This window comes from Lygodium microphyllum, unplaced genomic scaffold (assembly GCF_053477565.2).
Source record: "Lygodium microphyllum isolate KBCC unplaced genomic scaffold, Lygodium_microphyllum_v1.1.10 scaffold_83, whole genome shotgun sequence".
In the NCBI taxonomy this organism is placed as follows: domain Eukaryota; kingdom Viridiplantae; phylum Streptophyta; class Polypodiopsida; order Schizaeales; family Lygodiaceae; genus Lygodium; species Lygodium microphyllum.
The window spans coordinates 157,511-229,599 of NW_028229566.1; the positions used below are offsets into that span (position 1 = coordinate 157,511).

Below are 72,089 nucleotides of genomic sequence, written 5' to 3' on the forward strand. Positions count from 1 at the left end.
TACTCTCCAATCTTGTCAGACCATGCTCTAGGTGCTTGCTTCAGCCCATACAGTGCCTTCTTTAACATGCACACATATGTGGGATGCTCTAAATCGTCATAACCTACTAGCTGCTCCGTATACACTTCTTCTTGAAATTCACCATGCAAGAAGGCATTCTTAACATCCATTTGTTGCAAACTCCAACCTTTGGCTACTGCCAAGGCAATCACACATCTAACAGTTTCCATCCTAGCAACTGGACTAAATGTCTCTTCATAATCTATGCCATATGTTTGAGCATAGCCTTTTGCAACCAGTCTAGCCTTATACCTACTAGCTGAACCATCTGCATTATGCTTGACTTTGTAATCCCACTTACAACCAATAGCTTTCTTACCCTTAGGCAAGGGTACCAAATCCCAAGTCTTGTTGGCTTCTAATGCAACCATCTCCTCATCCATTGCTACATCCCAATGAGCATGACCAGCAGCATCCTCAAAACAAGTGGGATCAACATCCTCAACTAGTTTCACCATATAAGCATAATGGTGAGCTGTATAACCTTCAAAACCAAATCTTTTAACAGGGTATCTAACCCTATTAGATCTGCGTACCACCAGATCACTCAATGGAGCCTTTACATTACTATGAGCTCTCTGTACACCTAGTGTCCTGACAGAAGGAATACCAAGCTCATCATCCAAGCTCTCCGAACCACTAGAATCTCCATCCAATCCCAAATGACTGGTAGATACATCATTACCATCCAGCACTTTCTTCTTTCCTTTGTCCTTCCCTGCAACACTTATAGACCCACTTGAAGGTGTGGGGCTACTCCTTAGTCTCCCAGACCAAGGGCTCACTGTAGGTGTAGTACTAGATGATGTTTATCTTTCTACGCATAGCTGTCCTGATCATTATCATCATCCAAAACATCACCAACAGGAGTATACCAACTTCCCATCTCATCAAAGATAACATTCCTGCTCACTCTGAACTCACCTATGACAAGGTTATAACAGCGATACCCTTTCTGCTCTAAAGAGTATCCAATAAAAACACATTTTTCTGCCTTTGGATCAAGCTTCTTTCGTAGCTCATCTGGCACATGAACGTATGCAACACAGCCAAATACCTTCAAGTGTGATACATCAGGCTTCTTGCCAGTAAAGCATTCTTCAAGATTCATCCCATGAACTACAGCTGCCTGTGACACTTAACTCATTAGAGAGGTACTCTCCCCCTCCATCTGATCTCAAGCACTTTACTTTTAAGTTTTTTTTTGTTTCAACAACTGCCTTAAAAGATTTGAAGTGCTCAAACACATCACTTTTTTCCTTCATGAAGTATACCCATAACTTCCTTGAACAGTCATCAATAAATGTGACAAAGTATTTGCTACCACTAAGAGATACATTCTGTGTAGGCCCCCAAACATCTGTATGTACTATATCAAGTATGTTTCTACTCACTTCTCTATCATGCGAGAAGGGTTGTCTCGCCTGCTTACCAAACTGGCATGCTTCACAAACTTTATGCAATTCTGCAACTCTAAAAGAAGGCAACCCTATAACCAATCCTCTGGACTGCATTAATTTCAGCCTTTGCATATTTGCATGTCCAATACATTTATGCCATATTTCAATATCTACAACTACTTCTTTTCCTTTAGTATACATAGCAGCATCCATTGCAGGAATTCCAGCATTCAAAGTGAACATTCGGCCAACTCTACTTCCTTTTGCAACCAACCTACACTTATCGTTAAAGTCTTCTACAAAATAACCTTTTGCATTGAATCGGACCTGCAATCCCTACTCCACCATTTGGCCAACAGATACTAGATTCTTTGTAATTAATGGCACATGTAATACATCTGTCAGACTCTTTGTCTGGCCATCATACAAGGACAAGGGAACCTTTCCAATGTGTGAAATTGGGTGGCATGAATCATCACCCGTCTACACATAACCTGGATTTTGTAAGTCTTGCATCTCTCCAAACCATTCAACATGACTCATCATATGATTAGATGCACCTAAATCGACATACCATACATCATCATGTGTCCCCTTTCCTGTAACTGCATTCATCATATGCTGCATAATAAACAGACGCTCATTTTTGTCTTCATTCTGTCGTGAAGACGATGCATAATTTTCTTGCTGCAATTTACGACTGGAAATATCATCCTTCTTTGCATAGCAATGGGCTACAACATGGCCTATTTTGCCACAATAATGGCAAATAATAGCAGAATTGCCAGAACCTCTATTCTGCCATCCACCTCTTCCTCTAGAGCTCCCCCTGCCTCTAAAGTTTCCTCTGCCTCCAGAAACCTACATTTCACCAAACTGTTGATTGAACCTGTTTTGCTAGTTATCGCCAGCACGTCCCATACCACGGCCTCTCGAAGAGGATCTACCATGTCCCCTTCCTGAACTCGAGTAAAATGCTTGGACTTGTTCACCATTTCTTTCAAACGAATCACCCTGCATATTGATCTCTTCAATAATCATGAGAGAGATCAGCTCATCAAAATCTGAAAATGGCTTCCGTACATATACTGAAGTAACAAATGATTTCCATGCCTTCTCATTGTTAAGGTCACTCAAAGTGGATGAAACCAAATCATCATCATCCGACATTGCATCAATCGCTGCTAAAGCATCTGCAATGCTCCTCACCTTCAACACATACTCATTGACAGACATTTTCCCTTTCTTCAAGGCATTCAACTCTTGCTTGAGTTGAATCTTTCGTGCCTTTGTATTTACTGAAAACATGCTCTCAAAAATTGTCCAAGCTGCATGTGAAGTTTCTACATTCCTGATATGTCCCAACATAGTATTATCAATTACTGCAGATAGCCAATACATCAACTTTTTGTCTTTCGCATTCCACTCTTTCCATGCTTTTAACTCATCTGTCGCCCAGCTCTGGCTCCTTTTCTTCACATGAGACAAACTCATAAAAGCCCTTTCCAATGAGGAATTTCGTCACACGGAACTTCCATGAAGGGTAGTTGTTCTTGTCGAGCTTCTCAATAATGGGATTTCCACTGTTCTCTGCCATTATCACAAACAAGATACAACACAGCAAGCTAGTCTTTTGCAATCTTTCACAACACGTGCATAGCACTACATCAAGCAACCTTTTTCACTGATTGCCCAATAGCACATGTAATCTACAACATGTTTGCAGATAAACCTTATCTTTGCTTCCTGCAAACACCTCAAAAATTGCAGATTTGAAATATATAACCTGTGCACCCACTTTAGGTCAAAACAGCTGAAATCACAGTGTATCCTAAAACTGTTGTCCGCAACCTTGCAGCTCTAAAACGGGGCTTGAAACGGCCTCAGACACCCAAAATCACTACGGACAGACCCTAAAGGGTTTATTTGCAAAATATACGGTGATCTGCTCGTACACCAAATCTCACAACAATCTGAGATTTTTGCTCAACCCTGCTTCCAGTGCCTCCACAGGCACTATCCAAGAGAGAGAGTGGAAGAATGGGAGAGCTTCTTACCCGTGGCTTGCTTTCTCGAACCTTGCTTCTTCTCCTTCACTTCAGCCTTCAAAATCAGCCTCCCTCAGTGGTGTGGCTCTGATACCATGTTAAGAATCATGTGGTGGGGGGACTTGCTTGAGCTGCGATGCCAAACACACACTGTATACACAAGAGGAAGCTCACTCAAGAACACAAGAAGAGAGATGGAGGCCAAAACGTTTTCTTGCTGGTTTTTTTCTTCTTCTTCCACACACTATACAATGTACACAAAGTATAGATAAGATACAACATAAAGGAAAGTGGCCTACTAAGTCAAACAGTGCATAACTGACTACACTAATCGACTGGCACTATGTCTTTGCTAGCTGTATGTAGGTGTAACAAACTAAATATAATAAGTGATAAGTCAGTGGCCATGTGAGTATCATAATGACCACCAACGTGCTAAGTGTAGACATGCGGGCCCATCTAGCCAGGCGGTCCATCATCAATGTCCGCACGTGTTGAGCTTGCCATCTCAACATGATATCTGCTTATTAAGCACGCTAGGCTGAGGATCTACCTTTCGAGTAGTCATGTTTGGTTTCTTGATTTCAATCATGAGGGGCTCAGTTACTCCGATGTTTTTGACTCGAGGCTTGGATTTTCCTTTAGATTTTCTCCTTCGCTTCTTTACTTTTGATATAATCTGGTCTTCAGCTAATAGAGATGGTTTAGCATGGGGCTTAAGTACCCAAATCCATCAATTACCTGTGTAATACCCTTGAGCACGTAGCAACACTTTGGATATCCACTGTGTCATGGTGTTGGCTCTCCACCATCGATACCTTTGTTTGTAAGGCTTGGGCTTTGTTTGTAAGGCTTGGGCTTCTTTTGTGGTTTTCTACGATATTGTAAGTCCAAAGCCTGTCCTTGGCATCATCTCCTGACCTTCTTGTTTCAAGCATGGCGTCACTCACTGGTTCTCTCTATTCAACATGCGCTTGTATCAACTCTTTCAACAAGTCCTTGCTCTCGTTACTAGGATTGCTTGGTATGTCAGAACATTCCTTATCTTCCCTCGAGGTTTAATGAGGTCACCCTTGCTAAAGGTTGTGATTATCCTCACACCTGATTGTGTCAAGTGTATCCCATGTGCTACATAATCAGCCTCACACTTGGTTGCCCTTTTGAAGGGTCTTCCTAGGAGGGTTACATTTCCACAACTTGCACTATTTGGAGGAACATGGAATAGGATAGGCAAGCTTTTAGTTTCAATAGTTACAAGGATTTTGCACTTCCCTATAAGTGCTTGTTGGTGTCCCTCATAAGAATTAAGAGTTGCATTAGTCAATGTGAGCTGTGGTTGGCCTAGTAGGGTCTATGCTTCATAGGTCAAGATATTAAAATTAGCTCCTTCATCAATGAGAGCATCGACACAATGCTCTCTTTTTGTGGTGAGTTTGACCCTAAGATAAGCAGGCGGTACTATGTCTCATCTTCACGGACTTGGCTTATAAATTTAAGTCTTCTGACATGCCTTCGAGTCCCCAACTACACAACCAGATGTGGATTCTCCACTAATGTCTTGGGTCATCTATGCAACGCCGTTCAAGGTGCATCTATCATCAGGACTGTCATGTCTAGTCATCCTCGCAGTTGTAGCTTGATGTTGTTGCATCCTGCTTTGACTAGTAGCAGTCCAAATGCAACCTATACATGTTTTTGTGGTGTGGCCTTTTTGCCCTTGTTGGCTAGATTGGCCCATCAAGGTTCTAGGGTCTCTATTTGTCTTTGTTCGCATATGGGCTATTGGTTGCTATTTTGCAAGTGAAAGTCTATGCTTGTGCATAGCCATTACTACATTAGGATCTAATTTGGAGGACCTGTCGTGGCACGCGTTTTCTCTCCAGCCTACTTGGGGGAAGTGCGGAGGGGGTTTTGAATTGCTTGCTCTAGATTTCAGTGCAATGATAGATCTATGATGTGGTTTCAGCTCTATATGGTATGTGGGTCAGTTTTAGGGTCTACAGGTTAAAATTTTGAAAAAATTAAAATTTGGCTCAATAGGTCCGAATTGCAGGGGCCGAATGTCAAATTCAGCCCACCGCTCGAATAGTCGAGAGCCAAATTTTCATGTATCCGAGTAAGTTGGGCTGAATGGTTGATTCAGTCGGGTCGAGTCCTAAGTGTCTGAATGGTGGTGATCAAATGGCTAAATAAAAGAGGGCCAAGGGCCAATTCTAGGACTCGGCCCAAAATCACCATCACTCGGAAGGGCCAAACGCGGTGCAATTTTGACCGACGCAACAATAAATCACTTGAATCACACGATTTAGATCACAACCTATCGCACACACCTCTAGATCAAAGCTATGGGTAGAGGGGAAGAGTTGTATATACCTGGAATAGCAAATAAACTCCAAAATGCAAATTAGTAAACAAATCAAACCCTCTTGCCCTCTTATGATAGCAGAAACCCTGATGCTTGTTTTCCTTCTTTTTTCCTTGTTTTTTTCTACCCTAGTGTATCCGAATTACGAAGTAAATACCTACACTACTACAAATTGCTTTTCCAAATCCAAAAAATCAAAAACTTACTTGCTAAGGAGATCGGATACCTCTTCAAACCCCTCGCTTCCTACCCATCTACCGCAAGTATCGGTTCAAGGAAAACCCTACTTTGATGCTTGATTTGGAGTGCGCAAGCATTCAAGGCTTGAATCCTTTAGTCCCAGCAATGGAACCAAAATGTAGAGGTGAGCTCAAACTCAACCACCAAGATCCATGGACCACTTATTGTTCAAGTGTTTCAGGCCGAGCACTAATGGCTACCTCTCACATAGCTGACGTGCTATCTCTACAAGTGTAGTGAGTCGCCTCCTCTCCCGAGCACTCCGGTAGCTCCGCGATCTAAGTGTAAGCTTCAAGCGAGCTCCATCCTCAATCTCCATGCTCCAAGCTCCATTGCCACAAGCAAGACAAGAGAAGAGAATATAAGAGAAGAAGAGAGGAGAAGATGGAGAGCTTCTCCACCACGGTCCCTCACCCTCACACACTCACTCCCTCACACTCTCACACTCCCTCTCTCAAGCACAAGCTCAAGCAAGCAAGAACAAGAACAAGAAGAAGAATAGGAGAGCTAATTTTGGCCACACACATTCACTTGTCTGGGAAAATAGGGTTGTTTTGAGAGAGAGTGTGTGAGTGACTGAGCTCCATTACGTGAACCCACTTCAATCGCATTGCTCACAAGTTTATTGCCCACATCAGATGTACCCACACCTTCTCCTTCATGTGTAGGTAGGATCTAGAGGTGCTTGACACATGTGAAGGCCACAATCATTTGGCATGGCGAATTTTTTGTTGACTCAAAAAAAACACCTCGCGTTTGGCCCATTCGAGTGACGAAAATTCTGGGCCGAGTCCAAGAATCAGCCCTCGGCCCACTAGACTCAGACATGTCAAAATTCAGCCCTCGGCTCACTCCCATTCGACCCTCGGCCCACTGGGCTCAGACACATCAAAAATCAGTCCTTGGCCCACTAGAATCAAACACTCAAAAACTCAGCCCTCGGTCCACTCCCATTCGGCCATTCGGCCAAATTGACTCAAACGCCCATCACTCGGCCCATCTGAATCAAACACTCGACGAACCAACTTGTACTCGGCCCGTCCGAATTAGTCACTTGGTCCAACTTGTACTCGGTCCCCGTCCGAATCAGTTACTTGGCCCTTGCAATTTGGACTCGTCGAATCGAGTCTAATTTTCCCAAAAAAATTTGAAAATTGGACCAAACTACCTAGACACCGGCCGTACAAACATCCGAAGACCATACAGACACTTGAGGTGCCTTTGTGGCACAAGGAACAAAGGGAGTAGCAAGACTCAACAGGCATAGAGGCAACACTAGTCGACCTTCTAGCAATCGAGTCTGGCACCAACATCAAGTGGAGTCTTAGAGCACTGACGAATCATGACTGAGTGGAGGGAATAGTAGAGAACCCTATAAACCAATGGGGATGGCCAAAAACCAAGCATACAAGCCTATCAAGCTAAACCCACGATGAGAGTGCTAGAGTCGTCTAGGCACTTGTTTTCTCACTCACTCTGATTTCTAGCCCTTAAAGCACAATTGAGAAGAGCTAAAAGCATGATTTTGCACAATGCTTAGAAAAGAACACACACACGCACAAAGTGAGGGTAAGTTGAGGACTGGTTGTAATTAACAAGGAACACACCCAGAAGTAAGAACTTGAAGGAACCCACCATTAAGAGAAGACCCATAGACATGAAAGGGTGTTTGAATCCCCAAAAGTAGGACCTAGCAAAAAACATAGCCAAAAATCCGATCCCAACAAGGATAGAAAATATCGTGGAAGTGGATCTACCCGGCCTTATTGACTTGATTGACAACTTGTTAGAACAGGAAGTCCTAGACATGAAAGAGGGCAGCTCATGCCATAGAAGCAACGAGGAGCTTAACCTAGGAGACTTTCCTGAGGCTGTCCACAAATACGATGCTCAAACTTGGCTAGAGTATCGTCGTAGACCTATAGAGTACAGCATAGTATATCTCGAGGAGCAGAGGAAGCTAGAACGTAGGGCTCTGCAAGGCCTAGCCACATACAACTAGGACCAGCAAACTAGGAGTTTGTGCCAAATCTTAGAAATGCAAGAGATTCAGAGAGTGCTATCCCTAGTAGCCAAAAACCTATCGAAGAGCGAGAAAGCATTGGAAGGAGACCTCACATTGAGTGAGCTACTGACAAAGCAATTGCTAGATAACACGGCAGCAAAGCAAAGGGCTACAGCATTAGTAACATCACTGCTAGCAGGGTTAGGGGTTAACCAAGGCTCCAAGAGCCAATCAAAAATTCATGTGGTGGAAAAACAGCTAGACAAACACCAAGCTAACGACGACCCGTATAGCTTTGTGGAACAGTTCGAGCAAGTCTACAAGGTCAATGGCCTCACCGATCCTACTCAACGCTCCCAAGCTTTCGGACTGTGCTTACGTGACAAGGGCCGGACGTGGTACACAAGTCTAGATGCTTCATAGCATGCCAATTTCAATGGCTTGAAAAATCTCTTTATTAAGAGATTTTTCGAACCTAGATACTTTGATAACCTGCTAGTGCTACTCATGAATGTCAAGCAAAGAGAGAAGGAGGACATCCGAGATTATGTGACCCATGTGAGGAGCCTCTTCGAAAGAATCCCAATGGACGAGAGACCAACCAAAAGAGTGGTATCCACGGTATTCATTAGCGCAATACAAAGTGAAGAACTCTACAAAGCCTTGGCCAGCAACTCGAGGTTACAGCGAGACGCGTTGGCAGCAAGGGTCTTTGAAGAAGCTATTAGAGTGGACAACCAGCTCAAGGAAAGAGGCCCCAAAGGCTCAGATCAAGAAGAATCTAGCACCAAGAGTTTCGAGAGGGTCTCAACACCAAGTGAGAGAGCTGACCCAAGCACACAGGACAAAGGGAAGGGCACTGATTCGGGACAAAAGCTAGCAGAGATTAGGATGCACATAGCCAAACTGCAGGAGATGATATGACAATCAACGCACCCACATGTCCAATGTGTGCATTCTGGTGGAAACCGCTTTCCAGCTAAGTGTTAGAACCCTAGGTCACGACCTTGTGCTAATTGAGGTAGGTTCAACCATGGCACCATGCATTGTCGATTACCTCAGAGGCTCCCATACCCGCAACCTTATGGTCAACCCTACCTTGCAAACAGGCCACCAAAATTCTTTGAAAGGGGAGCCCCATTGTTTCTCCCGACACCTAATGACAGTAAACCAACCATCCCTAGGATGGAAATAAATCCCTAGACTGCTTGGACCCTATATGACCCATCCACCTAGTGATACTCCAGTCCACTATGTGGACGATTTGTGAGCAACGACGGAGCCTTATATGAGCCCATATGTATCATACAATGAGGAAGGCAATGCTATCCTCATGGACTATTGACAAATATTGGTGATGGCGTTAGGTAGAGGGAGAGGCAGAGGCCTAGGAGGGCAAACCCAAGAGCCAATTGTATGTTGATGGGACCTGAAATGGGTCGGCACTGGCTATGGCACTAGCCAGACCTTATGCTCATGATAGACAAACACACCCTCACGACCTCGCAAACCAGGAGCGTCAATCTAATGCTAAAGGACTAACTGTCCTAAAGCCTAATCTATGCGTTTATAGTTTCATCGTTTTGTAGTCCAACGTTTCCCTTTCTATAAACTCCACAGAGGGAGAATCCATACACATTGGCAATAAATACCATGATAATCACACATGGAGGCAACCTCTCGGTGGAAACACCGCAGCCCCACTGCAGCTCTCCTACATCGTAGGGATTGGCCCCTTGATGCGCTGCTCAACATATAAAACAAACGAACAAACTCCACTCTTCATTTAGAATCCAGGAGATATACCATGTGTCCTTACTTAATAATCCCTTAGGAAACTACCCCTCTATCCTACGGCAAGGGATAACCTTACGCTCTCAATCGTGGGTTGAATTCCTAAGAAAACAAGTGCTATGCAGTCTAGGAGCTTCTCCGTTTGATACCGTGAACTATGCATAGTGCATAATGTGAACAGTTTAGTGCACAAACATAAGAAAATCAGCATTGTGCATCGTGCGAAACCAATCTTTTCATAATTTTCATGCTGCATTTATGTGCTGAAAAGAGAAAAGACACCGAGCCTTACTCTCATGCTGCCTTTCCCTTTATTTAAAAGCAACATCCTATAGGCATGATGCAACACATAAACCAGATTTTAGTTTATATTTTGATGCTCAACCTCCCCTCTCACCCTACCGTTTAATGTTTTGCATTCATTGATAGGTGAAAGGGTCATTTTATGTGTGTTTCCTTACAAAGAAAGCGATAAACATGAACGGAAACATAGAAACGAGGGTAAACCGAGGCCAACCTCGTGCTTTACCTTCATTATACACTGCACAAACACACATGTAATTTTTTGGAATTTTCCTTTTACCGTTTCCTAATTTTCTCCCATTTAAAACCCATTTTTCACCATTTTTTTGTATTTTTCCTCTATTTTCTTCAATAAAAAATGACTAAAAATTAAGACTGATTGTGGACTATGGCCCTTAGGTTCCTTGACAGCAAAATTTCAGGTTTTGTAGCCATTATGTCTCATATTTTCCATTTATTTTGCAAAAACCCCATTTTTACCCCTTAAACTTGTGTTTTTCGGGTTTTATAACATTCGTTTCAGCCATATCGCTTATGATTTTCATAGAAAACAACATCATAATGAATATTCAGCCCATGGGAACAATATTTTATCAATCAAATAGCATAAAAACTCATTTTTTCTTCATAAAAATTGAATTACCGCTTAGGTTTCATGTTTCGGAATCTCGGTTTTGGTGCAAGACTGCGGGTCAGCCCACCTTCAATGCCCAGCATCTTCACAATCAGCAATATTCATGTCTACATCGACCCGGAAGCAATCGAGTCCCAACCGGAAAATCTTTCCTTCACCATTCTTCATTTCGTCTTGCACACAAGAACAGCCCCTTAGGGGAGAGAGAGAGGGAGGAGAGAGAAATACTAGAATCGGATTTCTTCATTCCCACAGTCATTGCTTGCAGGAAGTGTGGCAAAGAGAAATCAAGCCCCAATGTCGATCAGATGGGTTGTATTCAACCTCATGATCATGATGAGAGAGGAGGAAGCGCATTTTTCGCTGTCTAATGGCGCCACGTTTTCTTCACATTTTTGCTCCTTTCATTCTCTCTCCACGATTGCATGCAAAGTTTCATGTGGCTTAAAATGTCCAAACTCCAAAAGGCATGCCCAATTTTGACCTCTCAAGTGTCCACCTCTTCAAATCTTGACCATTTGTTGGCTCCTTCCTCGTCCGACATCCGATTTGAGCTCCGAAAAATCCTGGGCGTCCGACTTGACATCCCTCATTGATTGGAAACTCTTGACAACCTGCATGGCAGTTTGAAAAATTATCAAAAATCCACAAGTGTTGCTCAGGCGCCTTTTAAATTTCGTCTTTCACTTGGTGCTTAAAATCGTCCTAGCTGGAGCCGCCGCCTTCGATGTTAAATATTTTTCCCCTAAATTCCGAATTTTTTGGTAAATTTTAGGCACATCCCAGGCTCAAAACTCCGCTCTCATATGTTGAACTTGCGGTCACCCATGGCATATTTCTTTGCACTGCCCCGTGAGAGAGGGAGCAAGAAAATAGAGATAAGACGGACCTGAGATACACTAAGTGTGGAATCACTCATCTCTTTGTTGATTGCCCTAGGTGGACTCCATCCTCTAGTTTGGCAAACGATCCATCGGTTCCATTGGAGTTGTTTGGTGTCGAGACACTCGACCAGGAGGCCACACCTATCCCATTGCATGTCATGACCTACGCGCAGATGAAGCAAGCCAACATATCATTGCTAGGGCTTAGCAACCTTGACACAACCTCAGTTGGAAAGAAGAGTCGGAGATGAAGGAAGAAAAGACCAAACGCTAAGGTTACCCCCAAAACCAAAAGTACCACAACACTACCTATTGGAGGGAAAGACATTGATGTAGGAGAAGAAACGTTAGCTCCTCGGATGGCTGAAAAGGAAAGTACTAAGGTCGCAGAGTACCCCAACCCGAAGCACCAACTCGAAGCCATCAATAAGGTGAAAGAATATGTGAAGGAGGCCCAGGAGTATCTAAAGGACGTTGAGCCCATACTAGAAGACGAGATCAATGATCTCTCAAGCATAAGCCCCCAATCTCTCTCCCACGACCAAAATCAAGGGAGGCGAGGGCACCACAAGCTAGGCCGCCTAGACAAAGTCTAAATACTCCAGGCCAGCAAACCAGTCAAGGCCTTTGGCCAAGAACTGCAGACTTAGGAGAGAGGCAAGTGACTAGCAACCTCCTCAATACACTGGTGACCACCCTTGTAACTCTATGCTTAGGCAAACTGCTTAGGTAGCATCCAATGCTATGGCTAGAGTTGAAGCAATGGGTTGAAGAATCAAATGAGCCAATTACCACAAACTTGCCTAATCCCGACGCATAAACTCCAATACCAACTGACGCTGCACTCCATGCCTAAATCCTTGCATGTCAATGCTTTTTGGAAAGGCACGGAAATGCATGCAATCTTGCCAATCCTAGCTCTGGGTGATGTCACAAGAAAGGGAATTATAGACACAAGGATAGGAGTGAGTGTGCTAAGCCATGTAGTACTCCAAACTTGGGGTAACCCACCGATCAAGACTGCTAGGTTCAATGTCACTCTGGCCAACAGAATGAAGGTGAAACCATGTGGAGTGGTAAAAATTTGCCCAATGAAGATTGCAAGAATCCAATTCTCAATTGACTTTATAGTCATGAAGGGAGGGAACTATGACATCCTACTAGGCCCAACCCTGGATGTGCAATGTGAGAGTCGTAGAATATTGGGGCAACACTCTTATCTTTTTAGGCAATCAAACAGAGGCTGTAAGGGTAGAGATGGACATTTGGAAGACTACTCTAGTTGACCTAGATGCCATCTCCACTGTGCTGAAGGGCAATGAACACACTAGGGGATCCTATGGGGCCCTTACCAAGTATATCATGTGCGTTGAGGACGAGGGAGACTCGATGCATGTTCTTGCTACTATCGATCTACCGTTCTCAGACACTAAGGAGTATGAACAAGCCATCAAGGCAACTGGTAAGCTCAAGGATACACCTTCAGTGCCAGTTTGCATGATGACTGAGAGCCTACGTGGAAGACCCAACCATGTTGCATTCCAAGTCCCAAACAATAGATAAGAACTCTTAGAGACTCTAGGGTACTTAACCGACAAGTTGGCTAGCAATCTAGCAATGAATCTTAAGCCACTTCAAGACCTCTTAGACAAGCTTGAATGGCGATGGTCCAAGATACACGATTTAAACTTTAAGTACAAATGGGCCTTAATTTTTGACCAACAAGAAGAGAATTGCCAGAACCATTATAATAATGAGCACCCGAACAAAGGCAGCTATGACAACGAATATGAGGATTGATGTTCCTTCAATGACGAGAGCGAAAGGGAAATCGATACTCTAGAGTACGACACTGGGGGGGCATGTAATCGAAAAAATACGAGTAGACCTCAGACCACTCAAGCAGGATGCACATAAAGTAGAGAAAGGAGTCGGATACAAGGACTGTGACCGAACTTGGTTGGAGCATATGGGCGCACTACGAGCAAGCAAGCCTAGCCCAACAGAGTGACACACCACTACTGTGCGAGCGCACTCACCTTCTGAGCTATGATACCAAGAGAGAACCCCTCATCTAGCGAGGACCGAGAGTTAGATTCTGAATCAAAATTCAACTCAGATAGTGACCCTGAAATACCTCGACCTCCCAAGACTAGACCCACTAAGGGGGACCTACCCATCCACCTACGGAGGTTAAGGGAGGAATGACGGACGCTGAGCAAAGTAATGCGGACGAAAGAATATCGAAAACCACAAGACCTGCCAAAATGATTCACAAAGTTCAAAAAGGGAGATAGGGGGGTGATCTTGCTAGGAGCCAAACGACAGGGGCAAGCAAGAGAACCAATCGAAGGACCCGCCAAGGTCAAGGAGGTCAATTTAGCCAGGGAGGGGGAGACCCCACAACCTCTCTTTATAGGCGATGACTTGGCTGAGTGATGGGACCTAAAACGGGCCGGCACTGACTCATGCACTAGCTGGACCTCTATCATGTGCTCAACAACCCCACGGCCTCACAGCCAAGAGTGTGGATGACACATACATCATCTTCCTGAACATCTTGCGTTTGTATCACGTCTCATAGTCCAACACTAACCCAATTAACACTCCTCAGAGGGAGTCCCTAGCACATTGCCAAATAGCACGAAGTACAAACATATGAGGTCCTCCCACGGCTGACTGCCGCTACCTCACTGTGACTCTCCTACACCTTGGGGATTGGCCCCTCGATGCGTCGCTAAACATATATAATATTTCATCACACATAAACTTCTCTCTTTCATGATTTAGCATATTTCCAGGATATATACCATGCTTCCTCACTTTACTTTCCCTTGGACCCAACGCCTAGCCTACAGCTTGGACAACCTTACTCACTCAACGTTGGTCATATTCCTCTAAAAAGCAATTGCTATGCATCCAGGAGGTATTGTCTGATACCTTTAAATTTCATGCTTCATGCAAATTGTGAATGTCCACGTGCTCAAACAATTAAGAAAATCAGCATTGGTGCACATGTGGAAAACATTTCTTTCAATGATTTTGATTATCGCTTGTATGCGGCGTTGCATGAACCTAGCACCGAGAAACCCTCGTGCTACTAGATCCTTAATTTAAATTAACGACCAACCTAAATGGTATGCATAAAAACCAGCAAGCTTTTCATCATTCCATTCAGCATTTAAACGCCTTTCATACACTCTACCCCCCTCACCCGTTTAGGTTGTGCATCGTTGATCGGTTTAGGGTTCATTTTTCACATTTTTATTGTATAAAAAGCCATAAAAACTCACTAGAACATAAAGGTAGGGCTGAACTAAGGCTAAACCTCATATTTCAGACCCCCCATACATCCACAAACATGAATCTTATTTTTTCTTAATTTTCGGCACTCAAAATTCATTTTTTTCCTATTTTTCCCCATTTTTCCTATTTTTCTTGTATTTTTTGCAATATTAAATTATTGAAAATTCAAAATGAGTTATGGGCTATGGCCCTTAGGTTCATTTTCAGCAAAAACACAAATTTAGTTAGTGTGTCTTACTATATTTTCCATTGATATCTCAAAAACACCCAATTTTTTCATATTTTGTATATTTTACGGGTTTTATACTATTAATTTCATCCACAACACTTATGATTTTCTGATTTTTTTATCATAAACAGTTGAAAGACATTGAAGACAACATTATAATGCATAATCATCTCATGGGAATAAGTATTCATGAAGCAAATTGCATAAAAACACCAATTTTCTTTGTAAAAATGAGATTACCGTTCTTTGCGGGTTGCGGATTTTTATTTGCCATATCTCGGGACTGATTTCCAGCCACCATTACTACTTATGACAGTCCACATTCAGCAATCTTCCTTCCTCTTGCACTATGGAGCAATCCGGTCTTCATTGGACAAGCATCCCTCATTCATTCCTCTTCTTCCTCTTCACCACATGAATCTGCCTTTAGGGGAGAGAGAGGGAGGAGAGAGAAAGATTGAAATCAGAGATCTTCATAGAGACCGCCATTGGAGGAGCGAAGAACGGCGATAGAGTCAGCATCCAGGAGGGATTGAAGCCCCATAATCGATTGGGGGGGTTATTCACAGCCAGCCATCACCCTCTCCATGCCATGAAGCGCAATTTTTGGGCGCCATCTTCCTCCACGTTTTTTCATCCCTCATTCTCTCTTCACGTTTTTTGCTTCATAAGGTGTATAAAATTTTGGGGGGGGGAGGGTGGGGAGAGGGATCCAAACTCAAAAGACATGCTCAATTTTGGCCTCCCAAGTGTCCACCTTTTCATATCTTGACCATTTCCTTGGCCATTTCCCCGTCCGGACTCCGAATTGAGCTCTAAAAAATCCTGGGCATCTGGCTTAGCATCCCGCATTGGCCGGTAACTCTTGTCAACCCGCAGGACAGTCTAGAAAATTCTGAAAATCAACAAGCGTCGCTCGAGCGCCTTTAAAGCACTTTGGCGCTTAAAATCGTTCTAGATCGAGCCACCGCCTCTGACGTTGAATATTTTTCCCTTGATATTCGTAATTTTTAGCTATTTTTAAGCACTTCTCGGCATCAAAATTCCGCTCTCACTGAGCAAGATGAAGTAAGCCTCATTACTCTGTTGCAAGAGTACATAGATGTCTTTGCTTGGTCCCTAGAAGAGCTTAAAGGGGTAGATTCGAGTGTGGTGACTCACAACATACCCATGATACCTAACACAACACCGGTCAAGCACTGACTATATCCCATGAATCCAAAGCATGCCCATGCTATCAAGGAATAAATCGACAAGCTAATGAGAGAAAGATTCATCTATGAAATTGAACACACGGACTGGGTTTCCCCCATAGTCATCGTATTAAAGAAGAATGGAAAGATTAGAGTGTGTGTCAATTACAAGAAGGTAAACGTAGCTATAAAGAGAGATAATTACCGACTGTCATACATTGAGCACATACTCGAGAGAGTGGCTGGCAAATAGGCCTATAGTTTCCTGGATGGCTTCTCTGGATACAATTAGGTGCAAGTACGTCCTAATGATAGGTATAAAACTGCATTCACCCCACTGAATGGGGAGTCTTTGCCTACATAGTCATGCATTTGGGATTGACTAACGCGCTAGCCACTTTTCAAAGACTAATGTGTACAATATTCAAAGACATGCTGAGGAAGAAGTTAGAGGTCTTCGTGAACGACTTGTGTGTTCACTCTACTTGGCGAGAACACTTAGGCTCCGAGCAGTCTTTGAACAATGTCGACTATACCTCCTCTCATTGAAGCCCTTGAAGTGCCAGTTCTGGGTGAAGCATGGGTGTATCCTAGGACACATGGTATCAAAGAATGGCATTGCCATAGATTTCTTGAAGATCAAGGTCATTGTCGATCTTCCACCCCCAACTGATTACAAGGGTGTTTAGTGCTTCTTAAGAAATACATGGTATTATCAACAGTTCATGTTGAACTATGCATTAATTGCTAGACCTATATACAATATGTTGATCATATTCGAATGGACCGAGGAATGCCAATGAGCATATGAGGAGCTAAAAAAGGCTCTGACCACAGCACCGATTCTACGAGCCCCAAATTAGACACACGTTCCATGTGCACATCAATGCTTCGAAATTCGTTGTAGGAGCTGTGTTGTGCCAACCTAGTGAACATAACCTGGATTATCCAATGAGCTTTGCTAGCAGACAACTCACTAAGACTAAAATAAATTACTCGACAAGGGAGAGAGAGGACCTGGATATGGTGTTTGCCGTAAATAAATTTTGACATTATCTTTTGGCTATGCCTTTCACTCTCTTTGTTGACCATCAAGCCTTGTTGTATCTTGTTAACAAACCATGCGCTACAGAGGACGTATCGCTAGATGGCTACTTTTGTTTTTAAGTTTGACTTCTCCATGATGGTGCGTAAAGGGAAGCAGCATTACATGGCTGACCATATGTCTCGCATCCCCACGGGAGAAGCGATCAGACAAGGCATTGTGGATGAACTACCAAATGCACATTTATTCTACTTATCCAGCGAAGAAGATTTTTTTAAGGCTGACATGATGTCGTATTGGGTAGACAACATAGTTCAAGTGCTTCAGCACAAACTACCGAAACGATCGATAGAAAAAGCCCAACTTAGGCAGCTCATCTTGAAAATCCAACCATATCAATTGATAGTAGGCAACCTTTATAGCCTGCGGCAGGATGGGTTATTGCGCAAATGTGTGTGTGAGCATGAGATGCATGATGTATGACAGAGGCACACGACGGAATGGCATGACACTTCAGTGGAGATGCAACAGCCCGCAAGGTGCTACAGTCCTAGCTATGGTGGCCTACCCTCTTCCGATATGTGACATGATTTATGAAGCATTGTGATAAGTGCCAACTGACTAAAGTTCTGATTAGTAAGAATCACATGGAACTAACCCCAATTATCGCATGGCAACCCTTCGAGAAATGGGGGATTGATTTCATCAGACCCATTAGTCTTGCGACATAGTATTCACAAGCCAAATACATCATTGTAGCCATCAACTATCTCACAAAACGGGCAGACGCACGAGCTACAAGAAAGAATGACCATTGCCAAGTTCCTAAAGTTCCTATGGGAGCAGGTGCTCTCACAGTTGGGCTGCCCCATCGAACTAGTACACAACCAAGGCACTCACTTCATCAACGAAGTGATAGCTCACCTCCTATCCTCTTTCCTAATCATCCATCGGAAGTCTTTCGCTTATTGCCCTCAGGCAAATGGTCAAGCTAATTCCACAAATAAAATCTTAATAAAAGTCATGACCAAAGTCATCTGTGCCTCATGCAGTGATTGGGATAACAACTTGATGGCGGCCTTGTGGGCCTATCGCACGGCTTACAAGCCAGCTATAAAGACAGACCCCCTTTAAGTTGATTTATGGTACGGAAGCAATCCTACCCTTGGAATTCTTCGTATCTAGCCTTAGGATAGCCTGGCAAGAAAGATGGGATGGGAAGGTAGCATGGACAGAGACACCTAATTGAGCTCAAACGCTTATCAGAAACCTAGCTTCCAGCCACCTATCCGCTAATATGTGAGAAGGCAAGATGCAAAAGCTGGTTTGACAAGCATGTCAAGTAGCGCAACTTCGAACAAGGTGACTTAGTACTGTTGTACTCAATCAAGGGACATAAGTAAAAACTAGTAACGTGGAACTTGAAATCCTAGAGGGCGAGGGCATAGGCTTCTTCAATGGCAGCTGCATAAAGAAGAACTTCCCTCCCACGCACCCATTGCATGAGTTCCCCAATGCTAGCACCCCATGTCTACGTACAAGTAGCCACTATCATTGAGGTGGATGGTGAGGATGAGGAATTAGTACCACTAGCTTATCTACACATGATGGTCACTACTAAACACACATGCACCATCAGTGCATTGATCGATGAGGGAGCTAATTTTAATGTCTTGACTCATGGCCATTGGACCCAAATTGGCAAACCGCAATTGCATCCCACTAATGCTAATCTCACCCCTTATGGAGGCCAATCCTACACGCTTTTAGAAAAGTGCAAGGTTGCAATTTCTATTGAGTCTGAAAGCGTGTCGATAATCTTCTATGTGTTGCCCAACACTAAGAAAGCAGGCATAGAATCGCTATTAGGACAAAATTTCAAGAAGCAAGTTCATTGCAATGTCGACTATCAGTCGCAACATATCCACCTAGCCATGGGCAACATTCACGTTGTTACAGCTTTTAGCAAGGGCGGTGCGACTCTTTCCAATTCCACAAAGCCACCGGTAGAGAAACCCCACCATCAAGTCTAAGGAGGGGGTTGTGACTCGTCACAACCTACCAAGTCTCGATGCCAACAACCCACTAGAACCAATGTTGAAGCCTATGAACCCTAGTTCAAATGGGTACCTAAACAGAAAGCGCCACCTAGGAATAGAAGCCCATGGCCTCACAAGGTTAATGATCTGCACCTGAAACCTAGGAAGCCAAGATGAAACTATAAACATCAATGTATGATCAAGCTACAATGGGTCCCCCAAGCCTTGTTTTAAGCGCAAGGCTACTATGTGAATAACACTTGGATTTGGCTTCCTAAAGCCAAAACAACCAAGGGTCCTACTCAAACACCACCCTCAAGCTTGACCACATGAAACATCATGCCAAAGACACTCAAACCACAAGAGAATCAGGTCGCTAAGTCCATAGAACCTCCAAAGCCTAGCTCATTAGGGCCTGAACTAGTCTATTGCCCAAAACCGCAACCTGCTATTAACAAACCGTCCAAAAAGAGTCCCAATGGTGCCCCTCAAACCTCAGAAGTGCCTAATAGTGTATCAACCACAACTACGAACGAACCCATCACCAATGTACGACCTCAGAAGCAAACCAAGCAGCAAACATTAGTTGCTGAACTCTCTAATGCGGTCAAACCTCAACCACCTACTAGGCTTTGACCCTCTTATGAGTGACGATCAACTCTAACCTTGGCCCGGACTTAGCTAAAAATATTGGGGATGACTTGGTTGCTTGCCTCCGATGCTTGGACACTACTTTCATGGCATTGGCTAAAAGCTACGATTGACTAGACTTAGGTCTCCTGGAAGGACCTATAGCAACGGAAGTACAAACAATCCCTTGCTCTTGGGAGGATTCGGAAGTTGTATTGGTTAAGGCTTCTGAAGCAGCTGAGGAGTTCATTGCAACTGAGATATCCAAGGAACAAACAATCAAACAGCGTCTCATTACGTCACAAAACAAAACCGCAATCATGGCCACAAACCAAGAAATCGCGTGATTGCAACAGCTTGCCAACCACACATCCTCCTTCTTGCAAAAATGGTACACTCTTTGATTACAATGGGAACTAGAAGGATGCCAAATCATGACCAACGTTGAGCAGCGACGAGCAATCAAGTCATCGGAATATGACCCAACTTATGTAGCTCCAACTTCTTATAGGGTGTTGACTACCATTTGTAAAATCACCGACCCCTGGAAGAACACATTAAGGGACGTCCTTATTTAGATTGAATCCTCACCAAGGAAGAGTTGCACATCACTAGCCGAGTGGACTTCGATGACTTCTTGCTCGATGTACTCACTTATATTACGCATGTGGGCATACGCCATTTGAACATGGATACCTATGCTACCTTAGAATATAACCCCAATTTCTATGCTTGGCTTATGCACCAGTAAAACACTAAGATCGTGTGATGTAAGCTGCTCATCCTCTAAACATTTAATCCTAGGAAGGATTCTTCTCAATTCAAAGAGAGGGGGGTAAGGTAAATCAAACCAAACACATAGGGAGAACAATAAAGGAAAAGCACACATGGGAGACCTCAATGGTAGGATGAAGCAACTTGTGAATGAGGAATTTAAAATGTGAAATCAATAGAATGCTTGGAGGAAAAAGTCTTCTGTACCAAAAACATTTTAATCTGCCAAGCACAAAGTATTTTCTTCCAACAAGTGACCGTTTGGAAAAGTACTAATGACAAGCCATGGCTTATGACACGAGCTGAAGATGTCGCAGCAAGACCGAGCCCATGGTCTACCCTTCACGAATGAGAAAAGAGCAAAGTACTCCCTTGAGAATCGAGCGTACAACTAGCTTAGGTTTAGGAGCATCCACAACATCGAAGGGGTGGTGACCAGTGAGGAAGCCATCACAAGGATCATGGACCAGTGCAACCTCTCCATGTAAATCAAAAAGTTTGAACAAGAGCCTGGCCACACTAAGTGTGTGGAATTCCAGAGGACATATGACCCCGATAAGGAAAGTGGGACAGTGTACTTGGCAAGCAAAGAAGGAATCAAGCAGGTGCAGGTCCCACTCAATAAGGCCTTAGTAGAAAAAGCATTGGGATTGGAACCAAAAGGGGAGAAAAGGCATAAAAGATATGTCTATGCCATGCTGGGGATGAGGAAGGAAAGTGTCTTGACAAATGATGGTATAAGCATCCAGGACATTTCCAACATAGAGGTCAGAGGCTGCAGGTCAAGGTGATCCACTCCCTCTTCTCCAGCCTAAGATACAATGCACTCATGCATAGGATTAGCATGCCCGTGCTAGAGAGTGTGGCAGCTCATTCCCTCCATGAAGTGGATTGGAACGGCTACCTCAGGAAAACTATAGATCAATGAGCCATGACACTAGTCCTTGGAAGCAGATCGGCGGGTGGAGAATCCCCAGCATCGAAGGGAACCGACAAGAAGAAGCCCTCATCCAAGGCCTCATTCATAGGGTATGAAGGAGTCTTGATCGCCCTTATCCGAGAGGTGATAAAAGAGGCACAAGACGGAGAAGAGGAATCAGATGAAACACCTGAGAGGTCACCTCCTCGTCACGACAAAGAACAATCAAGTGAGAGGACGGTTAGTGAAGAAGAGGGAGAGCAAGAAGTTCAATCTAGGAAGAGGAAGGCGAAGACGCATGAAAAAGAGATGACAAAGAAGAAGCAAGAGGAAGAGAATGAGAAAAAGGGGAGAGCTACTTTTGGCCACACACAAGAATGAGCTTCTCATTCACTTTTCAACTTTATATACAAAACCCTAATTCCCTTTTGGGCGATCATCCCCTTATCCCATTTTTTACATGGCTGGCTGTGGCCTAGGCCCTTTCTCCCATTGTCCTCCTATCTTCCTAGCTTCCTTCCTACCGCCCATCTACCTTTACAAATTGCACGGGTGACAGCCCCCTGCTCTTAAAATAAATCGTGGTGCGCCTTACACTCTTTTACAAAAGTATTGACTTGTGCTTTTTCTTGTGCACCTTTCTCCTTGATTTAGGACTTTTCTACACTTCTTGTGTTTCCAAATTCTTCTTGGTGCGCCTTCGTCTTCCGTTTCACTTTTGCCTTGGCCTTTCCTTCTCCTTTAGATTTTCCAGATTCTCCATCTTGTTTGTCTAAGGGTTAACAAGGGTACCAATTCCTCAATGGAGAAGGCCGTACCATCGATGCTCTCCACACACCCCAATTCATCCCTTAAAAAGAGTAATGATGCTCTCCTCAATGATTTTCCCAAAGCTCAAGCACGCCATGATAGACTAGCCAATCATGTACATCCATCCTATATGAACCATCAATGGTGGATGCCAACACTGAATAGGCAAAGGTAACACTCACACACATGTTTCAAACATAAGAGCAACCAAGTACTATGGTGACATAAACCATGTGCCCCAAATCCAAGTCAGTGGGTTCCTAAAGCTTTACTCAAAGCACAAGGCTACTACATGGGCAACAAATTCATCTAGTTGTCGAAGCTCAAACACAAAACTACCCTAATATCCCCATAAATAAAATCTTGGGACACTAAACCACCATAACCAAGGAAATAAGCAGCAAGAACACCTCTACCCAATCATGGCTCTCAACAATCCCACAAAATGAAAGAACCGCATGCACCACTAGTCAATCCTATACAAAGCCAAACCTCTAAACGTTGATAACTAACTTGCAAAGGATTAGAGTCCAATGAGTTGCCGGAACTAGTTGTGCCCACCTATGATGAAAAGACCACTAGAATTCTGTCCCAATCTCATCCACAAAACCAAAACCACCCATTGGATGGTAGACTCCCACTTGTGTCTAAAAGTACCCTCAATTCAATGCCTACAACAAGCATTCACACTGCTTGATCAAATCAATCCCATAAAAATCCAAATATCCCTCTCGACATCAGACCTTCTTATGAGATATAGTCTCTCTTGAAAAACTAGCTGCCAGCATGGCTGCAGATACTAGCAATGGCATAGTCATATGTATTCGATGGCTCGATAATACCTATGTTCTATTCGCCCACAGCTATGAATGACTTTAACTAGTCCTCCTTGATAAAAACACTATAGACGGCATGAGGTCCCTACCATGCTCATGGCAAGAATATGAACCCATCTTCACCAAAGTTGCTTCAATCGATGGGGAGCCTATTACAACTTAGATTTCACGAGAAAGCCCTGAAAGAATGATTAATCACCTCCTTTAAACAAAGTTAATTTGAGCCCTTGCCTAATGAACTAGCCAACCTCAATTGTCTTGCACAGACCAACTTCTCATTCTTGTAGCATTGGTTTACTCTATGAGCACAATGGGAAAGAGTAGGATGTTAGATCGTGACCAACTAGCACGAAGTCTTGAAGAGCTGTTAAAAGAACTACAAGAGTAAAGAGATTAGCTAGATTATTCTCTATTGCTAGAGAAAAACACTTAAATCGTAGTAGCCAAAATTATCCTTGAGCATGAGTAGACCACTATCAAAGCAAGTACTCTATATCATAAATACTTAGGCTAATATAAAAACCATTCTAGTAAAGCATTAGAATGGATTTAGAAGTCATCACTAACTCCAACTTATGACTATCTAATATATGTATACTATTCATAGCCACATTAATGTCGAATAGGCATATATTTACGGCATGAGGTAGTACATATATATTATTGATCATCTCATAGATTTAGTGCATATTTGCTACATAAATTAATACTAATATGTGCCTATTTATACGTATTTTTTGTTTTTCACCTCAACTGAGGATAAACTGCTTTTTAACTCCCAACTAGTGCTATAATAATTTAAAGAAAACAATGTTATTGATTTATTCATTTAATGGGTTTTTATTTATGAATTTTTTGCATATTATTGAATTATGTATAGGGCTACATGTGACACTAGTAACATTGTGCTTAGTAAATAGATGGGAGGAAACTAATGTGCCTTATGTTTCTAGTGATGAGCTGATTATAAGATGGAGTTATGCATATGAAATTATATATTAGTTAAACAAATTCAATGGATAGACATTATTATTTTGAGCACTTCAATTGTATATATTTATTGTGTGCTCATGCATGGGTTTATTTCTTATTATTGTAAACCCCTTTTGCTAAGACCTAAGGGTAATATAAATGTTTTTGTGATATTAAATTAATTAAATATGTGCTAGAAAGTTATTAGTGAAAACATAGCATTTATGCAATGAAATCTAAAGGTGAAATTTTATGTTTTTCATTGTTTTTCAGCACAAAAGTGAAGAAATACAAATCCATTAAATAAATGCATGAGGGAAATGCTCACACATGTATGGAGGGAGATTGTACACACTCTCTTGTCGTACACCATGGTCTCATGTTTTCTCTTATGTCGTTTGTGTTCTCTTAATTTTCAATTTATAAATGGTGATATATGATAAAGAGTTACAACATTGGTATGTAGTTGCTATGAAAAAAATATACAGTACGGAAAACAAGTCCTTATTATGTAATAAATAGATAAATGAAAATTTACAAAATAAATAAATAAATAACATCTTTCTATAGCCATTACCATAACATAAGGATCCTTAATGACATACAAAAGAGTTACTACTAGCTAAGAATGAAGAGAGATCTGTCGTGCTATATCAACTAGTGTCTATCTTATCTAAAGGATTAAGATAGAGAGAATCAAGACGACTAGAAAACTCCAACCTCTAAACATTACACAAATAAAGTGGAAGTCCATAAATATGGATTTGATGGTCAAATTGCATACTATTACAAGCACCTATGACTCAATCATAGTAGCCGTACTAGATAGATTAACGACGGTCACTCATTTAATTCTGTTACAAATATTCTAATATTACTTAACTATTCATAAAAGAGAGATTCAAACTTCATGGATTACCTATGAGCATAGTCAATGATAGAGATTCCAAGATCATCTCTAAACATTACACTTGCTTATTTTGGTCCATTTAAACTCATACTTTAGTACCACCTAATATCCTTCATACCAATGGTCAAATTGAAAGAACAAATTAAGTTATCAAGAATATCCTAAGGGTTTGCTATGGAAGAGTACCTAGAACATTGATTGAATACTAACCGTTAGTGAAACTTTCCTACAATATTTCCTAACAAGAGATAATCAAGACAAGCACATTGCAAGCCCTCTAGATCAAGAGTTGAACACCATTTAACTTTTCAAACTAACTCTTAAGGTGTAAACTTTCAAGGCTGTACTGAAAGAGACAGGTCAATAAGTCCAAATTATTTGCCACAACATTAAAGCTTTCCAAGACCCACATAAATCTTATTTCAATTCCCAAATAATGGTGAGAACATTCAAGGACGGAGACAATTTTCCTGAGGGAAAAACCCTTAAAATTTTTACTATCCTTAAAAGTACCAGAATCTTACTACAAGATACTAGGACCCTATGAGAGCATCACAACAATGGGTAAAGAAACCTACAAACTCATATTGCAACATCATCTCAAGGTCCACATTGTATTTCATGTGAGTCCACTCAAACCGTATGTGCCTAATCTAGACCATATTCTAGAGGATGAGCATATTATAATGCCAACTCAAGAAATTCTCAAACCACAACTAGAAAGGATTCTTTGCATAAGGAAGAAACGCTTAAGATCTCATATCTTATGAAAATATTTTGTACAATGGAAAGATTTATCCCAAAGCGAACACCACTTGGATAGACGAAGTCACCCATGTAAAAACAATAACCCTAATTTCTCTCAAGCTGAGGACATCTATTTCCATTTCTCGAAGGGGGTAAAGGTGTAATGTATCCATTACATTATAATCCCTTCTACTTATTTTAAGACATGTATTCCAAGATGCTTCCAACTGAAGTTGAAAGCCATCAAGATCAAGTTTCCACCAAGAAAGCAATTTACTGGATTCCCCATAAAACTTCTGCATGGCTGAAGATGCCAGTGACAGAAAATTAAATCGCAACTCCTCAAACAGTAAAAAATTTTGACAATTTCAAGTGTTAGGGGTAGAGCCGTATTCAACGTGAAAAACTACTCTCTCAAGAATTGTATGGCTCCTCAATACGATGCAAAGAGCTCTCTAAGTGCAACACTCCATCCCCTCTCACCTACTTATAATACCCCCCTCATACCCCCTCTCATCATCTTCACGATCATCACCATCAGCGACTAGTGACTCCATGAGAGGTTGAAGGAAGGTCTAACTTTCATACTCCCAACTCCTATCATGCCTCCATCCTTACCATCACGTTGCTTATTGCATTCATCTTCTTCTACTCCTTTGTCACATAAGCTTTCAGTCTTATAATTCAACTTATCAGTTCAAATCCACTATCTTATAATCCTACCCACTTATACAAGCCAGATTGTGTATAAACTCAGATTGTGAAGAACCTGCAGCCAAGGCGATAGTGGAACCTCAGGGAGCCTTTAATGCTTTCACTAACGTTGGCAATTCATAGAATCAGACGATGAAGAGCAAAAGCCTCTGAGTTTTTACTAAACCTTTCAATCCTTCAGACATATTTCACTAATAGATTATACCAATGGATGCCAGACAGGAATATTAATACCTCTGCCACCCCACTTACTAGACTCTGGCAAGGTGTAGAAATGCTAGTTCCTCATAGGGGCTATGCTGGCTCAGCTATGTTCATTGGACTACAGTTGGTCAGGTGTACACATCATATGGGACAAAAGTGGGTGCTGCTAACTATACTGCAGCTCCTGAAACTTACTCAGATGTAGGCCAAGAAGGTGGCTGAAAAAATGCCAAGTTGGCTATAACTGCACTTGGTAACTATCATGCTTGGCCTCATTTGGTCATTATCATGCAATCAAGCTGAGCTGTTCTGTGACTAAGATTCCTACTAAATTGTACACCATTTCTCAGCACATGCAATAACTTTTTTCTACCAGCAGAATCTGAATAGAGGGACTTCATTGACAATTACATCAGCAAACAAGCCAGAGTCACAGATGAATACCTTTGTAATAGATTAATGAAAAGCCAACCCTCTGTGACAAGACAAAAAATCACATTTCTTTGGAAGCATGTGTATCAGTTCAAATGCCGGCAGATATACAAACTTGAACAAAATGGTCCTCTCTGTTTGAGATTCAGAAAAGTAACAGGTGATGGAGGTGTGGACTGATGAGCTATCAAGAGACCCTCAAATATCATCTTTTGAATATAGGCAAAACTACAGTGAGCACATGCAGGAAGTTGCAACCCATTTTGCTAGAAACTCTATCTATCCCACACTGAGGCCTGACTGGAAACATTAGAAATGTTTCTGGACCAAATGCAGCATCCCCTATGAATTTCATTAAATAAATTGCCGGTAAGATGACATTGTGGACTAATTTGTTGTAAAGTAGTAGTTTGCAGCCACTGCCACAATTGCAACAAAAATGAACTTGAAAGGCTTTGAGAGCTTAAAACGCGAGATCTCTTTGCGCCTTCCAAATAACTTTGATAGCAACTGCTCAATCTTTCCTGAAGCTGAGACTTCTGAAGAGCACATAATGTAAGAGTGTTAGTATGTAAAAGAGATTTTACACATGTACTTTGTAGCTTGAGAAATACAGTAGCACAGTACCTTTGCTGCTTGCCAACCTTTCTTCCTCACCAATTCTGCGCCGTAAGATGTTCAACAATGAACCAAAATATAGTGCCAGAACCGTGCAAGTCAAAGTGATCACATTGTAAGGCATACTGAAGTCTGGAGTAGCCAAAGGTACCAGCAACACCTCAGTGTACACTTGCATCGATCTGGACTTCTGAAAACAACACTCATAACTTGAGTCAAAGAGATTGTGTAAGTTACACAGATGTCTTGCTGACATAAGAAATCACAAACAAAGGCAGTGTGTGCGCACATGCATACAGAGAAGTGAAGCATCTCTTAAATCTCAATGGCACAAAAAGGCACACTATTACATCCTTGATAAAAATGATTAGAAAAGAACTAGCATATCCATGGATTTTATAGTGGAATTGAGCCTAAATTGATCCCATGATTACTAACTAATTTCTTCAGCTCTCCTAGAACCCCAGAACACAAATTAAGAGAATTGATTCAGAAATATGATATTCTAGAACTTAATGGTATGATAAATGGCTCAAAAAGTTCCATAAATAGGGCATCTGGGGCATGGCCACTCCATCCTTGATCTCATCATCCATGTGCCCTTACTCTTCACTACTCTACCCTAATTCCATCGCCATTCTTATGTTGCCATTGTTCACATCATGGGTTTATGCAGTATGTTCAGGGGTATTCGAATGGGTAGCTAGGTGGGCATTTAGGCCAGTCTGGGTGGCACATCTGCCATCTCTGGACTTGACTGTTATCGCAGTGGCCAACCTGTATTTTAGCGTCATTTCCAGCTGGCCAACCTGCTGAATTTTATGGTCCATTCATGGCCTAAATAGTGTGTTGGATAAGGGGAAGAGAGGAGCAGGCCGAGACATTAGTTGTAAAGGGAGCACCGATTGGTAGACAGCAATAATATACAAAGGGGCTGAACGGGGGTGACAAAGTTGAAGATGGAGAATATGTCCTTGTTGTGGATGAGGGCAAGGATGTTGACGAAGTAAAGGAGGAGCTATCTCAAGGTTTGCACATGATCCCAGCTATGATATGGTCCAAGGCTGCTCTGCTAATGCGTCGAGGGGTGAGTCTCCTATTTCACAATGATGGCTCTGATCTGACTATGGTGTGGACCTCTCAATTGACATTGACCACCCAGTCAACATCACCATGCTTGGCAAAGTGCAACGGCCCTGTCTAGTGTGTCTCCACAACATGAGGTAGGTCCAGTTTGGCGGGATGAATCTATATCTACTGAGCTAGTAGTGCATGTGGGGTCTGGTCTATGGAAGAAATCCGTCACTACACTCTACCTACGTCCCTCTGGATAGACTCGTCTCTTGTCATGTAGCAATGTTGTGCAGTGCCTCTAAAGCTCCAAGAGAAAAAGCCCTAGACATCTCTGGTCCTCATATTCCATGACATGGTGGAGGTGTCCAAAGCCCTCATGGAAGAGGCAATCCCCGTATGTCACAATACATTGTAATCTACATATGTAGTGTTCCTCTCTGTCTCAGGCCCTCTGTCACAAAGTTGGCACAACCTATCTTCTGAAGGAATATCTGTCCATCTATCTGTCTCTATCCTCAGCTGATGGGAGGTAGAGCATATCTATCCAATAGCAGCCCTCATACCATGGGAGAGGTGCATATCCATATATTGTGGTCAGACAATAAATCCATCCTCTGAGATATTAGGAAGTGGCTCCAGTAAAACTCAATCTTTGGTCCTAGAGGGAGAGGAAGCTCAATTCAGATCCTCTCTAACTCAACCCTTAGGACATTGGCCCTAATGATTGAATTCAGCTCAGATCAGCTGAGGGGGAGTGTAGGACAGACAGTCCAAGATATAGTCAAAAGGAAGGAGCTGATTGATGTCTAGCCCATCTAAGCCCATCCAAGTTGCCATCTGTGAGTATCAACATTCCTCACCCGCCTCTACTAGCTATCTGGAGAAAGTGGAGAATGTCAATGCTAATCTGGGATATCTGTGGCATGGGAGTTCCAATATCCTGTGTAAGGAAGTCACTACTCTAAAGAATGTTGTGCTAAGAAATGCACTTAACCACTTAAACAGCCCCAAAACATGCTTATTTTAGGCTTATTTTAGCCAGAACCCTAAAATGGGGAGCGGATCGAGAGAGTTAAGTGGAAGAGGATCTAGAACCCTAATTTCTATAAATAGGCAGCCAGCCCTCCACTCTTCTCTAATCTCGTTTTGCAGATTTCAAGTGTTTCAGCTCGTTGCCCACAAACCATTCACGGAGGACATCTCAACCGAAGCTATCCATTGCTGTCTCCATCAGTTGGCGCCTGATTTCCAGCCCTCTTCACATAGTTTGGAGCTGATTCCAGCTAGGCGACTGTTGTTCTTGTGCAGACCTGCTGCCGTACAGCCTGCCACATCATCACAGTCCTATTGCCTACGTTTTTAGTCTTTCTCTCTCCTGTAGATTGTCCTGCCTACGTTTTTAGTCTTTCTCTCACTTGCTGCCTGCGTTTTCAATCTTTCTCTCTCCTCACTGCTGTCTGCATCAGATCCAACTTCTCATTGCTACGTTTGCTGGTATTCGACATTCGGAGACTGCCTTGCTACGATTCGGGATCCGTTCGGAGTACGACACATTTTCCAGCTCATTACCCCTGCCCTGATCCTTGAGATACAGGAGTTCGAGGTTCAGTATTCATTCATTGCATAGTGTGTTTGTTGTTTGAGCATCGTATTATTGAGTAGTTATATCACTTCATTTATTCACTGTGTTCATTGTCTCTTGGTTACACTGACCCTAACTGTGTTCTTTTAAGAGTGTCAAACAACGATAGTTTGGTGCGAGGTTCCTGAAATTGTATGCGGGTACACTTGCTCGCAAGGGCCCCTTGGGCTACATAGCCTCACGCTAGCTGCCCCCCTCAATGAAAATCTGGGGCCAAAAAAAGTGACTCCTAAGTATACATATTCTCTTACATGCTCCACTATATCTCCTCAAAATGTAAACTGATACATAAATCGTGTCACCCACGCTGCAAAAGTATTGAATACCATGGCTTTGGTTTCCCCAATATTCATTGTGAGATCTCTATCTCTGCAAAAGGTATATACTGCATCCAAGTGATGCTACAAGCCTTTCGATGAGTCTGAAATGAGTACAATTTCATCGACATATAGTAGTATCGGTATTAACACTCCAACTAGGCTAGCTTCGGATCCACCTCCGCTATCAATGTAGTCAAGCCCTCCGGTGAGTCTGAAATGAGAACAATTTCATCAGCATATAGTAGTATTGGTATTAACCTTCCAACAAGGCTAGCTTCGGATCTAGCTCCCCTATCAATGTAGTCAAACACCTTGTCTATCTTGGTTATTTTGTATTATAGATAATAGAACACATTTTTAGAGCTAAAATAGCAATGTCATTTGAGTTAATAGGATGAATATATGAGCATAACAAGGCAAAACCTCATGCACAACATGCGCAATGTGCTACTAGAAGACAGATGGGAGTATATATGTAATACATCATAGAACAAAGCAAATCGTAGGGTGCATGGACAAAGAGTCTCTTTCATTCTTTTGTGTGAGTGAGTGTGTATGAGAGAGAGAGAGAGAGAGAGAGGAGAGATGAACGTGACGGGGAGTGCGCTGTCGTCGCCTGGTCGCCTCGCGCGGCCTTCGGCTGCCTGACCCGCGCTCGTCCTGCGTGTCGGGGACCCTGCCGTCGCCATCTGACTTGGGAGCCGTTGCCTGTCAGCCGCCTTTCGACTTGCTACAGCGTTCGTGCCTGCGCCTCTGCCTTCTGTTACCACTTGCGTCTACGCCTGGCACTCTCCAAATCGTCCTGCGCCCCGCCTTCTTGCGATTGTGCTACGTGGCAGATTGGAGGTAACGACAGCACGGCCTTGTCCCCCGCTGACACCCTAGTCGTCCTGCAGTCGTGTGGGATCTGTGTTTCCACAGGCCTGCGGCAGTCACAGTTCAGGAGCGGCAGTGCCTGAGGAGGATCATTGTCCTCCTTCCTTCCTGTGGCATGTGACTGAACGACTGCGAGAGCCAGAAGCCAGTTCACAGCTACTGCACCTGTGCACAAAATTTTCATATCGGGCCTGAAGAACGGAGTCCAGCTCCTGTAAACCCTAAATCTGGCGGTTGTCAGAGAGGCAGCATCCTGAACAGCGTGCCCACTGATCTATATAAAGAAGGCGAGAGAGAGAGTGAGAGAGAGAGAGAGAGAGAGAGAGAGAACGAGAGAGAGAGAGAGAGAGAGTTCGTCCTTTGTGTGAAGACAGCAGTATGGCTGGCCTGGATTTGGATTTTCTTGATCGGACGGTGGCAGCCCTTGGCCCTGATTCCGATGCAGAGGAGCCGGAAGATATGGTGCCATGCACGGAGGAGTTGCCGCCGAGTTCTGAACAGCCGCCTGCCGGCAAACGCTCCAAGCCTACGCCTGATGAGCCCATGAGTCCTCCGGAACGCTCCTATGCGCAAGTGGCCTCTGATCCGGTGGATTCGCAGGAAATCGACTGGGAGCATTTGCTGGACTTCGCCAATACTCTGCTTGGCGATTATGTCCAGCATAATACCGAATCTTTTTCTGTTGCGGGAACGGATGATGTGCTGGAAGCCACGGTGGACCCCAAATCAGTCTTGCGATCCTTCTCGGTGTTCTATGACCGTGCGGTTATTCTTTTCTTCACTGGCAGGATCCCAATGCTTTCGCATATTCGCCAGTGGCTGCACCATCTATTGCAAGGGGAGTCGGTTGAGGAGATTTTCCTTGGACCTCGCGGGTTTTATGAGGTCCTGCTGAAATCGGAAACGCATCGCGCTGAGCTCCTGTCCAAGTTGCCGCTATTCTTTGATCGCCGCCTGGTTCATGTTGTGCCATGGCGCCCCATGGCCGACTTCCAGCGTCTGCTTCAACGCAAATGCCCGGTGTGGGTAGAGGTGGAAAACTGTCCGGCGGTCTATTGGCCCATGTTGAAGGATGCGATGGCAGTTGTGGGAACAGTGCTGGTTCCCCCAAGCCTCAGGGCGATGAACCGCAACCGTTTATACATGCTATGGGACACGGCCCGGAAAAGGCCTGCGTGGCTTCGCCTCAATTGTTCGGGCATGCATCCTTTGTATTTTCGCTTAAAATGGGGCAACTTTGCGGGCCACTGCTTTTCATGTGGTAAATTGGGGCATTTCATGGCCGAATGCCCTGAAAAGCAATCGTCTTCGGATGATGCGCAAGTTGTGCTGCCCAAGGACGACATGGTGCTTGATGCCACGCCCCAGGAAGCCCTTCAGTCTCCTCATGTCATGGACAAAGGCAAACAACAGGTCCGCAGTGTGGATTCCCGTCGTACTGACTGGATTGAGGCACGTCCTCAAAAAGGTAAAAAGTTGGATACAGGCCTGGCGGATCCTGGGCCTCCCGCTTCCCAGGATTCCGTGCGCACGTATACGCGCCGGAAAGAAATGGCCACTTCACAGCAGGCTCCGCGTCCTGGGGCCCCGTCGGGCCCCCGCAATCAGTCTCCAAGGAAAGCCTATACCGACGGCCCCAGAGGCCCACCTGCCAAGCTGGCGTTCGATGCCAAAGGAAATGTTATTACACCCTGGGATCGGCGTTATCCCCGCCCCTCTCCCAAGGCAGTGGATTGCCCTTCTACCTCCAACGCAGGTCGCCAGAATTCTTTTGCAGTATTGGCTGATTTTCTGGATGAGGGTGTCCTGGATGCTCTCGCGGAAAAGGTGAAATCGAGGCAGCAGGTGCCTCGTTCCTGACTTCCTTCTTTGAGGATACATGAAGATAGCCACGTGGAATGTGCGAGGCATTTGCTCTCGCCATAAGCAACATGCCATGTGGACCGTCTTGCATGAGAACCAATGGGATGTATTGTGTGCAGTTGAGCACAAAAGTCACGGTGAAGCAGGAAAAGTGATGGATTGTCATGGATTCCGCCTGTTTTATGCAGGGACCCATGCTACGCACTATTCGGGCGTGCTGATGATTGTCCATGAGAAATATCAGCCTGTCCTTGTTAAAAATGATGTGCAGGGACGCTTTCTGGTGATCGAAGTCTTATTTGAAGGTGAGATTTTATGGCTGTTGGGCCTCTATGCTCCGAATGATCCCGCATCCCGGCGGAATCTTTGGTCCACTTTGCAGGGCTCCATGTCACTCGGCCGAAGGGGATTCTTGATGGGAGATTTCAATATGTGTGTCGACTCTTCTCAGTCCACTTCAGGGCATTCGGTAATGGATACGCCGGAAAGCCGGGTGTGGAGTTCTTTTGCTTTGCACGTGCTCAAGCAAGATCTTTGGTCGTGGCTTCATCCTTCTTTTCAGGGTTTACTTTTCATTCCGCACAATATGCAACTACCTGGTCGCGGCTGGACAGAATGTATATCATGCAGGGCGATGACTTTCTTCCCGACATGCTGGAAATGAAGGTCTTGCGGCAATATGCGTTGTCGGACCATTTCCCCCTCCAGCTTGAGATGCGGGCACACTCTATTGCACCTTTTGTGCAATTCCTGGATAGGCTCCCTTTACGTTTCAACTCCTCTTATCTGAAGCATTCAGTTTTCCAGGGCTATATGCAGCAGTTGATTGAGAGGTTCGTATTGGACTTCGCCTCTGAGGGCTGGCCTTCATTTGCACGGCTGCTTTCTAATGTGCAGCGGGTTGCTCGCCAGTATGGGATCCATCATGCCTCGCTTTGCCGCCGACGTCGACATGCAGCAGAAGACTTACTGGCCTTGGTCCGTTCCTTGCTCCTGGATTCCCCTGATGATGATTTTCTGCTGTCTCTGGAGAGGCGGTTGGCCCATCTTATTCAAGTGTTTCAGTTGAAATCTTATCAACAGGCCAAGCTGCACAACTTGATGGACACAATGCAAGATAGCACCTGCCAGTCTCATAAGTTCTTTCGCGCCTTGCATGCATCTCCGCCCCGCGAAAATATGACCAGACTCCAGGATTCGGAAGGTCGCATGGTCACGGATCCGCAGACCATTGTCACTATGTGCAGAAACTATTTTATGGATCTTCTTGGTTCCTCTTCCTCGCCTTCTAGCCAGGTTACGCATGCCCGTGCGGTCTTCTATCATCTGGTCCGCCAGCAGGTTCCAGTTGATATGCAAGCCGCTTTGGAGACGGATATTTGCGAGGACGAGGTTATGGATGTTTTGTTGCACCTGCCGAATGATAAAAGCCCTGGCTGGGATGGTCTCACTAATGAATTCTTTCAGACCTCGGCCACGCAGTTGGCGAAGCCATTGGTGGCCATGTTTCAGCAGGTGTGGGAAACGGGGGTCATGCCCTCCTCATGGAAAGAAGGCCTTATCAAACTAATTCCAAAGGTCCCTTCGCCGTCAAAGTTGCAACACTGGCGACCAATCTCTTTGATGGGCTCCATGTATAAAATCTACTCCAAAGTGCTGGCGAATCGGCTCCACAAGCACCTTCCAGCTATTGTGCATCCTCTCCAATATGGTTTCATTAAGGGCCGCAACATTCTGCATAATATCTTAAATGTGCAAATGGCCATTGACTATGCGCGGCACTCCGGTCAGGAAGTGGTATTGATCCAATTGGACTTGGAAAAGGCATTTGATTATGTGGACTGGTCTTTCATTGCAGACCTCATGTCGGCTATGGGCTTTGGTACCCGAATGTCCCGATTGATCTACACCATTAGTACTGAGGCTTCCTCCAGAGTTATGCTTAATGGTGGAGTTACAGAGCCATTTGTCCTTGCACGCTCGGTCCGACAGGGTTGTCCTTTGAGCCCTCTCTTCTTTGCCCTGGCGACTCACCCGGTCCTTTCAATGTTATCCTCCATGGCAGCCTCTGCCCAGCTGGCCGGTCTGTCTCTTCCGTTGGGTCAGCACTTCGTTAGCCAATCTTTGGCGGATGACACCTTTATGATTTTGCAGGCGGACAGGGACAACATTCGAAGGGCATTAGATGTTTGGACACTCTTTGGTCAGGCCTCTGGGCTTCGCATCAATGCCCTTAAGTCAGCCCTTCTCAGTTGTACGGAGCCTGATTTGCAGTCCTTAGGCTGGCAAGGCCGGGTGGTTTCCCGTGGCTCCATTGTCAAGCATCTTGGATACCCATTGGGGGTGGATATACGGCCAAAAGCCCTACTGGAGTGGATTTCACAAAAATTGGCAGCAAAGTTTATGTATTGGAAGTCGCAAGCGTGGCCATTCCATGTCCGCCTCAAAGTGGCCCAGACAATCATGCTTCCAATGCTAACGTATTTCCTGCCATTGTTGCCATGGACTCCTACTACTTTGAAGGCCCTCACTCAGCCCATCCGTTTCATGCTATGGAAGAAGGACTCACTGCAGGCCGGCATTTCCTGGATTTCTTGGTCACACGCATGTACCCCTAAGCGCATGGGTGGCGGAGCGATTTTGGATGCGCACACTCATATGTTAGCTCTCCGTTGGTCCCTTTTTTGTGCCATGTGTGTGGATCACCACCCTTGGTCCATCATAGCCCGTTATTTTCTTGAGGACAGCGGGCTCCGCCATGGCAACACACGGCTTCGGGCCTCCTGGTGGCATGTCCTTAATGCTGACTCTCGTGTTTCCAGTCCCTCTTCCTCTTTGTTACTGCACTTGGTCGCCTCTTGGAAAGTGGTGCTCCAAAAGGCCCGCTGGCACCCAGTGGGGGACCGCTTGCAGACTAACTCCTTTCAGCTCGAATTGTTGGCAGTATCGAGACTCCTTTCATGGGAAGATAAACATCAACTCAGACCAAGATTTAATCGCATGGCCCGTTTAGGTGTGATGTCGGTTGCGGATGCTACCCTTGCTACTCGCAATGTCCTCGTCTCATTTCGGACTGCTCGGCGACTCTTTAAGATCCCGCGTGGATACCGTGATTTGTGGGAGCAGCTTTCGTCGAAGCTTCAGGGTCGGCAACCCTTTCCTACCTTGACGGTGGATCGCCCTTGGCAGGACTGGGATCTTGCAGGCCGCCTGAGTCTGGAAAAGGCCTCCACTAATCAGGTGTATCATCTTCTTGTTCAAGATCACCAATGGCTGGGAGAGAAAGCTAACACTGTTTGGGGACTGCGGAAATCGCTGTCATGGTGGCACAAAAAGCTGATGGAGGGCTGGCAAAATAAGCCACCTTTCAAATGCAAGGTTTTTCTTTGGCGGGTAATGATTGGTGGTCTTCCTCTGGCCTCGGCCCTTGCCAAGCGTCGCATCTCGAATGGCAATTGTTTCTTCTGTACCACACCGGCGGAATCGGCCCGACATCGTTTTCTCTTGCCCGCTCGCCAAGAATATCTGGTCACTCTTGTCGCACATTTGGCGCGCGGTGGTGGGATCCTCGCTAACTCCTTTCGATTGGGTTTTTGTGCGCCCGATGTATTCCGCACCGCCACAGTTGCATGAGAAGATCTTATTTCACTTTTTCAGATATTGGGGATGCTGGCACATTTGGACCACGCGCAATGCTTTTCTCTTTGATTCGGCCTCTAATGTACCCCGACATATTGCCAGGCTTAAAGGGCTCTTGCATTGGCAGCTGGATATCATCCGACACTCCGACTTGCTCCCTCGAGAGGATTTGCATCCGTGGCATATGGCAATTGCCTCTGGGTCGTTGCCATGATTGGTGTAACTTTTTCAGTGCACGCAAGAGATGCACTTGGAATTGCATATTCAAGAAAGAGTAAGAGAGGCTTGAAATTATGATAATAAACATAAGGCTTGGGAGTTGGAAGATATTGTGTGGTCTAGTCTTCATAGGCTAAAAATACTGTTTTTTGGTAGGAATTGGTACGGATACGTACCATACGGTATAGTACGAACCGTACCGAACGAAGTAGTCCGTACATAGTACGAATGCAACTATGGACCATCCTCATCCTGTGCCTTTCCATTCTATAGTCTGTAGATTGCCTCGAACCATCTTACTCGTGAAGAAGGACCACCACGTTGGCCTTGTGGGGGTTAGGTGTTTGGCTCAATATATCATAGAACTATTTCTCATAATGGAACCAAGTATTAGGGAATGCAATTTGTATGGGGGATTGCCCTTGTAAAACATTCTCTATGCTCTTTTGCTATCTCATCCCAAAATATCTAGTATATCTCTATCTCAATTTTTGCCACATAGTCTAGCTTTTTCTTCTACACAAGGCATCTAAAGAGCATCATTGCCAAGGTTGTCCACGTCCAACGGACGGGTCAACTCGTCTGACCTATCCAGTCTCGTCCCGGTCTGTTCCTCACCCGAGTCGCCTAACTACGCCGACTGCGCCCTATCCGACGGTCGACCGTTACCCATACCATGTACACCTATGGCCAACAAACAGTCTTTTTTTTACCATTTCCCCCTATTTCCTTCAACGTTTTCTTTTCTTCTTTTCTTTCTTGAACCTTCTCTATTCTTCTTTTCTTTCTTTCTTATCTTTCTTTTCTCTCTCTCTAACTTTTATTTCTCTCACACAAAGACGCAAGAGAAAAGATTAAAAATTAAACTAACAAGTTTAAAAACTCTCTCTCCTTTCCTCTCCCTCTCTCATGATTCAAATTTCATCCATCTCTCTCTCTCGTATATACACAATGCCACCATTCAAATTTCAGAATTTGAAATCTCTCTCTCTCTCTCTCTCTCTCTCTCTCTCTCTCTCTCTCTCTCTCTCTCTCTCTTTCACAACCCTAAACCCCAAAGCACTCTCCCTTTCTATAAAAATCTTGCCCCGCCCCCCCCCCCCAACCATCTCATTCATCCTTTCAAGTTCTCCACCCCTCCTACTCCTTTCAAGCTCTCCATTGTTCCTACTCTCTCAAGCTCTCTCCTCCCTTAACCTCTCAACCCCTCCCAACCTCCTCCTCCATCAAGCTCTAACCTCTCTCTACTCCCTCAAGCTCTCTACCCTTTCAACTCCTTTCTTCAATCATCTCACCCTCCACCCATGACCCTCTAGACTCTCTCTATACATCATCAATGGCACCCCCTCTCCATGAGGCCTTTCGCTTGCATTGTGTCTACTTCGAACAAGTGAAGGAGAAATCCAACACTTGCAAGTGGCAATGCAAGTATTGCCCAAAGCTCTAAATCTCACCCGTCACTCGCCTTCTCATCCACCTTTGCAAATTAGAAGGGGAGGCCACACCATGCCCCGGTATTCTTGACAATGTCTATGAAGATTTTCATCAGAAATACTTGCCATTGAAGCGACGCAAAGGCCTTTCAAGGGAAAGTGAGGAGGTGATCTCTCCTGATCATGAGGTCTCGGATGCGGAAGACAATCCCTCTCCAACTATCATGGTTTCCTCCGTTGGAAGAGCCTCTTCTATCCCATCTAGAAAAAGCCATTCGAGTAGTGCACCTATGCCCAAGAGACAAGCCACTCTTGCCCAAGCAACGAGGTAAGTTTCTGGTCCTCTCATCTTTCTCAAGGAGAGGCAAAGGCAAGCAGAAATAGAGATTACACACACCATAATTGAGTGCAATCTCTCTTTCCATATTCTCAAAGTGGATCAATGGGATGGTACGGTATCACATACAATGGCATGCGTACCAAGAAACTTAATGAGGACAGAGAGAGGATTGACAAGTCCCTTGAGCCCGTGCGTGCTGGTTGGGCGAAGTATGGATGCTCTATCCTATCCGATGGATGGAGTGACTGTAAAAAAAAAAAAGGGATCATTGTTGGGAATAAAGGCTCACCATGCCTTTTACTCTGTTCGAGTGTGAACACACCCTTACACTTTGTACTTTATATATATTCAAAATCTAAAATGTGGTATATTAGCCATTGTACTGAATACCCATTGTGTTGTGCTCACCCACTCACTCTACTGCTCTCAACTCTCTGCACCTTCACTCTTAGCTCAACTCACGCACAGACTCCACTACAATAAATTGGCATCAGAGCGGGTGACAGGAGTGAGGTAACTGGCGTGAGGTGACACACCTGAGGTGATGAATGACAGTCAGGGCGTGTGACAGACAAGTCGTAGGCGGGCTCGATAGGCAGGTGCGACAGACAAGTCGCAGGCGGGCTCGACAGGCAAGTGCGACACAACACGTTGCACGGCAGACGAAACGAAGGAGACACGTTGCACGGCAGACGAAACAGGCCGCAAGAGATAAGGCGCACCGCGGACAAAACGGGCTGCAGGCACACGGCACACAGGACAAGCTGCGACCAATCGCCACAAACGTGGCATGCGAGCAAGCAGAAGTCAATGTTCTTTTTTTAAAGGAAATATCATTTTTTTTTCTTTCCTTCATCAGGTGTTCACATGCCAAGGCACAAAGCCAAATTCTCCCCAAGAAAATTGGCGCTTTTCCTAGATTTGGGGACTCTAATGCAGAAGTAGACAATCTGACTCTAAAATTGCAAAATCAGTGCACAATTGCATGTGAAATTTTGGGGCTTTTTCATATTTCAGTGAAATTTGTGCACACCGAACCTGAAAATTTTGGGGTTTTTGCAGAATTTCATCAATTTGTGAAAGAATTTCTTTTGGTATATGCACTTGGGCACTTGAATTGATGCAATTTTGAACAAATTAACCTCAAAATTTTTGGGGCTTTTGACCTAAATTGTCAAATTTGTGCTCGGGAATGCCTTTGGAGCAGAAATTGCAGTGAAATTTTGGGGATTTCACATATAACTGTTGGCTTGGTCTCTAATTGTGTCAAAATTTGCTTGAGTGCAGCAAACGACATTTTTTAATTCTGAAAATTCATTTGCAGATCTGAAATTTTCTACAATCTTGGGATTTTCAATGCTAGTTCGTACTCTTGTGCATTGTGGTCACTTGTGTCATATTTGGGCTTGCCTTTGGTAACTAGTTAGTCAATTTGGGACTGCAAATTATGGCTGGAAACAGTGACAGTTGTGATCTTTTGCACATTAAGAAGTTTGAGGGTGCCCATAATTTTGCAATCTGGTAAAAACAATGCTATAATGTCTTGGTGCAGAGGAAACATGTAAAGCCCATCAAAACAAAGAGAATCAAACCAACAGACATGGAGCAAGACAAGTGGGATGACTTGGACGAGCTTGCTCGCTCTACCATTGAGCTCTCAGTGTCAGACAACTTGCTCTTCAACATTGAGAAGCTGAATTCAGCATATGCAATGTGGCAAAGGCTTGAAGAATTGTATGCTCACAAAAGTGCAGCCAGTAAGGTTTATTGGCTGAAAAAACTGATGGACTTTCGCATGAAAGACGGTACAGCCATGTCTGTACACTTGAATGAGTTTAACTCAATTTTCAGTCAGCTGATTGCTTTGGATTTTCATATTGATGAAGAAGTGAAAGCTATCTTCTTGCTATGCACTCTATCTGAAAGTTGGGATACTTTCAAGACAGTTTTGAGTAATTCGAATGCTCAGTTGTTATATTCTGATGTGGAGAGTTCTTTGCTAATGGAAGAACTCAATAGGTAGAATAAATCAACAAACAAGTCTTGAAATGCATTACACACTAGAGGCAGATTTCACCATAAGAGCAGTTCTGAAAACAGAGCACGTAGCAAATCTCGTGGAAAGAATGTGAAGTGTCATCATTGTGGCAAAAAGAGGCACAACAAAAGGGATTGTTTTCAGCTGAAGAAAGAGAAGGGCAAAAACAAAAACAATGAAGCCAACAAGGCCGAAAACAAGGACAGCAGGCATGCCAAAAAGAGCAATGTGAAAATAGAAGAGGTTAATGTAGTCACTCATGATAATGACAATGACGGTGATGTACTTCTAGCTTCTTCTTTGGATGCACATGCATTGATTGCAGATTCTGAGAATGATATTCACACTTGGATTCTTGATTCATGTGTGTCCTTTCATGTCACGCCACATCATGAGTGGTTCTCTGACTACAATGGTGCAGTGCGTGGTGTTGTCCACTTAGGGGATAACTATGCATGTAAAATTGCAAACATTGGCAATGTGAAACTTGAATTTCAACATGGCTCCGTGTTTGTTTTGCATAATGTGAGACATGTACCTCAGCTAAAGAAGAGCTTGATAAGCACAGGGCAACTAGATGATGAAGGCTATCACACTACCTTTGGGGATAGCAAATGGAAAATATGTAAGAGCTCCCGCATTGTTGCTAAGGGGTCCAAAAGTGATACTCTGTATCCTCTGCATGTATCTAGTGTGTGTGACCATGTTGTCACCATAACTGAGCAGCCAAGTGTTTCTTTGTGGCATAGCCGATTGGGACACATGAGTCAATCTAGAATGAAAGTGCTCTCTCGTTTGGGTTATTTACTATCTTTGAGGTATGCTGATTTTGAACAGTGTGATCAATTGTATTTATGGTAAACATGCTCAAACGTCACACAAAAAATCTCTCTCTCTAAAGTATTTACCCTTAAGAGTTAGTACATTCAGATGTATGTCAAATGCAACGATTATCTCTAGGAGGAAATGAGTATTTTATTACCTTTATTGATGATGCCACCCGCAAAGTTTGGGTTTATCCGATCCGTCGCAAAGATGAGGCCTTGGATAAATTTAAAAAATTCCTGGCACTTGCTGAAAATCAAACCAGCAAGACGTCAAAATGCCTTCGCTTTGACAATGGTAGGGAATATGTGTCCAAAGCCTTTCAAGACTTTTGTGATAGCAAAGGGATTAAGAGGAAGCTTACTGCTCCTCATAATCCGCCCCAAAATGGTGTTGCAGAGCGTATGAATTGGACCATTCAAGACAAGGTCCATACAATGTTGTCACATGTTGCTTTACCCCATGGTTTTTAGGCACAAGTTGTTATGACAGCCATACACTTAATTAATCGCTCACCAAACAGGTCTTTGGGAAGAGGAGTTCCCTAAGAAGTGTGGTCGGGCAAGCCACCTTCGTATGCACACTTGAAAGTGTTTGGTTGCGAAGCATTTGTGCACATACACAAGGAAGAACGCAGCAAACTTGAGCCAAAGCCCTGTAAATGTATTTTCCTAGGATATGGTGATGAAGGTGAAATGGAGTATAGATTATGGGATACCGAGAAAAGAAAAGTAGGCAACAATGATGTCATCTTTCAAGAAAATCGCATGCACAAACAGCCCAAAAGAACAGAGGAGGCCCAAAGGGCTGTATTCTGGGAGGATGTACCAATAGGACAGCAAAGAATGCCCATTAGACAACAGCAAATACCTGCTGAAAATATCCCTCAAAATGCAGGAATGATGCTGTAAATGATCAACAAGATCTTACCCATGATGTCCCACAAATTCAGCAAAAATGTGTGCACTTGGAACAACCTAGACCAATTATACATTAAGCTGTACCTATAGAACAGCAAGCTGTCAATGCAGATTTACAGGCTGAACAGTCAGCAAATTTTGAACACTGGGTCCGTAGGTCGACCAGAGTGCAAAAACAGCCAAATAGATTTGTTCCTGGAGTAAACTATGTGGCTGATTATGTCATGTTAACAAATTGTAGTGAATCATCATGCTTCCAAGAAGCAATGGACAGTCAGGATAGTAAGAAATGGCAAAAAGCAATGCTATCAAAGATGGAATCTCTCATGAAGAATGGTACTTGGGAGTTGGTACTTTTGCCAAAAGGACAAAAAGTGCTACCCTGCAAATGGGTTTACAAAATGAAAGTCACTTCTAGTTCTTTGCCCAAGTACAAGGCATACTTGGTTGCTAAAGGGTACAAGCAAGAACATGGAATTAATTTTGATGAAATCTTTTCTCCTGTAGTCAAAATGACTACTTTGCAAACCATCTTGGGCTTGGTTGCATCCGAGGACACGGAAGTCATACAGATGGATGTAAAAACCACCTTCTTACGTGGTGATCTACATGAGGAAATCTATATGCAGCAGTCTGACGGTTTTGTTGCAAAGGAAAAAGAGCACACGGTATGTAAACTCAACAAAAGTCTGTATGGGCTGAAGCAGGCACCACGCAAATGGTATTACAAATTTGATACATTCATGCAATCTCAGGGATTTCATTGTTCTCAAGTTTATCACTGCTTATATACCAAGAAGGCAGTAAATGGCAACCTTATTCTCCTAAGTTTATATGTGAATGACATGCTAATTGCAGGCAAGGATGTTCATGCCTTGGACTCCTTAAAACAAATTCTACACAATAGCTTTGATATGAAAGATCTTGGTGAGGCAAATCACATTCTTGGCATACGTATACTCAAAGACAAATCAAAGGATCTTCTTTATCTATCACAACAAGAGTATATTACGAAAGTTCTACAATGTTTCAATATGGAGGGGGGAAAAGGTATTAGTGTACCATTGCCTCCATATGTGAAACTCAGTGCAAACGATAGCCCTATATCAGATGATGGTAAGGCTGAAATGGCCAAGATACCATATACTTCAGCTATTGGTAGATTGATGTATGCTATGGTTGCTACACGTCGTAACATTGCATTTGCGGTGGGAGTAGTTAGTAAATATATGGCATATCCTGGTAAAAAGCATTGGGAAGCAGTGAAGGGTATCATGAGATACCTTAAGGACACAAAGGATTTGTGTATCTGCTTTGGTAAGCAAAAGTCATATGTTGTTGATTTTACGGATGTAGACTATGTTGGCCATCCTGATTGCAAGAAGTCTACTTCAAGATATGTGTTTATGCTCATAAGAGGAGCAATCTCTTGGATATCTAGGCTGCAAAAGTGTGTTGCACTGTCTACTACAGAGGCAAAATATGTGGTTGCCACATAGGCATGCAAAGAGGCTTTATGGCTTTCATGTCTGGTGAGAGAGCTTGGGATTACAGAGGTTCCTATCCTCCATTGTGACAGTCAGAGTGCTATCATGCTAACACGGAATCCCGTCTTTCATGCAAAGACAAAGCACATACAGGTGAAGTATCACTTCATCAAGGATGTACGTGACAGCAAAGGCATTGAGCTTGTCAAGGTACATATAGATGATAATCCTGCAAACCTTCTCACGAAGGGTCTTCCAGCTGAGCGGTTTGCTCATTGCTACCAGATGATGGGGGTTGGATAGTATATATGTCTTTCAGCTTTGTACATATATACACTTAGTTGATTATTTTCTCTACCATCAAGAACATTGCCTTTAGGTGGGAGGTTGTTGGAAATAAAGGCTCACCGTGCCTTTTAGTGTGTTCAGGTGTGAATGCACCCTTACACATTGTACTTGATATATATTCAAAACCTAAAATGTGGTATATTAGTCATTGTACCGAATACCCATTGTGTCGTGCTCACCCACTCACTCTACTGCTCTCAACTCTTTGCACCTTTACTCTTAGCTCAACTCACGCACAGACTCCACTACAACAATCATCAACATCCTCATCTCTTGCCCACTTGGCACATACTTCCTACGAGCAGTAGATGCGGGCACAACGGGAAGGAGAACCACAGGCTCGTTCATGTATCGGCACATACGGCAAGGCATCATTGAGGTAATGCTTCTAAATCCATTATTTTTTGTAATCTCTCTTTTCTTTTTACCTCCCAAATTTATTATACTTTCATCGTGTATAATCTTGTAGGTTGGGCCGCAAAATATGGTACCAATTGTCACAGACAATGCCTCGAATTGTACATGAGGCCGAGTTTCTGTCCATAGTATGGACACCATGAGCTACATATTGTCTAGATCTTCTTAGGGAAGATATAGGCAAGTTGGTGTGGGTGGCAAGGATTGTCAACCATACTTGCACAATCATTGGCTTTGTCAGCTCAAAGGTCTGAGTTCTTACGATTTATTGCTCATACTCGGACTTGGAGTTGAAGAAGCCCTTGAAGACTCGGTTTACGGTCATATGGCTTCTCCTTGAGTATCTCTATGACGTTCGCAATAAGCTACAAAAAACGGTCGTATCAAATGAGTTTAAGGAGTAGCTTGAAGGGAAGTCCACATCAAGCCAAGTGGAATAAAAAGGCGTTCAAAGGCTTTGCTTAAAGGAGGAATTTTGGATGGATGTGAGAGGCATTGTCGTTGCCGTTACTCCCATCTACAAGGGGCTTCACATGACGAACATGGAGGGGGTTACTATTGGCCTCCTCTATCATCTCATGGTGGATGCAATGGAGGAGATACAATCATCGACCATCTTGGATAGGGACGCCTCTTCTTCATGGTATTATTTTTCTCCCTTGGTAAGATAATCATCATCTAAAGAATGAGTTTATCCATTCACTTTTCAATTTCTTATACATAGGGTTTAGAGTTTGGGCTTTCACTTAAGTTGGGTATCCGTCTCTCCTATTCGGCTCTTGGTGAAACCGGCCTGTTCACTGGGAAGGGCGGTAGTGTACAACTAAAATATATAAATGCTTTCATCCAATTCACAGTCGCCCAATTTACCTAAACTTAAAGACACAGAATCAAGAAGAAATACAGAAAGCTAGAATGCTCTTGTTGCAACACAGACACCCTGTTGGCCCCTAAGTTAGGCGCCCCTTGCAGTATTTCTTTTTTTTTTTAAGAGAGAGAGTACAATGAGCTGTCTTTCACCAATTCTGGGTGAAATTTGGCAGCATAACAGTACAATTACTGACCCAAAACAAGTTGATCAGGAGGAGAAATTCTGCCCAAGTCTGAAACTTCTGGTTCGAGTGCAGAACTGACCATTTTAGCCTGCTGTAATTACTGGTTCAGACCTGTTCTGAAACCTGTTTTCAGTTCATACTGTTCCCTGTACTATTCAGCCCACTGTAATTACTGGTTCAGACCTGTTCTGACACCTGTTTTCAGCTCATATTGTTCCCTGCACTGTCCTGCATCATCTGGGCCAAGTGCCCCTTGATTCTGACATCAATTAGGCTCTGAAATACCCTCTGAACAGTCCAGAATCAGTTCTGGTTTAGTGCTGTTTCAGGCACTTGCTTGGTGAGGTTACCACCCTCACCTGTCCCTGCTTGTGGGCAGCAAACAACTGCTCCTGTTCCTAGAGAAAAGAGGCTCTTGCCTCATGCAAAAACAGCATATTCCACACAACTGTACCTGAATCAAAAGAAATGCCCTCGATTCTGCAGCATAACCATACTGTCAGGGAGAGAAAGAGAGAGAGTAGGAAGCAAACTCAAGCCTCTGTGCATCATAGACAAGGTAGACCAGCTCTCAAGAGCTCTCCATCTGCAGCAATCCATCTCCCTTTCACAAAAATGAGCCCCCCATGCATTGAAACTCGTTTTTGTGCTGCCCTCTCTCTCTCTTTTGGGAATTTATGCCCAAATTGTGACACATGGCATACATATAACAATTTTCCTGTTTAAACCTTTCGGTCTAAAATTCTCCATCCTCGGTTCAAAATTTGACCTTGGCACAAACCAGAAGATTAATCCTCGTACAAAAACGAAGATAATGACGCGAACAGATTCTGGGGTCCAAAAATAGTAACTCCCTAAATTTTAGGAGTTGCTTCCATTGCATCCCCACTAGTCTTCTGACCATCTTTGCAGACTATGGCTACATCTAAATCTGTAATGTAGCTCAACTGAAAGTGAATTTCCACTGATGACCCCACATGGACTAATCTCTTGAAGATTTGTCCATCTTCACTTTGGACTAGTCTCTTCCAGGCTAGTTCTTCAACACACTTGTCCATATACACTTTCACAAGTCTCTTCCAGGCTTGTCAATTTACAGTGCCATCAGTCTCTTCCAGACTTATACTAGGCCTTAATTGTCCAGTCTTGACTCGACATTCCTGTCTGTTTCACATGCTGGCCATGCAACTCAGGTGTTTAGATTTCAAGAGGGATCCTTCCAAAAAGAAAAACCAAATAAAATATGTAATAAAGAAATCAACAAAAAGGTAATAGTTGTCACAGTCTTGTGACACTTGGCCGAATTTTTATGATATATACATATATATTAGATTACATCAACCATCACAAAAGTGAATAAAACCTAGTACACACACCTTGCTCAACTATGGATCTTTCTACTTGGAAGAAGATATTACAACTTGCACATGTGCTATGCTCAGATTTCAAATTAATATTACAATTAATTGTATAACTTTGGACTATGATAAAAAATTATTGTAGTTGCATCTTCCCTTGATTTGCACTTCTCTTTGCTTTTTTCGCCTTTATCTACCCTTGTTGATTTATTTTGACATTCTACGTCTTTATAGGTCATTGGATAGCCAATGTGCACCCTTTGTGCGATGTCTTGGCTACTTTGGGATGGAACACCTTCACAAAAAAAAAGAAATTTAGGGTTTGGTCTAGTACAGTCCCTTTCTAGTACCAATTTGGACTTGAGAGGGTGTGTTGAGCTAAAAATGCATTAGCCTTATAAAACAACACCAAAACTTAATTAATTGATGAACTTACCTTTTATTAAAAAGAAATGTGTTCCTAAAGAAAGTCAATGTCCCATAAACACAAGCCCTAATTGGGAGAAATTTGTTAAGTCAAAGAGCACGAGGATCGAGACACGCAATGCTTTCTCACAGTAGAGAGAGAGAGAGAGAGAGAGAGAGTGTGTGTGCAAAGTAGAGAGGAAAGTGAGCAAAACTTGTTGGGTACAATGACGAGTGTACCTCTTTAGGTTTTTAGATAGATATATATATATGAAAGTACAAATGTGCCAAGGGTGTGTTCACACCCGTGCACATATAAAAAGCACGATGGCCCTTTATTTCCAACAACCTCCCACCTAAAGGCAATGTGTCTTAAGAGGAGAAAAGAATCAGCTAAGTCTAGGTATGTACAAAGCTAAAATATATATATCTATCCAACTCCCATCATTTGTCGGCAATGAGCAAACCGCTTTGTTGGAAGACCCTTCGTCGGAAGATCTGCAAGATTATCATCTATATGCACTTTGACAAGCTCAATGCTCTTGCTGTCAAGTACTTCTCTAATGAAGTGGTACTTCACCTCTATGTGCTTCATCTTTGCATGAAAGATAGGATTCCATGCTAGCATGATAGCACTCTAACTTCAGTGAGTCCAAAGCATGAGTATCCCTGCCAGCAATCAACATGTCATCAAGTTGCCATCTGTAGCCTTCTTAATCTACAAGCAGTGATCCACTTGACTTCTATGAAAACCTTGAGACTGTATAAATGTATCAAACTTTTGATACCATTCTCTTGGTGCTTGTTTAAGCCCATAAAAACTCCTTTTGAGTTTACATACCATCTTCTCTTTCCCTTTTGTCACAAATCCCTTCAGGTTGCTACATTTATATGTCTTCATGCAGATCACCATGTAAGAATGCAATCTTTACATCCATCTGTATGAGCTCCATATCTTCAGCTACAGCCAAGCCCAAAATGATTCTCCATGTAGTCATCTTGACTATAGGAGAGAAGATCTCATCAAAGTCAACTCCATGTTCCTACTTATACCCCTTCGCAACCAATCTTGCTTTGTACTTTGGCAAGGAACAAAAAGTAACCTTCATCTTGTAAACCCATTTGCATGGAAGGGTTTTCTGCCCTTTAGACAACTGCACCAAGTCCCAAGTGTCATTTTTCTCAAGAGATTCCGTCTCTGACAACATGGCTTTATACCATTTCTTGTTGTCCTGTCTGTCCATTGCTTCCTTGAAGCAATGCGGTTCACCACAGTCTGTCAACATAACATAATCAGCCACATTGTTTGCACCAGGAAATAATCTATCAAGTTGGCTAGCAGCCCCAAATGATCTCCTCACCCAATGATCATTGTTTGTTGGCTATTCCTACAAATTTCCATTTTCACCTTGCTGTCCTGGCATTTCAGCTTGCAAATCAACATTAAAAGCTTGCTGTCTTGGCTGTTCCTGCACATCCAGTGGCTCATCATTATGAGCAATGGCTGGCTGATCATTTCCAACATTATTTTCTACATTTGCAGGTTCATTTACAGCAAGTATTTGCTATTGTACACCGGGCGCATTTTGTGGTCCAAAATGTATTTCTTCCCGGAATACAACCCTACCAACTTTATGTGTTCTTTCGGGTTGTTTGTGCATGCGATCTTCCCGGAAGATAACATCATTGCTGCGTACAACTTTCCTTTTCTCGGGATCCCATAATCTATACCCCATTTCACCCTTCATCACCATATCCTAGGAAAATACATTTACAGGACTTTGGCTCAAGTTTGTTACGTTCTTCCTTACGTATATGCACAAATGCTTCGCAGCCAAACACTTTCAAGTGTGCATACAAAGGTGGCTTGCCCGACCACACTTCTTAGGGAACTCCCCCTCCCAAAGACCTGTTTGGTGAACAATTAATCAAGTGTACGGCTGTTATAACAGCCTCTGCCCAAAAACCATGGGGTAATGCAGCATGAGACACCATCGTACGGACCTTATCCTATATGGTCTAATTCATATGCTCTGCAACTCCATTTTGGGGTGGATTATGAGGGGCAATGAGCTCCCTCTTTATCCCTTTGCTGTCACAGAATGCCTAAAAGGCCTTGGACACATATTCCCCACCATTGTCACAGCGAAGTCACTTAAGTGTCTTATCAGTCTAATTCTCAACCAATGCCAAGAATTTTTTAAACTTGTCAAGCACTTCGTCCTTGCTATGAATAGGATAAACCCATACCTTCCATGTAGCATCATCGACAAAGGTGACAAAATATTTATTTCCCCCTAAAGATAACCCTGGCATCTAACATACATCGGAATGTACTAACTCTAGAGAAGAAGACTTCAGCAAAAGAGACGTCTTATGCATGTTTACCATAAACACAATGATCACAATGCTCAAAATCACCATAACGAAGACAAGGCAAGTAACCCAAACGAGAAAGCACTTTCATTCCACTTTGACTCATGTGTCCCAACCGGCCATGCCACAAGGAAACACTTGGCTGCTCGATCACGGCAACAACATGGTCACGTACACTAGATACATGAAGTGGATACAAAGCATCACTCTTGCAACCTCTTGCAATAACCCTAGATCCCTTACAAATCTTCCATTTCCCATCACCAAAGGTGGTATGAAATCCATAATCATCTAGCTGCCCTATGCTAATCAAGCTCTCTTGAGCTGAGATACATGCCATACATTCTGAAGTATTAAGACAGAACCATGCTGAAAACTACAACTAGACACTGCCAATACCTGCAATGTCACATGCATAGTTAGCACCTGAATTTAGAATCCAAGTATGCATGTCATCATCCGTATCTACAAGTAAAGCATGTGTACTAGAGTGTGAAGAGACAAAAAGCACCTCATTCCCACTGTCACTATCTTGAGTGACTACATTCACCTCTTCAATTTTGACACTGGTCTTCTTAGGCTAACTCTATTTCTTCTCTTCCTTGCTATCATCTGTCTTCTTGCCCTTTCCTTTCTCTTTCTTCGATTTGTAGCAGTCACGTTTAAAGTGACCCTTCTTGCCACAATGATGGCATTAAACATCCTTACCACGTAATTTACTGCGTCCCTTGCTATCAGATTTGCCTTTCTGTTGTGATCTGCCCCTAGTTTGCAAAGCACTGGAAGACTTACTGGATGCATTGTTCTCTCGATTCATTTCTTCCATGAGTAGAGCACTCTCTACATCAACATACAGAAGGATCGCATTAGAATTGCTCATAGTAGTCCTGAATGTATCCCAACTCTCTGGTATAGTGCAAAGCAAGAACGCAGCCTTATATTCTTCATCAATCATGAACTTCAAGGCAACAGCTGACTGAAAATGGAGTTAAACTCACTCAAGTGAGTAGACATTGTTGTATCCTCTTTCATATGCAAATCCATAACCTTTTTCAGCCAATAAACTTTGCTTGCGGCACTCTTCTGAGCATACATTTCTTCTAGTTGAGTCCAAATCGCATAGGCGGAATCCAAACCTTCAATATTAAACAACAAGGCATCACAAATCGATAGCTCGATGGTTGAGCGTGCAAGCTCATTTAACTCATCCCAATCTTCCTGTTCCATATCTGTGGCCTTTGCCCCTTTGGACTTAATCGGCTTTGTTTGCTTCTTCTGTAAGAGGATATTATAGCACTATTTTTGCCAGACTGCAAAGTTATGTGCTCCTTCAAGCTTCTTAATGTGTATGAGATGAGATGACTACTCTCACTGCTGCCAGCCATGATTTTCGATCAAAATGTGACCAAAAAATTCAGCACATGCAGGCCCAAACTGTCACATGAGTGACCAAGGTACAAACAAGTACCAACCAGCAATAAATAACCACATAAAAGCAGAAATTTCAGATCTGCAGATAAATTTTCAGAAGAACTAAACCTTGTGCTATAGCACTCAACAACTGATTACAACTTTTCCAAGGACAAATACATCACATTACATGAGAAATCCCAAATTTTAGCTGCAATTTCTGTTGTACATGTACCAACGGGCACAAAATTTAACACGCAAGGTCAAAAGCCCCAAAATTTTTGTGCTCAAAGCATCAACCATACATCTACACTGTCTCTGACATGCATAGAATAGGCCAATTTTGCCAAAATAGAGCAATTTCAGCAAAACCCCCAAATTTTTGTGCTCAAAGCATCAACCATACATCTACACTGTCTCTGACATGCATAGAATAGGCCAATTTTGCCAAAATAGAGCAATTTCAGCAAAACCCCCAAATTTTTCCAAGTGCTAGATGTCCAAATTGCATGGAATTAAACCCGCATGTAGATAAAATGACCAAACGGTGCACAAATTTCGCCCAAATAGCAAAAGCCCCAAATTGCAAGGGGTCCAATGTGCATCAATGTCGAGAAATTGGGTAAATTTCAGCCCAATTCTTGCATGTACATGAAAAGCCCCAAATGTCGGAGGCAAAATGTCACAAATTCTTGCAATTTCTGAGACAAATGATCTTGTTCTACATCACAATCCCCAAATACGGGAAAAGCCCCAAATTTTCGGGCCAAGATTGCACAAATCTGAACTCTGTGCTTATGCGCACACCCCCATTAGAGAAGATGGGTAAAAACTTCTTTTTTTGAGAAAAAAAGGAAAAAAGGGGGGGGGGGGGGGGGGGGGGGGTCTATTGACCCAACGTGTAGGTCGCCACGCGTCAGTCGCCATCCAGTCGTCTACAGGTCGTCGCCTCCCCCTATCGTCACCAACCAGCCCCGTCACGTGCTGTCTCATCCAGTCACAGATTGTCAGTCGCCACACTGCCTAGCCCGCCATCCACGACCTGTCATATGCCTTGCAATGACGACTGCATACTGCCATCTACTGCTCGTCGAGCCTGCCTAGGACTCCTACAGCACCCACCCGCCTGTAACCCTGCAACAGATCCTCCTTGCCAACGGCACCTCTCCTGCACCTGCCAAATGCTAACGACTCTTACCAACTCCAGAAAGCGTACAAGACCTGTGAACTCTGATACCAGTTTGTTAAGCCAGGGAGTGCGAGGATCAAGACACGCAATGCTTTCTCACAGCACAGAGAGTGTGTGTGTGTGTGCAAAGTAGAGAGGAGAGTGAGCACGACTTGCTGGGTACAATGACGAGTGTACCTCTTTAGGTTTTTTAGATAGATAGATATATATATGAAAGTACAAATGTGCTAAGGGTGTGTTCACACCAGTGCACATTCGGTTGACCCAACGTGTAGGTCACCGCGCGACTGTCGCCGTCCAGTCGCCTACAGGTCGTCGCCTCCGCCTATCGTCACCAGCCCGTCACGTGCTGTCTCATCCAGTCACACAGATCGTCAGTCGCCACACTGCCTAACCCGCCGTCCACGACCTGTCATGTGCCTTGCAATGACGACTGCATACTGCCATCTACTGCTCGTCGAGCCCGCCTAGGACTCCTACAGCACCTACCCGCCTGCAACCCTGCAACAGTTCCTCCTCACCAGTGACACCTCTCCTGCAACTGCCAAATGCTGACGACTGGTGCCAACTCCAGAAAGCATGCACGACCTGTGAGCTCTGATACCAGTTTGTTAAGTTAGGGAGTGCAAGGATCGAGACACACAATGCTTTCTCACAGCACAAAGAGAGAGAGAGAGAGAGTGTGTGTGTGTGTGTGCAGAGTAGAGAGGAGAGTGAGCACGACTTGCTGGGTACAATGACGAGTGTACCTCTTTAGGTTTTTTAGATAGATAGATATATATATGAAAGTACAAATGTGCTAAGGGTGTGTTCACACCAGTGCACATATAAAAGGCACGATGGCCCTTTATTCCCAACAAAACCAAACTTTCTATAAATAGTCATGCTACCCTCCACTCGGCCACAATCTCGTTTTTGCAGCTTACAAGTGCTAGAGTTGTGCTATCCACAACCCGTTCTCGCTGAGGATATCCCAACCACCAAGGCTGCCCACCATTGTCTTCTACCATCAAGCACCTACTTCTCAACCACCCATTGCAGATTCAGACTGTTTCCAGCCAACATCACCCGGCTGGTCACTAAGGCGGCTGCAATCTACCATCTGCAGGTTGCATTTACTGCTCATCTTCACTAGTAGCCTTGCGTTTTGGGCTGCACTACTATCACCAACAATAGACGACCTATTCAAGGGCTGCATTTTGCCTTCTTGCTGCCACCTTGACTGGTCGCTGCCTCCAGTGCTGCATTTTGCTGTTATGGGCCTTCCATCAGCTGCCATATCATCATCTTGTGCTGTGTTTTCAGCTTTCTCTTCATCTTCTGCCCGTCTATTCAATAATCCGGCATCTTCCTGCTGCATTTGCTGCTAGCAGACACAAATGAAGGCTACATTGCTGCATTTTGGGATCCACCAAAGTATGATATACTCTCCAGCTCATACTCTTTGCCCCGTTCCTCAAGACATGGGAGTTCATGGGTCAGTATTGTTAACTCCATAGTGTGTTTGCTGCATTGAGCATTGTATTCTATTGAGTAATCATTCATTATTATTCATTGAGTTCATTGTCTCTAAGCTACCCTTGTTGAGAAATCAACTCATTTAGTATATTTCCCTACCTCATTTCTATTTTGATTTCCATGTACAGCCCCAAAACGGCTTTATTTGGATCATTATTTAGTGTCGGGGTGCACGCTCTGCTTGTCTGTACTTTGACTGTAGATATTTCAGAGTATTCAAGTGTACAGCATGAGTTCACTCATCCTACCTCAGTTTTATGCCTGATTCAAGAAACCATCACCAGAATATTCTAAGCCAACTGTCAACTTAAACATGTCCCAGAATGCATACAGGTATACAGGACCAGCTACCCGACATTCAAACCCATAACCCATCTGAGATCTTCTAGGCCCAGTTGCCATACACCTTTTTCCAGGGTAAAATTGTACTTTGATTCCAGTTCAGCTTACATGGCAAGGTCAAAGCATGAAAGAGATCCAAATTTGCTGGTGTTTCAGTAAAGATAAATACCACCAATTTTTCAAGAGAAGAGATATCTTCATCAAAGACATCATCCCTTCCATGTAGAGTCCAACTACTGCATCAGTCACCTAGAGGCTCAATTTTGTGAAAGGAGTATTGGGAAGGCCATACAGAAGAAGACAATACATGAGTTTGAAACACCCCAGAGGGACTTTGAAATCTGTGCCAGAAAACTAGACATCTAAGCAAAAATAACTTGAGTTTTTCTGACTCTACTTAGCTCCCAACCCTCCTCAAACAAACCCTTAGCAAAGCTATTAGCTTACCATGCCTAACATGATGCCTCTTGTATTTGTATCAATCATTTGCAGTCAGAGTTCTTATTTTCACGTTACTGCTTGTCCACCTAGGGCAGTATTTTCAAAACAACACGAGATAGCAAGAGGCAATAAATTGTCTATCGAGCTTCTACCTGAAAATCTTTTAGTAATTGAGAGTCTTGAGCCTCCTCATTATCAGAAATAAGAAGCTCATAATGTCTTTCACAGTTTTGATCAGGAAAAGTGATCAGTGCTGAAGGAAGATCAAAGCCTCTGTTAGCATCAGGAGGATGTTCATCAATGCGTAGAAAGCCCTGTAACATATGTCAAACCAAACAATACTTTTCAAACTGGCTGATCAAATTGTAAAATTCTGGAAACAAGTTCACAGCCAGCTAACAGCAGGGAAACCATCTTCTTATGAGTAAACATTTTGAACTCTATCTGAAAGTATGCTCTTGGCTCATGTAAGAATATCTGTGACAAAAAAATGTACAAAGCAAAAGTTTTATTGGTCTGTCTTACCATGAGTTTATATTTGAATAGTGTGGTTTTTCCTTTTTAATGTCTACAAGAGCCTGTTTTAGACTAATTTGTATACCCCCAGCTTTGGCTTGCTTTGGTGATTGGCCTTAGAGGTTTATTTGGACTCACTCTTTTTTGGCTTGTGGATTTGGCTGAGTAAATCCATCCCTCGCTGTCTTGATTCATTATTTAAAATTTGATGCACTTGTGCACTATCCCTTCATCTTCAAATGAGCTGTTGCATCTTGCTGGTGATCACAATTGCAAGATGGGACAATTCTTCTGCACCTTGGGTCTTTGTTTCTTGCAGGAGCTCTTTTTTTTTTTGGCCCATGATATCATGTTTTTGTTGGTGCTCTTTGGGTTATCTGAGTGATGCTGCCCCTTGAAACCGGCATTTAGAAACCGAAGGGAAGTATTAACTACTAATCTACAAGCACATTTACTTAATCAAACAAGTCATGAAATAGACCACATAGAGGTGTGAGCTAGAGTGCTCCTGCTTAGAGACAAAGAAAGACTGGTCCCAAATGTCAGAACCCTTATGGTATTTCTTTACCTTATACTGGAAATTTCTAGTTAGAAGAACATGCTAAACTACTAGAATTGAGGCCATGCTCTAGATCTCTGACATTCAATCAGGAGATCCCACTGAAAGCCCTAATTCAGCAGCAAAGAATCCCAAACAGCAACCAATATCTCTATGCCAATTCATGCAGATTAGCCCTGCGCTGCCCCATTAGTGTGTCCGGATTACTCTCACCAATCCTAACCTTCAGGCATCAAATCTGACCAAATCTGTAATAACAGCATCAATTTTTGCATCCACTATGAAAAAGCACTTGTATGCAGCCCAAAATAGCTCCCAACAGCGAAATAGCAGCCCTCTCAGGAGAGAGAGTGTATGTATACAGAATCTGACCGAATCTATAATAACAGCATCAATTTTTGCATCCACGATGAAAAAACACTTGCCTGCAGTCCAAGATAGCTCCCAACAGTGAATAGATTATAGCCGGCCGAGAGAGAGAGAGAGAGAGAGAGAGGAAATGCTGTCCATGATGGCACACTGTATACCTGCGGCCTGTGAGGGACCTTTGGCGTACAGCACAGAGAGGAGATCTATTCTGCCCTATCGCAAACTCTGGAAGGAGATGGCAAACAGCTGAAAAGACTGCTCACTTCGAGACTGATGAGATCACCAGCAGACTGACGACCTGCTTCAGGGAAAACCTGCTTGATTGACAAATTGCAGACTGACAACCTGCACAGAGGGTCTGAAGGCACATCGTGAGGTCTGTTGCACAAGTGCAGTCCAGCACAGCTTGACTGCATAACAGGTGCAGTCTACACACAGGTCTGAAGACAGAGGCAGGTTCTGTACAGACACTGAGACAGCCAGTCAGGGTTGAGAACAGATCTTGTAACCAGCACATAGAGAGAGAGAGAGAGAGAGAGAGAGAGAGAGAGTTATTATGGCTAATACGCAGGCGTTAAGTGGTATTGATGTGGCCTTTCTTGACGAGCATATTGGGCATGAAATGAGAAAGAATTGGTTGAGTCGGATGGTGACCCTTTGGCCGAGGATTCTGGTCAATTCATGGAAGGGGATGAGATGGGAAAATGCCATAAGATGATGGTTGATGAACCAGTTTTGTGTACTCCAGATTTGCTTGAGCAAGGTGTTCGTGTTTCTTGCTCACAGGCTGATGAGTCTTTCCAGTTCATGCTTGCCACTGCCAACAATCTTATGTCTGATTATGTTCATGCTAATGAGAGTAAAGCGAGCTCTTTACCGCAAGGGGATCATGCGGTTGCTGTCATGGGAACTGACCTAGTTTTATAGCAGATTGCTGCCTTTCATGAGAGGGTAGCCATTCTTTATTTTACGGGCAGGACTCCTTTGATCGCTCGGATTTGGGCTTGGCTGCAGTCCATGCTTGTGATGATGATGCCCATCATGATGACGTTCTTGGGCAAGTGCAAGCTTCTCTGATGGAAGAGATTTATGATGGACCAAAGGGGTTTTTTGAGGTCCTTTTTTGTACTCCGGATGTGCATGCTCGCATTATGCAACGTATTCCTTTGTTTTTGGATGGTCAACTGGTCCATATGGTCCATGGAGGCCTTGAAAAGTTTCAAGAGGTTCTTAGGCAGACATGCCCAATCTAGGTGGAGATAGTTAATTTTCCTGCACATCTTTGGCGTCTTCTTCCTTTGGTTTTGAGATCCCTTGGCAAGGTGTTGGTGGAATCCCATTTGGCCTCCTGTGATAGAAACAGGGCTTGTATGCTTTGGGACACTAGCAAACCTCAGCCTACTAAAATTCGTTTTGAGGTCCCTCGGTTGCAAACGTTGGTTTTTGAGCCCAAATGGGGACATTTGCTGGACGCTACTTTCGATGTAGCCAATTGGGCCATTTTATTTTTGAGTGTGATAGTAGCCTTGAGGCTTTGTAGCATTCTTTGGACCCTGACATGGATATACAAGAGCGTGATCCCCAGCCTTTGACTTAGCAACGAGATGTTTCTCCTCCTTTGCCTCTTGCCCATCTTGTGGATGTGATCCATAGTGAGATGGAGAGATTTCAAGCTATTAAAGCTACAGATGTTAAGGGGAAAGTTATGATTCAGTAGTTCTCTCTTTTTGTTTATCGTGAGACTTGTTTTATGGAATGTTAAAGGCATTTCTTCTGGCAGTAAGCAGTATCAATTATGGAGAATTGCTTTTGCTGGTAATTCGGATGTTTTTTGAGCCGTGGAGCACAAACAACATGCTTTGGCAGGTTCTTCTTATGTATATAAGGATTATACAATGTTTTTTAGTGGACAAGTTCCACATAAATCTGGAGTTATGTTGGCTGTTCAATCTTCCTTGCAACCATCCTTGGTTTCTCAAGATGCTCGCGGCAAATTTCTAATGCTAGAAATCATATATGAGGGTGAGGTTTTGTGGCTAGTGGACGTCTATGCTCCCTCTATTGCTCGGGAACGCCATCATTTTTGGAATCACTTGCATTGCCTTTCCATGGCTCATCAAGGTTTTGTTATGGCTAATTTTAATGCATGCGTATCTGCAGATCAAGCGACTTCACCTCACTCGGTCATGAATAGTCTTGAGCGTCAGGCTTGGGATGCAATGGCAACTATGTCTTTGAAACAAGACATGTGGTCTTGGATGCATCCTTCATAGTCTAGATATACTTATCACTCTCTTCAGCATCCAAATACTTGGGTCAGACTTGATAGGATATACATTTGTCAGAGTGATTCTTTTCTTCCAGTAGTGATTGATATGTGGGTGAAGCGATAGCATGTCTTGTCAGATCACTTTCCCTTGGTTTTGGAATTGACTCACGGGCCGGTTCATGCCTTTAAGGCTCTGCTTGCTCGTTTGCCTTTGCATTTCAATCAATCTTTTTTGCTACAAAATCTATTTTTGGAGTGTATCCAGCAATTGATTGCTTCTTTTAGCTCGAGGGTTCTATCTGGGGATATGGAAGCATGGGCTATTTTTAGGAATAATGCACATGTGTTGTCCCAACAGTATGGTATTCAGCATGCTTCTTCTTTTCAAGCTGAATTGCAACATTCACAAATTTTGTTGGCTCAGTCATTTCTATATCAATCAGGGGATACTACTGATGACTTGGTTACATGCATTGAATGGTTGAAATGTAGAGTTCAATCTCTTCAAGAGGAGAAATATGCTAAATACAAATTGCTGGCCCGGAGCGGAAGCTTTGTATTATAATAATTGTCAATCTCATCAATTCTTTGCTTGTTTACGTCAAAAATACGCTCGGGAAAATATTGTGTGTTTGTTGGATGAGCAAGGTGATATGGTTACTGACTGTATCATTCAAATGTGCATCGACTATTATAAATCTTTGTTGGGTCCATAGGAGATTCTTTCTGATGTTGTTATCTCTACTCTCGATACATTTGTGACTTGGTTAGTAATTAGATTAAGCCTGCATGGGTTGATTTGATGGAGGCTGATTTCTCAGAGGCTAAAGTGGAGGATGTGTTGTCCCATTTACCATGTGGGAAAAGCCCTGGCTGGGATGGGCTTCCTAATGAGCTGTTTTCGGCCCATGTTGAGCAACTTAAGGACCCATTAACTTGCCTGTGTCAACAAGTCTAGAATTCTAGTTTGATGCCTTCAAATTGGAAGATTGCAATGATTCGATTGTTGCCCAAGGTTCCTTCTCCGACTTCGATGAAAAATGAAGAACCATTTTTATTATGGATTCTTTGTATAAAATATTTTCTAAAATCATTGCCAATAGATTGCAAAAAGTATTCCGCACTTAGTTCATCAACGTCAATATAGTTTCATTAAGGGACGGAATATCATGCATAACATTTTGAATGTTCAACTAGGGATTGATTATGCCAAAGCCTCTCGCCAGCAGGTTGTTATGCTTCAGCTTGATCTTGAAAAGGCATTTGATCATGTTAGCTTGTCTTTCTTGCGGCAGCTCATGTCTACCATGGACTTTGGTCCTCCCATGACTTCTCTTATTGATATCATTAGTCAAGGTGTTGTGGCACATATTGTACTTAATGGGGGGGAATCACTAATGAAATTGCCTTGTCTCGTTCTCTTCGGCAAGGCTGCCCTCTCAGTCCTTTGATATTTGCCTTAAGTCACTCACCCAATGCTCTCTTTGTTGGATAAGTTGGCTGATCAAGGTGAGATTGTTGGTTTGTCTCTTCCCAATGGGCCTAACTTTTGGGTCAATCTTTGGCTGATAATTCCTTTATGTTTCTCAAGGCTGATCAAACTAATGTGAATCTGGTAATGGTTACGTGGAATCTCTTTGCTTTAGCTTCGAGGCTTCATATTAGTGCACAAAAATCTACACCAATTTCTTGTACGGAGAGTGATTTGCAAGCTTTGGGTTGGCAAGGAGCTATGATTTCTAAAGAAGATATTACCCCACACTTGGGTTATCCTATTGGTGTGGATGTAGCTCCTCATGCCTTACTTGATTCGATGTCACCCCAGATACACGATCGATTTATGTATTGGAAATCTCAAGATTGGCCTCTTCATGTAAGACTTAAAGTTGCTCAATGCCTCATGATTAGTATGATCTCGTTTTTTTTGCCCTTACTTCCTTGGACTAAGAAGTCTCTTTTGGAACTCGTTCAGTCTATCTGCTTGTGTTGTGGAAAAAGAAAGGGAATCATTTGGGCCAGGTGTGGATTTCTTGGTAGCATGTGACTACTCCTAAAAGGATGGGGGAAGCAACTTCATTGGATGTTAATTTCCATATCGTTGCTTTGAGGTTGACACTTTTGCAAGCTTTATGTATGCAAAGCCATCCCTCGACAAATATTGCAAAATTTTTCATTAAAAAGATTGGTATCTTGCGCAAGATATGATCCCCCGATGGCAATGTACTATCCTTTGTATTTGCAAATGAGGTCTCCTACGATGGCATGGACCAACTAGGTGTGGACTATGGGCTCTGCATGTTAGAACCTGGCACGGAGATGAGAGTGAACGCGACGGATAATACACACAAGATAATACACACAAAGAGTAGAGAGCAAAGTGTAGAGTAGAGGGGAGAGTGAGCACGACACTTGATGTTCTTGGGTACAATGACAAGTGTACCTCTTTAGGCTTTTAGATATATATATATATATATGAAAGTATAAATGTGCTAAGGGTGTGTTCACACCTGTGCACATATAAAAAGCACGATGGCTCTTTATTCCCAACAACCTCCCATCTAAAGGCAATGTGCCTTAAGGGGAGAAAAGAATCAGCTAAGTATAAGTATGTACAAAGCTTAAATACATATATCTATCCAACTCCCATCATCTATTGGCATAGTTGTCAGGTATGAAAGGTACGATACGGTACGGTACGATAAAATACGCTACTAATTGGTACCTTATGATTTTATAAGGTACGGTATGATATTAGTATGAAAAAATTTTAAGATGATTTTTTAAATAACAAAAATCATAAGTCATTAAATGATAGATCATAGAATACATGTTTAAAGTGGAAATAGCCATTTCATTACAGAATAAGATGAATACATGAGGGTGACCATCACGGTCAGCGGTTGCATGGGCTAGCCACTACGCAAAACATGCGATACAACTACAGTCTAGTATATTTGATACAAAAAAAACAGAGACCTATGTCATATGAATCTATGATGAGGCATCATCATCATCATCATCAGAACCATCTAAGTGCTCATCAACAGAGTCTGAAGATGACTCCTCGGCATCCTATGATGAGACACGCTCGTACTTATCCTCACTGATGAGGTTACCATCATCATCAAATGATGGCTCCCTAGGTGGTGCTGGCAAGGGGGGGATGTCATCATGAGGCACAGGATGTGAGCTACTAGAGCCCCGCCTTATATATGTCTACAAGCCACTCGAACCACCCCTCCTCGATGATGGAGGGCATCGAATGACCATGCCCCTACTACCACCTACTCGAACTCCTCGTCCATGAACATGCTGACTGCGAGTATCACGAGTATCTGCTGCTATAAGCTCTCTATAGAGCCCTGCAAAAATCATCTCCTCCTCGTCCACCTCCTTATGTATATACTCGGAAGAGTGTCGCACATCAACTTGAATGTATCAACATTCACCTACACAATGCAATGATGCACGTAAGATTGATCATTGTAAATACTAAAGTCTAAATTGTAAAGTAAAAAGTTTAAACTTCAAAGTTCAAAGTTTAAAAGTTAAAACAACAAATTTTTAATGTTACAATTAAGTGTTTAAACTTTACTTGCTTCGGACTACCCATGCTCATCATAGCCCTCATCATGCGTAAGTTAGTGCGGCAATAGACTAGCCGCTCTAACTGTTGTGTGCTAAGCCAATTACGAATCTTCGTGTGAATGAGAGAATAGGCACTCCAATTTCTCTCACATGCACTCGAAGAGCAATCCTGGGCAAGGACCCTCATGGCTAAGGGCTAAAGGGTCTGTAGTGTGTATCCAAAGTTTTGCCACCAAAATAAAGGCCTCACAAGTGATTCTCTCCTCCAACAAGTGGAAGAAGCAAAAGCCACATGCCCTCTCTGATCTACATAGCATCCTAGCTCCTCTAGCACTGCATTGTGGTCATCCACAAGGACCACACGAGTCAAATAAGCAAGCTGGTCTGAACGGAACTCTCTATCCATGACTGCCGGTGACTTATAGGCCAGATATACCCCTACGGCAAAACCATGGATGGGCTTATGCATCCACGCCCATCTTCTCTTTGCTATCTCTAAAACATGTGCACGTTGTGTCTCTGTGATCACTATACAAGCACCTGCCTCCGCCAATGCCGCTCTAAAGAAGTGAACAAGAAGGCCCATGGTGGACCCCTCGCAATCACTCATACATAACACCCTATAAAAGGGAGTCACGACAATGACAACAGTACGGACTTTTTGCCAAAACTGCTCATTAAGGCACAAGCGTTGCATGGCTTTGGCCTCCTCTGTGTCATGCTCATCCCACTCATTTCATAGAGTGGACACCATTATCTGGCGCAAGGCGGACCGCACCTCATAAAGACACTCCAGCAATAACCACATGTAAGCAAAGCGAGTTGAAGAAGGCTTCTTCAACTCCAGTGTGCTATGCTCACGATACATCGCAAACACCTTTACCTTTACCGTGAAGAATGTGACAATTGATGTAGCTTTGCGGACCACCCTCTTCACCCACTTGAGCTTCCCAATGTCCTCCATGAGCAAGTCCAAACAATGACTTACACATGGAGTCCACACAATCTTAGGAAACTCGGCCTCAAGCAAACGGCCCATACACCGACAATTCGATGCATTGTCGATAACAACTTGCACCACATTTGAGGGGCCCACCTACAACTACAATTTACAAATTACAAGTTATGTATAAATCAAATTTCAATTATGAATCATGATATTATCCTAATGAAAGAAAGTGAAACAAATTTAAAACACAAATTGCAATGTATACCTCAATGATGGCTTGTCGAATGCAACGGTAGATGAATGCGCCCGTCATTTTTCTCCGCCTCTTGCCAGTATCTACGGCCCCGCAAAAAGTAAGTGCCAAGTAGACATGAGACGAGTATGTTGATGATGCCCCATTTCTTACGTTCACTTCATCCGTCGGTGAGAATGGAGCAACCATATTTTATCCATGCAGCCCGAATAGGATCAAGGGCTCTATCAATCCTCTCCTTCTCTTCATCAATCTTTCTCGTCCTCATGTCGTTGTTGTCAAAAGATGACGTATCAGCGAGATAGTAGGGTTGGAGGGGAGGAACACGGAGTGAACTCGGAAAACATGGAGAAGAGAAGAGAAGAGAGAAGAAACTCTGATGACTTGAATGATGAAGATCTAAATCATGGAGTGAATGTGATACAAGGGAACAAGGGTGCCATAGCACAAGGAAGATGATGAAGACAGCCACGAACCACGAACCGCAATGTCCTCCTGAAGGGGTGTGAGGGTAATGGAGAGGTTGGAGAGAAGAGGTGACGGACTGAATGAACCAGCCGTAAGGAATGAATGAGAGAGTGGCCTATAAATAGGCACAATCAGTCTAGGATGGCACTCCTTTTTGGGGCTGCAAACCCTAAACGCAAAATGCACAAATGCAAAAATGCGAACTGCGGGTGAAGGGTGAAGGGTTTCTCAATATCCCCTCTCAGGCCCAAAAAGGGGAACAAGAGAAGAGTGAGGTGGAGATGCAATGCTACATACTGAAGAATGCTCATGCAACAGGTGCCACTTGGACAGTGTCCCTCGTGGAAAAATTGTTCACTTGTCCAAGAGCCCTAGTACAAAGATAAAAAAAACATGCAATGCATAGGAGGAATGTTGGACTTTGTGGGGTTCCGAGAACCATAAGGATATGCCCGTACTCGATCTTGGGAGGTGGCTCCATGCTAACCTAGTGACCAAGGCAAGAAGAGAAGAGGAGGAAAAAGATGTAGAGGATTCCTAAGATCCAAGATTTCCACCGGAAAGGGAACCTATAGTAAAGAACAGTAGACAGAGTGAACTGGAGAACCCGAAACTCAACCTCGGGAAAAAAGCCACTAGCTCCGTGCATCCATACTGGAAGGAATACAAAGGCCTCGTAACCAAGTCGCAGCTGAACCTCCAAGTCTCGATCTAGGTGGTACCTGAAGATCCTGGGTATCAATAGAAGAGATGACTGGTCGAAGACAGCCACCCCAAGAAAGTAGAGGATGGGTGAAGAACTTCATGTGGAGTAGGTTCCCCCTCCGACATGGAAGGTGGAGGGGCCTCTGTTGAAGTCAAAGAAAAAGTAGATGCCCCCTCTGAGGAAAAAGAAATAGCATCCCCCTCTGAAGTAGATAGGGAATCCAAAAACTCATGGATCACGGACTCTGAAATGTCTGATCACGAAGGAAGTGTTGCCGATCGGGCCAAAGAAGGTATCTGCAGTGCCGAAGAGCTCCCAGAGGTAGCCTCTCGAACCTGAGTAGTCGAGAGTGGGGAAGGGTGGGGCTCAGAATGAGCAAGAGGTGGGCAACAGTCGTTGTCTCTAAGTGGAGCGAACTGGGTAGCTGAAGAAGAGGAAGGAGTCGAGCAGCCATTGTCTCTCGAAGAAGCGGACTGACGAGGAGACGATATCAAACAATCTCTCTCTCTTAATGGAGTGGATTGCAAAACCGCAGGCCATAGTAGCCACTGTACCCGAAAATAGATGGGAGAAGACTGCCGCTGACATTGCAACGATCTCCAAGAGGTCATAGCACCAATCGATCCTCCATGTGCTAGACAGGACTTAGTGCGCATCGGATGCGTCTTATTGCCTTGATCATAGTACTCTGATAGCCGATGTAGAACAATCTCTATGGGAGGAAAGGCGGCACAAGGAGTGCCTGGTGAAAGATGCATATACTCCGAGGGGGTGGGGAGCAAAGGTCGAAGTCGGCAAGCATCGGTGGTGTATCCGGTGATGCCACAATAGGAGCACTCAGTAGTTTGGTCATCTATTGGTAAAGAAGCCATGGATACCAGTATGCCTTGCTGAAGAAGGAAGAGATCAGCCATCATGAACCACGAACCGCAATGTCCGCCTCAAGGGGTGTGAGGGTAGTGTGAAGCACGAACAGCAATGAAAAAGACTAAAAACGTAGGAACAAAACAGCAGCAGCAGTCAATATGCTGAAATCAGCTCCGAACAGTGTGTGATAGGCTGAAAACAGATGGTAGACTATAGATAATAGCAAGGGACAGCTGAGACTGCAATGTCCTCCACGAAAAGAGTGTGGGCAGCAAGCTGAAACACCTAAAACCTACAAAACCGAGATTTTGATGCACCGGAAGAAGAAGAGTGGATGCCGAACCTGCCACCGGTCTTTACTGTCACTGGAGTGGAGGATCTTTGCCGTTGTTTGAGCAGATCCAACTCTGATACCATGTCAAAAGATGACATACCACCGAGACAGTAGGGTTGGCGGGGAGGAACATGGAGTGAACTTGGCAAACATGGAGAAGAGAAGAGAAGAGAGAAGAAACTCTGATGACTGGAATGATGAAGATCTGAATCATGGAGTGAATGTGATACAAGGGAACAAGGGTGCCATAGCACAAGGAAGATGATGAAGACAGCCACGAACCACGAACCGCAATGTCCTCCTGAAGAGGTGTGAGGCTAGTAGAGAGACTGGAGAGAAAAGGCGACGGACTAAATGAATCAGCCATAAGGAATGAATGAGAGAGTGGCCTATAAATAGGCACAGTCAGTCTAGGATCGCACCCCTTTTTGGAGCTGCAAACCCTAAACGCAAAACGCAGAAATGCAAAAACGCGAACTGCGGGTGAAGGGTGAAGGGTGAAGGGTTTCTCAACAGTTGTATGTGACACAGATCCATCATTCACATGGACCCACATTGGCAATGGCTTTTACCATCTTCTTCCATTGCTTTTGCTTCCTCGTTAGTAGGCATAGGAGTTGGTGCCGATAAGCCGCTTCCTCCCCTTGTGGATCCCCCTCTCATCTTGGCAAGAATCTCCTCCGTAATGTTTTGAGGGATCTCCTTGCATGGAGTAACTTGCCCCCCCCCCGTCTTGGAAAGATGTTGGAGAAGCCGAGTTGCACTACTTATATAGCGCTTCCCACAATACTTGCATGTCCAATGGTGGGAGTTGGACTTCTTTGTGTCCCTCTCCACATGGATCGCATGCAAATTGAAGGCCTCATGCTTCTCACAAGTCATGGTCCCAATGACGGATAAAGAGGCCACAAAGAGAGAGAGAGAGAGAGAGATGCTTGAGTCTCGACTCTTGAAAGTTGAGAGGGAGACTTGAGAGGCCCGAGGGTTGGGGTAAAGTTGAAAGAGCAAGAATGAGAGAGGGGATGGGAGATGAGAATGGCAAATGCTTTGATAGGGTGCAAGATAGAGAGGATGGGAGATGAGATTTGAGAATGGCAAATCCTTTGATAAGGTGCGGGAAAGAGGGGATGGGAGGTAAGATTTGAGAATGACAAATCACAAGTCCATTCAAGAATCAAGATCCAAGAGAGGAAGATGAGAATGGTAAGTCACAAGTGCTTGCTGAATTGGTGTTGAAGTATGGAGGAGAGGAGCACCTTTTGTAGATGAGAGAAGGGTCAAAGTTCAAACAGTCAAAGAGGGGTCAACAGTCAAAGAGAGAGCTACCAACTAGAAGGAATCCAAAGAGGGCTAGGGAAGGGAGTGCATAGCTGGAAAAGGGGGTGGGGTGAGGTATCCAAGGCTTCCCACCCTCCAAAAAGTGCCATATAGGCAGGCGGAGTAAAAGCGGGGGCGCAAAAAACATGGGACGCGAGATCCAGGTGGCACAATCGACGTGGCCCAAATAGACCCAACAATTCGTACGAATTCATACAGATACGTACCATATGGCACCATACGGTTGGTACCGTATGAACCTGTTTGTACGACGTACGAAGGCAACTATGTCTGTCAGCAATGAGCAAACTGCTTTGCTGGAAGACCCTTCGTGAGAAGATCTGTAGCATTATCATCTGTATGCACTTTGACAAGCTCAATGCTCTTGCTGTCAAGTACATCTCTAATGAAGTGATACTTCACTTGTATGTGCTTCGTCTTTGCATGACAGATGGGATTCCGTGCTAGCATGATAGCACTCTTGACTATCACAATGGAGAACAGGTAACTCTGTAATGCCAAGCTCTCCCACCAGACATGAAAGCCATAAAGTCTCCTTGCATGCCTCAGTGGCAGCCACATACTCTGCCTCTATAGTAGACAATGCAACACACTTTTGTAGCCTAGAGATCCAAGAGACTACTCCTCCTGTGAAGGTAAACACACACCTAGAAGTGGACTTTCTACAATCCGCATGACCAGCATAGTCTGCATCCGTAAAGCCAATGACAGATGCCTTCTGCTTTCCAAAGCAGATGCACAAATCCTTTGTGCCTTTGAGGTATCTCATAATACCTTTCACTGCTTCCCAATGCTTTTTACTAGGGTTTGTCATGCATCTGCTAACCACTCCCACTGCAAAGGCAATGTCAGAATGTGTACCTCTTGGCCATTTCAGCCTTCTCATCATCAGATGTAGGGTTGTCCTCTGCACTGAGTTTCACATATGGAGACAATGGAACCCCAATTGTTTTCCCCCCTTCCATATTGAAACGTTGCAAATCCTTGGAGATATACTCCTCCTGAGATAGATAGAGTAATTCTTTTGACCTATCTCTGAGTATTCGCATGCCAAGAATGTGATTTGCATCACCAAGATCCTTCATGTCAAAGCTGCCATCATGAAGACTTTGCTTCAGTGAGTCCAAGGCATGAGTATCCCTGCCAGCAATCAACATGTCATCAACATACAGAACCAAGATAATCCGACTGCAATCTGCTGCCTTCTTGGTATACAAGCAGTGATCCTCTTGACTTCTATGAAAACCCTGAGACTGCATAAATGTATTAAACTTTTGATGCCATTCTCTTACTGCTTGTTTAAGCCCATACAAACTCCTTTTGAGTTTACATATTATCTTCTCTTTCCCTTTTGCCACAAATCCTTCAGGCTACTGCATATATATATCTTTATGCAGATCACCATGTAAGAATGCAATCTTTACATCCACTTGTATGAGCTCCATATCTTCAGCTGCAACCAAGCCCAAAATAGTTCTCAATGTAGTCATCTTGACTACAGAAGAGAATATCTCATCAAAGTCAACTCCATGTTCCTACTTGTACCTCTTCGCAACCAATCTTGCTTTGCACTTTGGCGAGGAACTAAAAGTAACCTTAATCTTGTAAACACATTTGCATGGAAGGGTTTTCTGTCCTTTAGCCAACTACACTAAGTCACAAGTGCCATTTTTCTCAAGAGAATCCGTCTCTAACAACATGGCTTTATACCACTTCTTGATATCCTGTCTGTCCATTGCTTCTTGAAAACAAGACCGCTCACCACAGTCTCTCAATATTACATAATTAGCTGTATTGTTTGCACCAGGAATGAATCTATCAGGTTGTCTAGTAGCCCTAGACGATCTCCTAACCCAATGGTCATTGTTTGCTCGTTGTTGAGCCTGCAAATTTCCATTCTCACCTTGCTGTCCTGGCATTTCAGCTTGCAAATTAGCATTAACAACTTGCTCTCTTGGTTGTTCATGCACATCCAGTGGCTCATCATTATGGGCAATGGCTGGCTGATCATTTCTAGCATTATTTTCTGCATTTGCAGGTTCATTTACATCAGGTATTGGCTACTGTACACCGGGCACATTTTGCTGTCCAAAAGGTATTTCTTCCCAGAATACAGCCCTACCGACTTCATGTGTTCTTTCGGGCTGTTTGTGCACGCGATCTTCTTAGAAGATAACATCATTGCTGCGTACAACTTTCCTTTTCTCGAGCTCCCATAATCTATACCCCATTTCACCTTCATCACCATATCCTAGGAAAATACATTTACAGGACTTTGGCTCCAGTTTGTTGCGTTCTTCCTTACGTATGTGCACAAATGCTTCACAGCCAAACACTTTCAAGTGTGCATACAAAGGTGGCTTGCCGGACCACGCTTCTTGGGGAATTCCCCCTCCCAAAGACATGTTTAGTTAACGATTAATCAAGTGTACGGCTGTCATAACAACCTCTGCCCAAAATGGGGTAATGCAGCATGAGACAGCATCGTACAGACTTTATCCTATATGGTCTGATTCATACGCTCTGCAGTTCCATTTTGGGGTGGCTTATGAGGGGCACTGAGCTCCCTCTTTATCCCTTTGCTGTCACAGAATGCCTAAAAGGCCTTGGACACATATTCCCCACCATTGTCACAACGAAGTCACTTAAGTGTCTTATCACTCTAATTCTCAACCAATGCCAAGAATTTTTTAAACTTGTCAAGCACTTCGTCCTTGCTACGAATAGGGTAAACCCATACCTCCCATCTAGCATCATCGACAAAGGTGACAAAATATTTATTTCCCCCTAAAGATAACACTGGCATCTGACATACATCGGAATGTACTAACTCTAGAGAAGAAGATTTCAGCGAAAGAGACTTCTTATGAGACGTCTTGTGCATGTTTAGCATAAACACAATGATCACAATCCTCAAAATCACCATAACCAAGACAAGACAAGTAACCCAAACAAGAAAGCACTTTCATTCCAGTTTGACTCATGTGTCCCAACCGGCCATGCCACAAGGAAACACTTGGATGCTCGGTCACGTCAATAACATGGTCATGCACACTAGATACATGAAGTGGATACAAAGCATAGCAGGCTGCATCCTGATTTTTTACATTATTTTATTGTTGATTAACCTGCATTTTGATATCAAGCTCCTACGTTTACTACATTTAATGCCTCTACAGGCTGGGCAACAGCATTTGCTGCCTTCTAGCAATGCTTGTTGGATGTTTTTCTTTTTTCAATCGATTCTGTGTTATCCTCTCCATATGGCTCCCCCGTGCGCTTCTACTAATGGTAAGTTACATGGACTTGACTATGTAACATGGAGTGCTACCATGAAAGCCTGGTTCATGCAAAAGCGGTTATGGTATCTTGTTTGTGGAGCTATTCCACGTCCTCAGCGTCATTTTCCCATTCCAAAAGCTTTTGATGAGGACAACCATGAGGAAGCTGTGCTTACATGGATATGGATTATGCACATGCCTATTCTGCTCTTCTTCAATGTATTTCTAAACAAGTTCTACCGGCGGTTATCTCCTGCAAGACATCCCCCAAAGTATGGTCGAAGCTTCAAATGTTGTAGAAGGCACCCTCCACCATGAGTGTAGCAATCCTTAATGAAAAGCTTCAGTGGATGAAGTTTGAGCCTAAGGACATTCAATCATTTCTGCTCCATGTTACATAGGAGCAAGACTAGCTTCGACACATGCAATCTACGCTTCCAAAGGCTCATCTCATGGGATCAGTACTCTACAAGCTCCCCTGGCGTTTGATGGAATGGCGATTGCTTTGAGGGTACAGACATCATCTACACCTATGAGCTTTACCCATAAGTCCTAGACGTTGCCTAAGCATAAGGCATCTTTGCCTGTACAAGGCAGGCTTCCATCTCATGAAGGTTCTAGTGAGGCTCTTGTAACTTCAAAGAGGGGTGACAAGAAGAAGTCTTCAAAGGCCCAATGTTATCGCTGGTGTAAGAAGGGCCACCTCCTGCCTATGAGCCTCAGTCTGAGTCAAACAAGGACTTTAGAAGCTCAAACTAAATGTCACTCATTTTGATGGAGAAGGTAGCTCATTCTAGAGTAGTCAATCTATTGCCTTTCAATGCATTTTCTCTTCCAGTCATGATTTTTTGTGCATTTCTCGAGCAGTTTTGCATACATTAGTCTGTCTCACCTACTACCATACATTGTCCATTATTTTTGGGATTTTTTTTAGCACTTCCAACAT

The 72,089-nt window shown here is 43.5% G+C and overlaps 1 protein-coding gene across 1 annotated transcript; it reads right to left on the reverse strand.

The window, feature by feature from the left end:
- Nucleotides 1-27,498: 27,498 nt before the first annotated feature.
- On the reverse strand, nucleotides 27,499-57,506 carry LOC148008690 (GPI transamidase component GPI16-like). Its single transcript, XM_087674072.1, has 5 exons — nucleotides 57,335-57,506; nucleotides 57,094-57,146; nucleotides 55,799-55,960; nucleotides 28,121-28,301; nucleotides 27,499-28,032 (listed from the first exon to the last, which is right to left on the reverse strand). Exons 1-5 carry the CDS (start codon nucleotides 57,504-57,506, stop codon nucleotides 27,881-27,883), a joined length of 720 nt encoding a protein of 239 aa, XP_087530198.1. The 3' UTR covers nucleotides 27,499-27,880.
- Nucleotides 57,507-72,089: the final 14,583 nt, after the last annotated feature.

What these genes read in the sequence shown, in the direction of transcription:
- LOC148008690 (XM_087674072.1), bottom strand. Translation starts at nt 57,506, where the DNA reads ATGCAGTCAAGCTGTGCTGGACTGCACTTGTGCAACAGACCTCACGAT. An exon ending in AGTGAGCAGTCTTTTCAGCT is followed by an intron (nt 57,147 to 57,334) that starts GTTTGCCATCTC and finishes CTTGGACTGCAG; the next exon opens with GCAAGTGTTTTTTCATCGTG. An exon ending in AAGGTTGGCAAGCAGCAAAG is followed by an intron (nt 28,033 to 28,120) that starts GTACTGTGCTAC and finishes TGTGCTCTTCAG; the next exon opens with AAGTCTCAGCTTCAGGAAAG.